Source organism: Calypte anna, chromosome 2 (genome assembly GCF_003957555.1).
Source record: "Calypte anna isolate BGI_N300 chromosome 2, bCalAnn1_v1.p, whole genome shotgun sequence".
Taxonomy (NCBI): domain Eukaryota; kingdom Metazoa; phylum Chordata; class Aves; order Apodiformes; family Trochilidae; genus Calypte; species Calypte anna.
In genome coordinates this window covers 147,591,315-147,661,703 of record NC_044245.1, presented here as the reverse complement: position 1 = coordinate 147,661,703, position 70,389 = coordinate 147,591,315, and the positions used below count along the sequence as shown (strand labels likewise).

The window sequence follows — 70,389 nt, the reverse complement described above, 5'->3', positions numbered from 1 at the left end:
AGCACTGTACCAGCAAGTAAAAAAAGATAGTCCCACTCCCAGAGAGTTTAAAGACTCCACACCTCCAAAGGTAGGAAGGGTAAACCCAGAAACAAGACCTTGCCTCTACAGGTGGGAAAAGCAAACACAGAGGAGTGAAAGGACTCAAGGTGCTACAGAATTGTGCTGTGGAAAGATCAGAAATAGAGGTGGAGTCTCCTAGCCATGTGGCTGCCTGGATTGAGAGCATTTTTTACTCCCAAGGGTCAGAGCAATGCAGTCACACTGCTGCAGCACCATGTCCAACCACTTAAAGCCAGTCAGACCTGTTCTGCTCAGACCTCAGACATCTCTGATCTTGGTTGTGTGCAAGGTCAGGTCATTCTGAGATGGTGTTTTCTGACCTTGGTTTTTCAGCACATATAACATGGGACATGAGTTCTGATCTGTTTGACCAATTGATCATAGAATCATAGAATTGGCTGGGTTGAAAGGGACCTCAGAGATCATCAAGTCCAACCCTTGATCCACTACTGCTGCAGTTACCAGACCATGGCACTGAGTGCCACATCCAGTCTCTTTTTAAATATCTCCAGGGATGGAGAATCCACTACTTCCCTGGGCAGCCCATTCCAATGGCTGATCACCCTCTTGGTAAAGAAATTATTTCTAATGTCCAAGCTAAACTTCCCCTGGCACAACTTGAGACCCTGCCCTCTTGTCTTGCTGAGAGTTGCCTGGGAAAAGAGACCAACCCTCCCCTGGCTCCAACCTCCTTTCAGGGAGTTGTAGAGAGTGATGAGGTCTCCCCTGAGCCTCCTCTTCTCCAGGCTGAACACCCCCAGCTCCCTCAGCCTCTCCTCATAGGGTCTGTGCTCGAGTCCCTTCACCAGCCTGGTTGCCCTCCTTTGGACCTGCTCCAGGACCTCGATATCCTTCCTAAACTGAGGGGCCCAGAACTGGACACAGGACTCGAGGTGTGGTCCTTTCCAGGAACCATGCAAAAATGCCTTGAGAACTGAATGGCTTTGACCCTTATTTCTGCTGCAGATGCTCTCCTCCAGCCCAAGATGTCCATGATCCTATGCTCAAATCTTACTGTGATGTTCCTTTAAGGAGTGGGAACTTGGAGAAACAAGTTAAGAAGCCTGAAAAGCTTTTGCCTGCTGCAGCAAGCTGACTTTGGGCATAGAAATGCAAGAGCTACTTGGGGAAGCAAAGTGTTCAATATCTTTAATGCAGATGAAGGAATGGGATCAAAATAGATAGACAGAACAAATACCTCAAGTTGGACCAGGGGAGGTTTAGTTTGGATATTAGGAAAAAAAATTTCACTCAAAGGGTTATCAGGCCTTGGAACAGGCTACCCAGGGAAGTGGTGGAGTCTCCATCCCTGGAGGTATTTAAAAGCCATGTAGAGGTGGTGCTGAGGGATATGTTTTAGGGGTGGAGTTGGCAGTGCTGGGTTAGCAATTGGACTTGATGATCTCCAAGGTGTTTTCCAGCCAAAGCCAAATCTGTGATAAAATCACAGTAGGGTCTACTTCTCAGATGTATCTATGTCCAGGCTGAATTTTGTTCTTCAGAAATAATAATAATAAAAACAGTGTCAACATAAGGAATGTCCTCCACTATTCCTCTGACATTGAGATAATCAAAAGCATGAGCTGGGCTTTGCCCTGAATGGGTTCATGTTGGGCAGACATAATGTGGCCCTTTGCTCCTGATAACTTCACCAGTCTGATATTTGTTCTCACACACATCCCCACCTTCCACCTCTAAAAAATGTAAATTAAAAAAAAAAAAAATCAAAGCACCATAGAATGGCTTCATTTGGGAGGGAACTTAGAGATCACCTACTCCAACCATGGGTAGGGAGAGCTCTCAACTAGACAAGGCTGCTCCAACCTGGCCTTGAAAAAAATAGAAATAGTTTCCCTAAATGCACATTTCATAGTAACATTTTTCTCATCACTTTGCACGGGATGAAGTGGGATGAATTTTGTTTCAGCACAGCTTTGGTAGAAGCTCCTACCTTGCCCTGTGGTGCCCATACCCCAAGAGAATCCTTCAGCAGTCTTCACCTCCTCTTGAATTTGCCTTTTTTGCAGTGTTTGTTTCTCTGCCCTCCTTAAATAAACCATTGGCTGTTACTATGGTAACAAGCCTCATTCTTTCTCTCTCCTCCCTAAAAGTCTATTTCTATTTAACAGGCTTTCCAAAAGACTCTATTTATACTTTCTTTTGTTATCCTGCCCCTGCTCCCTTGCAGTCAGACGAGGGCACCGCTAATCGTGGCCATTCATAAATCCGAGCTGGGGGGGGGGGAACCAAAGCTGTGACCTTCATTAGGAGATGCTCTGCTTCCTAGAAAACACACAGAGGAAACCTGAGACAGGGCAGGAAGAGCTGCTGCCAGGGCAGATCCATCCCTACCTTCCTTTTCTCCAGCAGTAAGCTATGGGAGGGGTTGCAGTACCCCAGTGAGAGTCTCTGTGTGACAAACATCCTTGGTGTCACCGCAGGCAGCTTCCACCTTCTCTCTTCTCTTCGTGTTCTACATTACTGGTAATTGGATAAAAAGTACAAGCTGCACTCATTTTTCCTTCCTATTCTGTAAAAAAGAAAAGCTCCCTTCCCCTCTGTGCTTTTTCACTTTAAACCTCAAGGCTCCCAGCAAGCAGAAAGCCTTGTTTCCTTGAGGCTCAACATGTCATTATGCAGTTTACAATTTCTCTTTACCCTTAGCTGAAGCAGTAGGTGTCTGAATTTTTATGATGGCAGCTTTTCTGCCATTGTTTTTCAGCCATTTCTAGCTAATAAAAAACAATGGGTCTGAAACAGTCCAAGTATAATGTGGTTCCTTTCTCCGTTGAGAGGTTTCACTTGCACCACCAGGCTTGTGCCAGAAACCACACGGTTTTTGGTCATCTTCAGGGTGTTCCAGGAAACATATTGTCAACAGATCTCAATTTTTCAGTAGGAAAAGCAAGAAGAAGACAGATTCCCCAGCTCTGCCCTTCTTCTCTCCAGATAAAGACAGCTTTAAGGACTTGGTTACTGATGATGAATGAGCCCAAGAGTTGCAAATCCCTTTTTCTTCAAGCTTGTGATCTCTGCAACCTGCCCACCACGAGAAGCTGTGATGCCCTCAGAGTGACACCAGAGAAAGGGTTAAGGCATCTCAAAACCACAGCCTCAATAAGCAGCTCACAAAAGTGTCCTGTCCCCAGGGTAGGATCAGTGTATGAGAACTTGCTCAGCTCCTGTAATGTTTGTAACTCCGTTTCCTGCCGGAAAGCTTTGGTGGGTGGAGTTTCTGCTGAACCAGACAGAACTAGAACTATTTCCTTCTCCAGATTGCTTGTGCATGTCCAGTCAAGCTCAACTGAATTAATAGGAACTGGCTTGTTTCCCCCACACACACACACCCCTTCCCATTCACCTCTTGCCATGGAATAATGGGAATTATGTGAGAATCTTGGGCAGGCGCCTGAGGAGTTGGGATGAACCTGCAACCTTGGGCAAGTCCTGTGCTTTTTCTGCACCTCTGTTATATCCCTTGGTGTATCTTGGAGAGAGGATGTCCTAATGACCAGCCTGCTGCCCCATCCATTTCCTACATGACCCTGGGAAAGTCACTTCACCTTTGTCTGCCTCCACTCTCCATGAAATGGAAATGAAACCAGCAGAATGCTTGCTCGTGCTGCTGCCACCACCAGTATTAAACCAGGGCCTATGAGGACTGAAAGTAGGAATATTACCAGTTTCAGCTTAAAGACCAGTTGCTCTTGACTCCTGGAAAAGTGCAAACCTGTGGTGAACTGCCAAAAACACTTTTCCAAGAGGAAAACAGCCCTTTTACCCCCACACCCCCAGCTGCAAACAGATTAATTCATCCCCTGCCTTTTCCATCTCCAGAACCATGACTTTCCTTCACTTCCATTAATGAACACACCAAAATTTCCCTGAAAAGGCCAGATCCTGTTTCAGGTGCTTGGGTTCTTTACCCAAGCTCTAGGTTTCACCAAAGTGATCTCAGATAAACCCCAGCAAGGTGCTTTGCCAAATGAGATCCTAAAGATCTCACAGGAAAACAAATCAGAGCTGGAGCCAGAGATTTACCCCATATAGTGCAGGACCCTGCTGGCATTCAGTGGTACCAGGTCAAGTTATTTGAGGTTCAGCTGGTAATTTCATTATCAAGGCTGAGACCTTAGAACACCTTCCAGTACCTAAAGGGGGTTCAGGAAAGCTGGGGAGGGACTTCTGACAAGGACATGGAGTGATAGGATGAGGGGGAAGGGTTTTAAGGTGAAAAGGGGTAGATTTAGATTAGACATTGGGAAAAAAGTCTTTCCTATGAGAGAGGTGAAACCCTGACGCTGGTGTCCTAGAGACATTGTGGATGCCCCATCCCTAGAAGTGTTCAAGACCAGGCTGGATGGGATTTGGATAAACCTGGTCTAGTGGAAGGAGTCCTTGCCCATGGCAGGGGTGTGGGAACTGTATGATCTTTAAGGTCATTTCCAACCCAAATCATCCTATGATTCTAAGAGGAAGCTGGGCAAGCTCCCTTTTCAACAGCCCTTTTCAAAAATCCTTCCCAGGGTGAAGAGCAAAATCACTCCAAACACAAGAAATGCAGCACTGTTGCTGTTTTTTCTCGTGAGACCAAGAAGGAAACTCCTCTGAGGCACAGAGACATTTCTGAGTTTTGTTTCTCAGCTTTTTCCCCTTGCTGTCTCCACAACAGTTGCTTTGCTCCTCTCCACTGGATGCCTGGGGCACCCCCTCTGCCCCAGCTCCACCGATAGCATCACGTCCTTAGGATGTGTCTGCGTCCCCAGGTTGAGCTGGTTTTGCAGAATAGTCCTTTCCTTAGGGCTGGCTACGTCTGGAGGCCTGGGTGTGAGATAGAAAGGAGGCACTGCTCCTTATCATACAAGGAAGATTATGCAAGTGCATCTTCTAATGAGCAAAACGAAGGCTCTTTGAATAGGTGTGTGGGGCTGGCAGCAAGTAGGGGTTTTGCAGCATGTACCAGCCCAGGTTTCCAGTGTCTGATGAAGTGGGACAACATGCCATCCCTCCCCAAGGCCTTTAAACCAAATGAACAATTCACTTTCTTCCATAAAAAAGGACAAAACTCAAGGCCATCAGTGAAAGAACTCTCACCATGACCTAAAACTCAAAACATCTTATGTCTTACTGTCATTTCACCTTCTTTGGGATTGCTGACATGGGGATGCAACACCTATGGTTTTGTTTTATATTAACTGCAATCATTTTGCAGACCACCTTGGGGCAAGTTGGGGACCACCAGTACTGCAGGGACCTCACGTGAAGAAGCCCTGCCCTGGGAGCGCCATCCTACCCACCCTTGCTGTGCTTAAAATGCCATTCCAAATTGTGATGCCTGCAAAGATTAAACCCCATTCCCATGCCAAAGGAAAACCCTGGACTCTGCCATGTGCCTGAGAAAGCAGGAGGGAGCTTCAGCTGTGTAGGAGGGAAGCTGCAAGAAGTAGTAATTCCCTTTAGAGCCTCCCCGAACTTTCTGACATGCAAATGCAACCTCTTAAGTGTCTGGGCCCAGCTCTTTCTGTTCTGAAGCCTTTGTTGGCTATTAATACCTGGGGAATCTGTGAAGTAGGCAAACAAGGTTTTGATGAGTGTGGGAAAAAGGAAGGCGTTACCCAGGTCTGAGGGAACTTGGGTTGCTGAATTAGTCAGTGCCTGCAAGTGAATTCCAAGTGCTGGTCCAGCTATTAAATGGCTTTTCTTGAAGAGGAAAGTGCTTCGTTTTGAGCCTCTCCTGGAGGAAAAGCTACCTTGAAAAAAAAATAAAAAAACCCACAAATCTGAATCAGAATTTTTGCATAGGTTTGGGGTTTTTTTAACTTTCTCAGAAGAAAGGGAAAGGCTCCACTTGGCACATTGCACGGCAGCTTCTGGGACCTCTGCAAGTTGGAGGAGAGCAGGATGCTTGTAGGACAGGTGAATTTGATGTCTGTGTCAGGACTGGTGACTGGAAACCTCATCCAGATATTCAAGTCCCAGACAAAGGTGATGTGATAACTGCTTCACTAAAGGAAGAGGTGGAGAGGGTCAAGGCAGAAGCTCCAGTGGCTGAGAAATTTAATGGCAGATTTGAAGGGTCAGTGGAAGGGAAGGAGGCATCAATGCTGAAACATGAACACTGAGATAGCAAGGGTCCATGTTTCACTTCCTGCCCTGCAGGAGTAGTAGAATTGTGGTCTGTAGGTGGCAAAAAAGAATGTAAAGTTTTCTATCAGTTCAGTGGTAATGGTGTCTCCAGCTTAAAAAAAAAAAAAAAAAGTTGCATTTGCATGAAGTGGAAATGACAGATGTGGTAAGACCATGGGAAAAAAAGACTAAAGAAATGCAGGCAAAGCAGGTGTAGGGATTGCATTTCCATCCTTTCAGCAAATATGGAGGCTGTGTGGGCTTGATCTGGGAAACTGGCACAGAATTACAGAATGGTTTGGGTTGGAAGGGACATTAAAGCTCACCCAGTTCCAACCCCCCTCCCATGGGCAGGGACACCTCCCACTTGACCAAGCTGCTCCAAACCACATCCAATCTGGCCTTGAACACTTCCAGGCAGGGAGCAGCCACAACTTCCTTGGGCAACCTCTGCCAGTGTCTCACCACCCTCAAATTAAAGAATTTCTTCCTAATGTTTAACATAAATCTCCCTCCTTCATGTTTTAAACCATTTCTTCTTGTCCTCTCACTACACTCCCATGTCTAAAGCCCTCCCCCAGATTTCTTGTAGCCCCTTCAGATATTGGAAGGTTGCTCTAAGGTCACCTCAGAGTCTCCTTTTTTCCAGGCAGAACAACCCCAACTTCTTCAGCCTGGCTCCAGCCCTCTGAGCATTTAGAGGCTCTCCTCTGGACACATTCATAGAATCATAGAACTGGATGGGTTGGAAGGGACCTCAGAGATCATCAAGTCCAACCCTTGATCCACTACTGCTGCAGTTCCCAGACCATGGCACTGAGTGCCACATCCAGTCTCTTTTGAAATATCTCCAGGGACGGAGAATCCACTACTTCCCTGGGCAGCCCATTCCAATGTCTGATCACCCTCTCGGTAAAGAAATTCTTTCTAATATCCAACCTAAACCTCCCCTGGCACAACTTGAGACCATGGCCTCTTGTCTTGCTGAGAGTTGCCTGGGAAAAGAGACCAACCCCCCCTGGCTCCAATCTCCTTTCAGGGAGTTGTAGAGAGTGATGAGGTCTCCCCTGAGCCTCCTCTTCTCCAAGCTGAACACCCCCAGCTCCCTCAGCCTCTCCTCATAGGATCTGTGCTCGAGTCCCTTCACCAGCCTGGTTGCCCTCCTTTGGACCTGCTCCAGCACCTCAATCTCCTTCCTGAACTGAGGGGCCCAGAACTGGACACAGGACTCAAGCTGTGGCCTCACCAGGGCTGAGTACAGGGGCAGAATCACTTCCTTGGACCTGCTGGCCACACTGTTCTTGAATTCCAGGATCTCTATGCCCTTCTTATGCTGGGGACTCCAGACCTGGACACAGAACTCCAGGTGGGGTCTCACAGGAGCAGAGGAGGAGAATCACCTCCCTCGACCTGCTGTCTGTGCTTTGTTTGATGCAGCCCAGGGCCTGATTGGATTTCTGAGCTACAAACACACCTTGATGGCTCACATTGAGCTTCTGGTCTACCACCCCCCCGTAGTCCTTCTCCTCAGGGCCATCATCTTTGTGGATCTCCTCTGGACCCACTCCAACAGCTCTGAGTCCTGTTACACCCTACCTATAGTACAAGCACTTGGACAAATGCATTAAAATGTGGCCAGATTTCCAACCTAACTCTGAGGCAAATACATCCCTCTGGTATTAGCATCTGCAAAGAGGTTACAACCCTTCCACACTGCTTTTCAGGGCATTACACTGTCAAACATTCCTCGGGATGCTGACACGCGCAGCAGATTGTTGATATTTGTGCTGAAAATCCATTCAAATTCAGGAAATTACGGCTAACATGAAGCCTATTTGATCCTCTTAAGGCAGTGACCTGATTGTGGAAACATTTCTCACTGCCTGTTCCTCTAAAATACAGAACAGTGGGGCAGAGTTGGGCTGAAGATGGACTCAGGCTTGGCCAGGAGACCCGAGGGAGTTCAATTTTTAATGCCTCCATTTTCCCCACAGCTTAAAAGGGACAAATATCCCCTTACCATTGAGCAGCAGCAAAACTGGTGTGAATTTCCACTCCTGGCTGAGCTCTCAGGCCCAACAAAGCCTTCAGCCTCACCCATGCAAGAAAAAAAAAAGGGATCCAGCTGGGTTTGACAGCACTTCTGAAGCGATGTGGTGGAGCCTCACACTTGTGGTGGAACCTCCCCCTGTGGTCCAGCCTCATGCTGCTGCCCCTTTTTCTTTTGCCCCTTTTTCTTTTGCCAGGGCTGGCAGGCTCAGAGGGTTCTGGAGTGCCATGGAATTCCCCATGTGACATTTCAAATGGCAAGCAAAGAACACTTTGCCACCGTGCTCAGGTTCTCAGCTAAATAAAACCAGATCCCTGGCGTTTGCTGCTGCTGAAAGGCAGGCAGGTCTGTCATGTTCACAAATAGTAAAGGCTACAGAAAGAAAGAAAAAAAAAAAAAAGTATTCCCTCGGAGCCAAATGAAGTTCCCTGTTGTGCCTGGGAATCCCCATGGAAGGAAAAGGGGTCATGCTGTTTTAACAAGAAAAGATTTGACCAAAAATACCCAACCGACTAGAGCAGCTGTAAGGCTGTTTTTCTTCAAGCTGGATTTTTTTTTTGTTTTTTTGTTCCAGTTTTCAAAATTTTTTTTCTTTCTTTCTTTTAAAGAAAGCATTTGCAGGCGGGTTTCTCAGTCAGCCCTACCAAAACCAGGAATAGAAAGAGGACTTTTGCCCTCCAGAGCTTTCACTAAGCTTTGCCAGACTGGTTCGAGCACCACCGAAAGTCACGCTCTGAGTAGCTTGTTAAAAAGTTTGATGTGAAAAACGGGTAATTTTCTCACTTAGAATAAGTAGCAGGGAGTCAAACAGAAAAAAAAGACCCAAAACCTAAATGTCACTAACAAGGGAAATAACAGCTTTCTTTCTTTTCTCAGCAGACATCTCTTGCAAGGTGTGAATTTGCTGATGTCTAACCAAGGCTGAGGCTACACCTCTCCCTTAAGATGGGGAGGGAAAACTTAGGCTGCTGGTTTTATCCTTTTATCCAGCAGCCTGTTTCCAGAAATTGAATGTCTTTAATCTCCTTTGAAACTGGTCAACAGGCTCCAAAGTTTCAGCAGAGGATCCATTTTATACATTTTTAGAGATATACACTGCAGCTGCATTAAGAAACCTTGGTAAAACCAAATTATTTCCTTAGCTATTTCTGTTCACATAGAATGGGTTTGGGCTGGGAAAGACCTTTAAGATCATCAAGTCCAACCATTAACCCACCACTGCCAACTCCACCACTAAACCATGTCCCTAAGCACCACATCTACATGGTTTTTAAATACTTCCAGGGATGGTGACTCCATTGCTGCCCTGGGCAGCCTGTTCCAGAGCCTGAAAACCTTTTGGGTGAAGAAATTATTCCTAATATCAAATCTAAACCTCCACGGGCAAAACTTGAGGCTTTTCTTCTTGTCCTATCTTGTCCTCTTGTCCTATCCTCTTGTCCTCCTTTTCCTCTTGTCCTATCACTTGTTACTTTGGAAAAAGCAAACCCTTGCTCCAGCCTCCTTTCAGGTAGCTGTAGAGGATGAGGCCTTCCTTCAACCTCTTTTTCTTGAAGCTAAACTTCACCACTTACCTCAGCTGCTCCTTGGAAGACTTGTTCTCCAAACCCTTCACCATCCCCATTGCCCTTCCCTGGACTCACTCCAGCCCCTCAATGTCCTTCTGGTAGTGAGGAGCCCAAAACTACACATGGGATTCAAGGTGCCACCTCACCAACTTGAGGCCATTTCCTCTCCAGGTGGCTGTAGAGACCCATACAGTGTCCCCTCAGTATGATGCATGAAGACATTTTGAACCTTTATTATTTTTTTTTTGACATTTTCTCAATCCTTCTTCCTGTTGGAAATGCCAAACCAGCCTTGCTGAAGTTCTGCTGAAGGACTTGTAGATCTTGACAGGCCAGCCCTGAACCAAAGAGGTGTCCTGGCCCTTTTAATGAAGCATCTTCTCAGAACCATAAAGCACTGTCAGGGTGTTTAAGGGACACCATTTGAGTGCCTTTCAGGGAAGAAGGAAAAAACACCCTTGAAAGGAAAGATCTGAGGATCTTTCAGTATTCAGCTGCTGTTCCTTCATCTCATGATGACCCCTGAGGAATCACCCCATTCTTCCATGCTTGATTGTCACTCAAAAAACCCCTTTCCTATTGTTCCTTTAGTGTCTGTCAAGGCTTTGGCTGCCTGCATGGTGACTTCTGCTAAAAGAGTCCTCAATAAATAAGAAATAAATTAAATTTGTGGGAGTTCTTACAGGGATTTACAGCCACAAGGGGCCACAAGGGCCTCTTCTCCCTGGGTCAGGGGAGATGTGGCTGCAGCACCATTACCCTGCCCTGCTCCCAGGCTCCTTCCTGGCTTTCATCTCTGGCTTGTTCAGCTTCCTCCTTGCCATCTTCCAGTCCTTCTCCTTCTTCTTCCTCCTCTTCTTTTCCTTGTTATTCCTTTTTTTCCTCTAATATTTATTCTTGTTGTTTTTCTTCTCCTTCTTCCTCTTCTTTCTTCTTCTCTTCTCCTTCTTCCTCTTCCTCTTCCTTCTTCTTCTGTCTCCTCGTTCTCCTTCTCCCTCCTCTTCCTTCTTCCTCCTCCTCTTCTCCTTCTCCTTCTCCTTCTCCTTCTCCTTCTCCTTCTCCTTCTCCTTCTCCTTCTCCTTCTCCTTCTCCTTCTCCTTCTCCTTCTCCTTCTCTTCCTCTTCCTTCTTCTTCTCCTCTGCCTCCTTCTTCTTTCTTCCTTCTCCTCCTCCTCTTCTCCTTCTCCTTCTCCTTCTCCTTCTCCTTCTCCTTCTCCTTCTCCTTCTCCTTCTCCTTCTCCTTCTCCTTCTCTTCCTCTTCCTTCTTCTTCTCCTCTGCCTCCTTCTTCTTTCTCCCTTCTCCTCCTCCCCTTTTCCTTCTCCTTCTCCTTCTCCTTCTCCTTCTCCTTCTCCTTCTCCTTCTCCTTCTCCTTCTCCTTCTCCTTCTCCTTCTCCTTCTCCTTCTCCTTCTCCTTCTCCTTCTCCTTCTCCTTCTCCTTCTCCTTCTCCTTCTCCTTCTCCTTCTCCTTCTCCTTCTCTTCCTCTTCCTTCTTCTTCTCCTCTGCCTCCTTCTTCTTTCTTCCTTCTCCTCCTCCTCTTCTCCTTCTCCTTCTCCTTCTCCTTCTCCTTCTCCTTCTCCTTCTCCTTCTCCTTCTCCTTCTCCTTCTCCTTCTCCTTCTCTTCCTCTTCCTTCTTCTTCTCCTCTGCCTCCTTCTTCTTTCTCCCTTCTCCTCCTCCCCTTTTCCTTCTCCTTCTCCTTCTCCTTCTCCTTCTCCTTCTCCTTCTCCTTCTCCTTCTCCTTCTCCTTCTCCTTCTCCTTCTCCTTCTCCTTCTCCTTCTCCTTCTCCTTCTCCTTCTCCTTCTCCTTCTCCTTCTCCTTCTCCTTCTCCTTCTCTTTCTCTTATTTTTTGTTTGTCTTGGGTTTGATCTTCTTCTTCCTCCTCGTCCTCCTTCTTTCTTCCTCCTCATCCTCCTCCTCTTCTCCTCCTTCTTCTTCTCCTTTTCTTCTTTCTCTTACTTTCGTTTTTCTTGGGTTTGTTCTTCTTGTTCTCCTCCTCTTCCTTCTTCTTCTCCACCTCCTTCTTCTTTCTTCTTCCTCCTCATCTTTTCCTACTCCTCCTTCTCCTTCTCTTCTTTCTCTTATTTTTGTTCTTGTTGGGTTTGTTCTTCTTCTTTATCTTCCTCTTCCTTCTTCTTTTCCTTCTCCTCCTCCTTCTTTCTTCTCCTTTCAGCGCTACAGGCTGGGCACAGAGTGGCTGAGAGCAGCCAGGCAGAAAGGGACCTGGGAGTCTGGATTGACAGGAAGCTGAACATGAGCCAGCAGTGTGCCCAGGTGGCCAAGAAGGCCAATGGCATCCTGGCCTGGATCAGGAACAGCGTGGCCAGCAGGTCCAGGGAAGGGATTCTGCCCCTGTACTCAGCCCTGGTGAGGCCACAGCTTGAGTCCTGTGTCCAGTTCTGGGCCCCTCAGCTCAGGAAGGAGATTGAGGTCCTGGAGCAGGTCCAAAGGAGGGCAACCAGGCTGGTGAAGGGACTCGAGCACAGACCCTATGAGGAGAGGCTGAGGGAGCTGGGGGTGTTCAGGCTGGAGAAGAGGAGGCTCAGGGGAGACCTCATCACTCTCTACAACTCCCTGAAAGGAGGTTGGAGCCAGGGGGGGTTGGTCTCTTTTCCCAGGCAACTCTCAGCAAGACAAGAGGGCATGGACTTAAGTTGTGCCAGGGGAGGTTTAGGTTGGATATTAGAAAGAATTTCTTTACCGAGAGGGTGATCAGACATTGGAATGGGCTGCCCAGGGAAGTAGTGGATTCTGCATCCCTGGAGATATTTCAAAAGAGACTGGATGTGGCACTCAGTGCCATGGGCTGGGAACTGCAGCAGTAGTGGATCAAGGGTTGGACTCGATGATCTCTGAGGTCCCTTCCAATCCAGCCAATTCTATGATTCTATGATTCTTCCTCCTCCTCGTTTCCTTCCTCCTCATCCCCTTTCCCTTTTTCCTCCACCTCCCATTCCCATTCCCATTCCCACCCCCATCCCTTTCCCCCCTCCCTTAGCCCCGCCCACCCACCCTTTAGCCCCGCCCCTCCCCGCATGTCCCCGCCCACTCTTCCACCACCAAGCCACGCCTTCTCCTATAGCCACGCCCCTTCCCCCCTCCCCACCGCGGACCTTCCTTCCCATTGGCTGCCGGCCCCCCACGTGACTCCGGGCGGGTCTGGGTGTGGGCGGGGCCGGGGCGGGCAGCAGCGCGCGGTGCATGTGCGGGTGGGGGCGGCCGGCGGGGCTGGAGCCGTGCGGGGCTGGAGCCGAACGGACCGGACCGGACCGGATCAGATTAGACCGGACCGGGGCGGTAGGATCGGAGCCGCCGAGCAGGTTAGTGCGGCAGGACCGGTTTATTAGGAGCGGGGGTCCGGGGAAGGGGGGGTGAGGCGGCGGCACGTGGAGCCGCCCCCGCAACAATGCGGCCCCGGGGAAGAAGCGGGGGCTGCATCGGGCGGGGAGGATGGGAGTGGGGGGCGATCCCACCCGCACCCCTTCTATCTGTTTAGGGCCGGGAAGGGGGTGGGGGGGGATGGCGGCGGGGGGAAGGTTGCGATGGCGGCGGAGGGGAGGGCGGGCGCGGGGCGATCGTGGCGTGCGGGGGAGGCCGCGCAGGGCGATGCCCCCGGAAACGCCCGGGGGATGCAGGGGGTGGGGAGAGCGGGCGGAGGGTTCGGGGTTTGATAACACCGGTGAGTCCACGGGGTGGGGGGCGTGCGGGGGGTAAGAACCCCCGCGGCTGCTGTGCGGGGGACGTTGCGGGGGCTGCGCGGTGCGGTCATCCCGGTGGTTGTAGGGCGGGGGGGGGCTGCTCGGTGCTGTAGCCCCCGTAGGTGAAGGGGGTGAGGGGGCTGCATGGGGGGCTGTGCACGGTGCATTCGCCCCGGTAGCTGCGGTCGGGGGGGCTGCAGGGTGCGGGAGTCCCGGTAGCTGCGGGGAGCATCCGGGGGGTGCAGGGATGCAATAACCCCAATAACTGCTGGGGGGGTTTTTGGGGGGCTGCAGGGTGCCGTGGTCCCGGTAGCTGCGAGGAACATCCGAGGGGGGATGCAATAACCCCAGTAATTGTCGGGGGGTTTTTTGGGGGGCGCTGCACGGTGCAGGAGCCCCGGTAGCTGCGGGGAGCATCCGGGGGGATGCAGGGATGCAATAGCCCCAATAACTGAGGAGGGATTTTGGGGGGGGCTGCAGGGTGCAGTGGTCCTGGTAGCTGCGGGGAACATCCGGGGGGAGGATTCAGGGATGCAATAACCCCAGTAACTGCTGGGTTTTTTTTTGGGAGGGGCTGCAGGGGGCAGTGGTCCCGGTAGCTGCGAAGAGCATCCGAGGGGGGTGGATGCAGGGATGCAATAACCCCAGTATCTGCCGGGGGGATTTTGGGGGGGCTGCACGGTGCAGGAGCCCCGGTAGCTGCGGGGAGCATGCGGGATGCAATAGCCCCAATAACTGAGGAGGGATTTTTGGGGGGGCTGCAGGGTGCAGTGGTCCTGGTAGCTGTGAGGGGCATCCGGGGAGGAGGGGGGGGATAGAGGGATGCAATAACCCCAGTAACTGCCGGGGGGATTTGGGGGGGGCTGCAGGGTGCAGGAGCCCCCGGTAGCTGCATGACGGGGGGTGAGGGGGTGTACGGTGCAATAACCCCGGGGAGGGGGCAGGGTTCTGGGGGGCTATATGGTGCTGTAGCCCTCCGAAGATGCATGGGGGGGATCGGGCATGGTGCAGTATCCCCGGTAGCTCTCGGGAGCGTCAGGCACAGCCCCGCATTAACCCCGGGAGCAGCAGTGAAGAACACGGCAGCCGTACCGGGGTGGGGAGGGGGTCACCCCTATGGGGAGGCCATATGGGAAGGTACCACAGCCACCCACCCCTCCGGGGGCTTTGCAGGGTCTCCAGCATCTGCTGTGCTGCACCCTGGGTGCCATGCAGGGTGCATGAGCATTTTCAGGCTCCAGAAAGGTTCTCAGCCCCCACCCCAGGGGACAGGGGACACACACACATCCTCTGTGCTGTCCCATCCTAAAATCCCAATGGATGTTTCCCACTTCTTTTGCAAGAAAGCAGTGTCCACAGCCTTTCTTGGCCCATATTTGAGCATTTTTCCTGTAAGCTGATGAGCCCTTTAGTGGCCTGGCTGCAGTTTGGGGCATTTGGGAGGCTGCTGGATATTGTTGCAGGTTTTGTTGCAGGAAGACATCCAGTGCAATGCCTTTCCCTGCCGAAGGTGAGGTGGATTTTGCCTGCAACTGGAATTACTAATCCGTGCAATTAGCTGGAATCTGGGAAGTTTGTGCTGCTGCCAACTTCCAGTTAATTCAGTCACAGCTTCGCCTTTCTGCTCGGAGGAGCCGAAATGTAAACGGAGCAACCCAGTGTCTGGGTTGGTTTTTATGGGCATCCTTCTTGCTAAAGGAAGAACAGCAAGAATACAGAGCTTTAATGAAGTTGTGATTTTGTTAAAAGCAGTGGGAAAAGTGAGTGGTGTGGATAAAGGGGGCTGTTGGGTTGGTTTTTATGTGTATCCTTCTTGCTAAAGGAGGATCAGGAAGAATACAGAGCTTTAATGAAGTTGTGATTTTGTTAAAAGCAGTAGGAAAAGAGTGGTGTGGATAAAAGGGGCTGTTGGGGTGTTTGTGTAATAAATATCATCATTCTCCCTGTCCTGTTGTCAGCTGGATTTAAATTCCCCTGTTAGGGTGACAGGTAATTTTCTGGTTATTATTATTATTATTGCTAAGAGTCTATGTTGAAAATGCTACAGGTGGATTTAAAGCTGGAGGCTTTTTACACCTAACCACCACTCTGCACCAATATTTATACACATCCAGCAACTTAATAGTGTGTGGCCATCAGGCTTCTGAGTAAACTCTCCAGTCTCAGCTGCTTTGGGGGGATGTCAGATCCGAGGAGCAGCCGCCAGATTTGACACGTGGGCAAAGTGGAGGAAGAGACTTTTAACCTTTGGTAAATGCTCCAACCTGCTACTCATTCCTTTGGGAAACTGATACGACTTCTGGTAATTTCAGGAGGCTGAAAATAAGCCCTGCCCGCTCTGCTTGTGGAGAGTGCTGCTTGCAGAAGCAAAAAGCTTTTATTACAGCTATTTTAGTTGGGTTTTTTTTTTTTTTTAATGTGTGTCTTGATAGCTCAAAAATCACCTCCCCAGCTTCCAGTCGAAGGTGGTCCCCAATAAAAAGCATTCTCTGGGATTGACCTCCTAAGTGCATTTCTTTGATTTGATGGCACAAGTGCCTGTAGATATGTTAAAAAAAAAAGAAAAAAACCCAACAAACTAAACCCAGCATTCCGGCACCTTTCCAGCATAATCATCCCCTGCAAGCGATGGAAATCAGTGGCTTCAAATCCAACAGCACTTGATATTTAAAATAGCAAACAGTAAACACTGGCTCCTATCAATAACTTTAATTATGGTTGGGATTTTGTCAGAAATAGGCGCGTGTTGCCACAGGGAAATAAAAGTTTAGCATCCAGACGGGCTCAGCGGGGTGGTTGCATCTTTGGCCGTGGCGTCATGAGCTTTTATAGCATGAATTAAAATAAGTAGAGTTTTAGCCACATAGCGTGGTGTTGTGTAAGAAAATGGCAACACTTTGGGCTGAGATCAGGTGGTTTCTGGGCACCACGTGCCGTGGCGTGGTGGGGGATATTTCCTCAGCTTTGGATGGGGAAAACAAGTTTTATCCTCCCCCCCCCCCTACACTTTTCAACCATAAAATGAAGTTTAGAGGAAACTTTGTGTGTGCCACTTATAGTAAAAACAAAAGTCAACACCCACAGAAGCTTTTTTTATGGTCATTTACAGAAAAAGAAAGTGCTGGTCCAGGGGTGGGTGTTCCAAACCTGGAAAATGTCCTGCACCTTTTGCCATCTTTTCTTATCCCCTCTGATCTTTATTTTTTTTATTCCAAAATTCAGGGAGGGAAGCAGCACCCCTCAGTCCATTCGATGTTAATTTTTGCCAAGTTATGCCACTTACTGAACATGAGAAGGGACTGGATTCCTGTGGCAAGCAGCCCTTAAAATTTCAACAGCTCTACCTATAAATACAGTTGCCCTGAAAGGCAATCTGGCTTTAAAAAAAAAAAAAAACACACAAGACACTCTTTTTTTAGTCTCACTGTATCTGCCTGACTTTAGTGCAATGCAGTGCACCTCTGGCTGGGCAGTGAAGGAGAGGCAGTGGGGAGCATTAAGTCTCTTAATTCCTCTTGATAATTTTTGTGAAGAATGGCTGCAAACAGAGGGAAAATAAAATAATTTTCCTGGTAGGAGGCAGGATGATGAGGCTGATGACATGCAGCCATATGAGTTTTGCAGAGGGACCTCTGCTGATGGCTTTGGCCCTGGTGAGTTCCCCAGGAGCTGTCGCATCGTGGGGCAATGAGGGAGGAAGGAGCCTGAAGCATCACTTGGGTGTGCAGCAACATCCCGAGTGATAATTAAAGGGGAAAAAAAATTATTAATTAAATAAATTTTAAAAAAAGCTGGCTGCCACCTCACCTGGGAGGTGTCTGGGCTCACCTGGCTGCTCTCTGATGCAACCTCGGGGTGCTCAGGGGCTGATTTTGGGCATGCCCAGGGTTGCCCAGGGACAGGCTGGCCCCAGAACAGCGTGTTCTTCTGGGTGCTCCTCCCCATCTATGGGACCCCCCAGCAGCCCCACATGATGCAAGGGGCTGATTGCCGTGGTGCACATCCCAGTGAAGAAGACACCACTGCCCTCAGGGCTGGGATTTAGCTGGAAAATCTAAAAGCAGGGAGGTTTTGCAGCTTGGCAATGCTTTTCAGCACGCTCTACACTTGCAGGGCAGAAATCCACCTCCGTAGCCAGAGCATCTTCAGCATCAAGCCCTGGGTCACCTTGCTGTGCCAAAACCTGTTTCAGGATGGGCTCAGGAGTGCTGGGAAGAGGGTGGGAGCAGGGCAGGAGGTCTGGAGGAGAGGAATTGCTGTGTGTGCATTTCAGTGAAGTGCTGAGCCCGGGCTGCAGACAGGCTCCGCACGTGACCGTCTGAATTTCAGACCACTGCTGGACCACTTTGCCAACAGCCTCACACGGCTCATCATCAGCTGCAATATCACTTCTTTTCTCTCTTTTTTTTTTTTTTTTCTTCCCCACCCCTTTTTTTTATTCTTTCCCTTTTTTCCTCCCTGCCTGATTTCCACGCAGAAGCACGGAGGGTGGCTGCAGCTGCACAGGGTCTGTATCCAAACGCTTTCCTGGAAGGTTTTGTTGTGGTGTTGTTTTGGTTTTTTTTTTGCATGTGTTTTTTTAATATCTTAAAAAATATTTTCACTGCAAGTCTCCCCTATCTGGGCTGTTTGGATGTCAGGTTTAGTTTCCCATGACATCAAGCTATCAGAGGAGGAGGTTGGGGGGGGGGAAAGGAGGGGCTGACTGCTCTTTTAGCTGCGGCTCTCTCTGCAGCGGTATCGTAGCCAATCGATGGGAAATGTGTTCCCTCTCAGCTTTGCCAGAGTTCTCGGCGATTTCCTCTTTTACGTCACTGCAGTTAATAAGATGTTTAACTTGGGAGCTGGGGGCAATGTGGTGTGGTTGCATGTTGCAAGGAAGAGGAGGAGGGGGGTAGATGATGGGCTCCCGCACAGGCTTGTGCTGGGGGAGATGGTATCGATGCAACCTTCAGGCTGGGGAGGACAGCTGGGTTTGGAGTCAAACCATTGCCTTTCACCCTCAGTGAACTTGACCTGGCTGCATCTTTTTTTTTTATTATTTTATTACAGCAGTTATTATTTTTCATAGACTCGTCGAATGGTTTGGGTTGGAAGGGAACTTAAAGAACATGGAGTTCCAAGCCCCCTGCATAGGCAGGGACACCTCCCACTAAACCAGGTTGCTCAAATCCTTTCAAATTTCCTTCTACTGCTGGAAAAGCAACTCGGTCCTCTGTATCTGCTGCATTGCTAGAGTTAAGGGTGCACCCCTTGATCTTTTTTTAACCAGACTGTACTTGCCCTGCTCGACTTTGACTTTTTTTTTTTTTCTTTCTTTCTTTATTTTTGGCTCTCAAAGTATTACCCAAGACCACTTGATGGTTTTTTTTAGGAGGTAACAACTCAGGTTTGGTGCCTGCAGAGCCAGGAGGGTTGTTGACTGCGTTGTTCCAAGTCACCAGTTGATTTTTAGAGTTAAATAAAGTGTTACCCCTTGTACACGCCTTGACCAGAAATAGCGTCCAGCCCTGCCAGGGTTTGCAAGGCCAGCTTGTCAAGAGCTGGCGAGTTGGTCAATAAATGCTCTGAGCAGCACCCTTGGGAGTTTTGCACTGAAATGGAAACGCCTGTGTCCTTCAGCCCTTCTGTCCTTGCCAAGTTGTTTTCTTCCCCTCTCCCCACTCCTCCAACCTGCTGCTCAAACCCTTCTCCTTTCTGCTGTGTTTTTCCACGGGTGTCTTCAGAGCGTGACAGCGGGGAGAAGAAAGCTGGAGTGGGGCCATGGGCACCAAAACCTGGGGGCCTGATGTCTGTCAGCCCAACCTTTGCCTCTGGCTTTGAGGTCCCCTTGGCTCCAGGTGACTTGGTGGCTCCTGGGAGTGCAGGTGCATTCACATCCATCAGCACAGGGCACAGGGATGCCTCTGCCCATCACCAGACCCATCCCATCTGCCTGTACCTCATCCAGGGCTACTATCTCATTTTTAGGATTTGAGTCACAGAGTCCAGCTAGGGTGACCAAGATGTCCCCATGTACACATTGAAGGGCTCCATAATCTTCTCAGAACAAGGGAATATGGGGCTTTTGCAAGAGGAACAACTGGTGGTGGCATCTGACGGTCTTCAAGCAGGATCTGCTGAGGCTTGGCTGCAAACTTCCTGTAGGTGATTTTGCTCAGCAACCCTTTATTTATTTATTTTCAGAAGAAAATGCTTCTGAAAAAAAACAACATGCCAGCAGCACGTTGGGATGTTGGCTTGTATTTTTTTCTGGAGGCTCACAGCTCTCCTTGTCCTCCAAGGAAGAAGCAACCCAATTGGGTGCCATTTCCAGCCCTCATGGGAACAGGGTCTTAAAAAAATAACCCTACCACATCCCACCTAAGCAATCTCACGCCTTCGTTGCTGGATGTGGGAGGTAATTTGTTTTTTTTCTTGCTTCTGCCCTGCTCAGCAGCCCTTTCTGTGCTGCCCCAGCAACCTGGGGCAAGGAGAAATTTGGGTGCAAGTCCAGGCAGTCCCTGCTCAGGCTGGGCAGCCACCCCGGGGCCCCCTTGATGTGAATGGGGTCAGCAGCTGGGAAATTGCAGAGCAAAAGTGCCTCCCTGGTAATTCCCAGCTGCTGTTAAAGCAGCTTTAAAATAAATTCCCTCAGAGAGCAATTCCAAGTATTTGAGGGTTTGAACTTTTCTGGAGAAGGGTTTGGGAGCTGCTGACTACCATGCTGCACCCTGGCACAGGGGGGAAAAGCACTGAGAGAATTGTCCTGATTTCCCAACCTCTAAAAAACCCATTTTGGTTCTATGCAGTCTGTTTATTTACTATCTGAGTGTGCAGCACCATGATCAGGAGCAGAGCATTGCAAAGCTTGCATTAAATTGGGAATACAGATTGCTGAGCAGTGGCCTGGACTTGGTGACCATCACCGTGGTGTCCTACCTGGCCACCAATGCTCACCAGGAGGGGTACAGCCTGGCCAGGCACCCCTCACCCCACGTTCCTCTGCTGTTTCTGCTTGGTAACGTGGGCACAACAGAAAATAAACTTTGCAGCATGCCTTGTTCTCCCAGAGCCCCTGAAGCTTGCTTTAGAAAAAAAAAATATTTGGAGCAATGTGGTATTTTTTTTTAATTTTTTTTTTTTCCTTTTTTTTTTTTTTTTTTCCTCATGCTCATGAAAATTCTCATACCAAACCAGTAACCTCCGGTTCACCCAGTTCATGATTTTTTAAGGTGGTGTGAAGGGGCATTTAAGGGCAGATTGGTCCAGGCCAACTTCCCAGCCTTTCTGTTCCCTCCTCTCCTGCACCCCATCAGTGCCAAATTCCAGCTTAGTGGCAGAAAAACAGAGATTCTGGTTAAAAAACAGGAAAATCTCTCTCATCCCCACTTCACCACCCTGAAAGGCTCTGGATGTCCCTGTGCTACTTCTCTCTGGGGTGATGCATCCCAAGGGGTGCCACCTGCTGGGCACAGGGATGTCCCCATGAGGCTGGGGACCCCAAGCTGGGGACAGCCAGGCTTTTCCTTGCAGGGACAGAGCTGGGCACCTGCCAAATTTCCCTCTCTGGGGCCCTGCCACCAGTGGAAGTGCAGCCAGGCTGAAGGGTGGTGATTAAACCCGTGATCCGGGTCACCTCCTGCCCCTCTCAGTGCCCCATATGATAGGGATGCTCCAAAAGAAGCATGGCCAGCAAGTTTGGGGGGGGAGAGTGGGGTGGTTCAGCCCCTCTGCTCCACTTTTGTGATCACAAGAAGGATATGAAATCCAAAGGAGATGATGAGAGGGCTGGAGCATCTTTCCTATGAGAATGGGCTGAGTTGGGGTTGTTCAGCATGGGGAAGGAAAAAGTTCTGGGGAGACCTGAGAGCACCTTCCAGTCCCTGAAGGGGCTACAGAAAAACTGGGGAATGACTTTTTATGAGGGCATGGAATGATAGGATGAGGGGAAGGGTTTCAAACTGAAAGAGGGGAGATTTAAATGAGAGATTGGGAAGAAATTCTTTCCTGTGAGGTTGGTGAGACACTGGCACAGAGAAGCTGTGGATGCACCATGCCTGGAAGTGTTCAAGGCCAGGTTGGATGGGGCTTGGAGCAACCTGGTCTTGGTGGAGATGTCACTGCCTATGCTAAGGGAGTTGGAAATAGATGATTTTTAGGGTTCCTTCCAACCCAACCCAATCTGTGAATCTACAATTCTGATAATAGGGTTGCATCCAGGCAGGGAGATGGCACCTCTGTGTGCATGATCAATGGGGCTGGGAATGAACTGAGCCCATCTGGGATAAAACCACCCTTGAAAGCTCTGGCACCAGGGGATTCTTTTCCCCACACCCTTCATTGCTGTGGCTCAGCCTCTCCCAGCTCAGACTGATTTTGTTTTGGGGCTGTCCTTTGCTTTGGCAGCTTCTTAATTAATTTTCTATCATGCATGTAATTTTAAAAATATTTTTTTCTGCATGAACATGGTGGAGCTCTTTCCTGAGGTGGGAGAAAGCCTTTCTTGGATCTTAAGCACCGGTAGAGAACCTGCAGGTTTGCTGTTGATGGGACAGCAATGAGTGCAGTCCCAGCCCAAAGTCACATCCCCCAGACCACACACTTAGTTCTCTTGGGGTTTTTTTTTCCTCCAACACGAATCCCTCCAGCCCCTTAGGCTATTTTGTTGTTGTTGTTGTTGCTCCTCTCTGAATTCCTTCTAATTTGCGGGCTTCCTGCCAGGATACAACAGGCTATAAAAAGGGGACTTGTTCTTCAAGCTTCCCTCTGGTACAGAGATCTGCTCAAATAGCAACATGCTTGATGAGTAGCTCTGATTCCTCTTGTGATTACTGAAATGTTCATAGGGTGCTTGAGCTTCAACAAGCCAGGTTGAAATTCAGAAAGGGCCCTGAGCCCAAAGCCCAGCTGGTGTGTAAGCTCCTGTCAGCTGGAAAAAAAGCTGAGCCTTTTTTTTTTTCTTTTTCTTTCAATCCCCATACTGCTTCCCTCTCTCCAAAACCAAGTGGATGTGGTTTGCATCCCTCCTTACCCCACTGGTCCAGCTGCTGAGCAGGAGAACCTCATCCTGCTGAAGCCCCAGATCCACCACTGATTTTTGGCTGGTCTGAAGGCTGGTCTCTTCTCTTTCCCTTGCTGTTCCAGGCAGACACGATGCAAAACTCCCTGCTGGGTTCCTTCTTAAAACTAATGAGCCGTTTGACCCTGGCAAGTCCTCCGGGAAAGCCTTGCTGCTCACATGGATACAAATTGCTCTTGTTTCCAGCTTAAATTTATTTGTGGATGACTCCTACCCATTTGGCCTTAGTTCTTCTTGTACTCACACTGGCTTTTCACTCCGATGGCTTTTTTCCCTGCTGTAGTATTTATCCTTTGCTGGGCTGTACTGAGTGCTCCTGGTTGGGAATGGGTTGGAGGGGATGTAAGGGCATCTTGGCTTCCCCATCCCTGGGGTAGAGGTGGCCCCAGCAGTTTGCATCTGCAGCTCCTCCTCCCACTGACAGGAAAATCCACCCTGCTGCCACTTGACATCCTCACCAGGGATGGTCCCAACATGCAAGAAGGACAGACTGACCATCTTCCCTGCTGACAAAGGCTCTTGGGTTTGAAGCTGTCACCTAATTTCATTACCACTCTGCTCTTCCACAATGCAGAAGCAAAATTAGTGGAGGGCTGGGGTGTGGGGTTTTTTCGTAATTATAGAATCACAGAATGGGTTGGGTTGGAAGGAACCCTAAGGATCATTCAGTTCCAACCCATCTGCATGGGCAGGGACACTTCTCACTAGATCTGGTTGTCCCAAGGCCCATCCAGTCTGGCCTTGAGCACTTCCATGGATGAGGCATCCTCAGCTTCCCTGGGCAGCCTGTCCAAGTGTCTTGCCACCCTCACACAAAATATTTTTTTCCTAATATCTAATCTAAGTCTCCACTTTTCCAGTTTAAAGCCATTACCCCTCATCCTATCACTCCATGCCCTTGTAAAAAATCCTCCCCACAGCTTTTCTGTAGTTCTTCAGGGACTGGAAGGTGCCCCAAGGTCTCCCTGGAGTTTTCTCTTCTCCAGGCTCAACAACCCCAATTCTCTCAACCTGTTCCCATGGAAGAGGTGCTCCAGCCCTCTGATCATCTTCTTCATGGACCTCCTCTGGACCTGCTCCAGCAGCTCCATCATCTCCTGTTGTGTCCTAGCTGTAGCCTTCAGTAACCCCCCTTCCCTCTGCTTTCTCTTGCCCATCTCAAGTGGCAGCACAACCCCTCACACTCAGAGCTCTGTTAAGCTCATGCTCATCTCAGCCCTGATCTTCTGCAGCAGAAATTTCCTGGGCATGGCTGTGCCAGGCACTTTCCTCAAAGGCTGAACTGGATTTACACCACTTTAATTCATCAGAGCAAAATATGCACATGAATCCTCATGAGTTGTCCCCTTTTGGGTGTGTTGGATCATCTGGGATGCAAAACATCTTAATTAAAACCTTATCCAAGGGGATGTGAGGCTTTGTGCAGGAGACCCTGCAAAACTCTGTGCTCACAGGGATGGCTGGGAACCTTCTCTGGGGGAGGAACACACCTTGGTGAGGTGTTTGCTTTCCTCCCAGGGGTGGTAATATCCCACCTTGGGGGTCTCATCTCCCCCATTCATTCTTTTCCCTGCCACATCCAACCTCTTTGCTCTGGGTGTTCTTCCCAGGCAGGTGCCTTTTTGCATGTTCCTTGGGAGCTCTCTGCTCATACCTGGTGGTGCTGAGATGCTGGTTTGCCCATCCTGACATGGAGCCCTGCTTTCTCCTTGGCAGGTGGAGCTCAGCTGGTACCTTTGTTGGAAAGAGATGCTCCAAGGGCCATCACTCAGCAGCCCCTTATTTCCTCCAAGTTTTCCTTTAGTTAGGAACCTGTGTTCATTTTTATTTTGTTCCCATCCTGCCTAATCTGAAGTATATCAGCGTGTCCTCTTTTGAGGCAGGATTTTGCCTTCTCCTTCAGTGTCCTTCCATCATGCTGCTCCTTCATTAAACCGTATGTAAATTGGCATCATCGAGGAGGAGCTGGGCTCTGAGGTTATTAGCAGGATTATTCTCATCTCTCAGGCTTTTCAGCAAAGCTGCCTGGATGCTGTAACACACTTCCCCTGAACACTCCTCTCTGCTGTCAGGAAGAGCAATGCTAAATCCAGTGCTGAGGATCAGCAGCAGATTCCTGGGAGGAAACCAGCAGAGCCCATCACATCTTTACACTTCTAAGTGATTTTTGGCCCCAAGCTCTTCTTCTCCAGGCCGTGGTTCTTTAGTCCATCATGTCAGGCATTACCTTGCCTCCCAAATCTTTTCCAGGCATCCCCTGGGCTCCTTTGCATCCCCTGCTTGTTGGTGGTGTCTCTGTGTTTGCTTTTCATCACGTTTTCTCGCTTCCCAAATCAGCATCCACAGCTTCCAGCACTCCTGGTGGGTGCAGCCAGGCATTTCTCCCCACAGCCCATCTCCCACGTTCCTCTTTCTCCCAGTTTATTTGATTTCTCACTGTATTTAAAGCCAGAGGTGGTCAGTGCCTGTTTTGCAAGCGTCTGCTCCTGTTATTAATTTCTTAGAAACGAAGGGGAAGGAACCACAAGCTATAAAGAGCTCGAGGTTTGAGGACGGGCTGTTTATTTGTTGAAGCTAGAAATACAGTGGCTGAAGAGAGGAAATCCTCCCTGCAAGTGTACCTCAATTAAATTCAGGCTTGCATAAGTCAAACCTCTGGGGGCAGGGGGGGCATGGCTGTAGCAGCAGGCTGGGGTGAGTTCCTCCTGCTGGTGTTTGAAGTGGAGGTGTTATCACTCCCATTTATTGGAAATATACATCTTAGTTTTGCATTTTGCAGCCAGTTTTTTGCGTGCCCCACAAGCTGATGTTCCTGCACCATGAGCAGGGGTGTCCATCTCCCATCTCATCTTGGCACCTTTTGCAGTGGGATTACTGGTGGCTGGTGACAAGCGGGTGGATGGAAACCAGTCCCAGGGGTGCAAACACTGGGTAGGAGTCTGAGGCCACCCATTAGCTGCTGGGGAGAGGGCATGCAGAGCAGGAGGGTGGCTCAGACACCAAAGCCAAAGATGCTCTGAAGCTCCAGTAAGACAAAAATCAGGTGTCCAGATCCCTGAAGGGAGTTGAGGACCAGTGAAGATGATTTTCCTCGGAAGCAGCAATTACCAGATGAAAGGGAATGCCTTTGACCAGGCGTTTTGGAGCATCTGTTTTGAATTTTGCTCCTGGGTTTAGGGAAGGCTTCTCACTGGGTTGGTGGCTGGGCAAGGCAGAGGGTGTCCTTCAGGGGATGGGCATGGTTGCTTACAAAATATGTTTTGACACCAGGAGCCACTTCCACATCTCTCCTCCTTTTTGCACCTGGGTTGTCAATAACTTCCCAAAGCCTTTATGCTGGGCACAAGCTGGGCTTCTGCTCGTGGCCATCTCCACATGAAGCTGGGAGTGAGGGGGATGTGCTGATGGGTTTTTTTTTTATCCATCTTGCCCCTCCTCACTGCAGAGGAGGCATTGGCATGTAATTACCATCGGCTTTAATCCAGCCAGACCAACTGTCTTTTTGGCAAACACAATTACAAGGGGAGCCAAAGGTTGTTGCACACCCTAAATAAAATCATTACAGCTCTGGGGCCTCACCCAAACACAGCCCACAAAGCATCCAGGACTGTCTCATTTCAGTTTTCCTGAGCCCAAAAGACTTGGTTTGATAGCAGTGACCCATAACTTGATTTTTTTTTTTTCCTTACTTTCCCCCTGCAGAGCCACCTGCACGCTTGTGGCCACCACAGCACCTGCCAGGAGTGGCACATCTGGGTGACATTAGTAGGTGTCCTGCTTTGGGCCAGGATAAAGGTGATTTTCTGTCTTGTACTTTTACTTGCCATGGCTTGCCCATGGGATGCTCTTGATTCAGGGTTTTCTTGCTCAAGTTATTAGTGGCTTCAGTTGAAATTAGAGGCAGGCAAAGGCACATAAGGAGGATGCCCACCTCTGGAAGGCACATACCAGAAGTATGGCACTTCTGGTGACAGCCACACACCAGGCTTCCTTGTGGAGCACTGGGAGATGCAACTTGAAGTCCTTGGATGGAGTTACCAGGTACTAGGCAAGGTTCCCTTTGGCCTGGGAGCCAGCATATCCCACCAGGGCTTTTCTTCTTACTCTGAACTGGGATTTGCTCCGAAACCCAGAGGATTTAACTTTCTATCCCTGAGCAAACACAGCCCCAAGTGATGCAAATGCATGACCTCACTCAGATCTCAAGATGAAGTAAATATTGCATCATCTTTAGCCTGCTTTGCCCCAGCCTGAGGAGCTCTGCCTGAAGTCCACCCACCTGCAGAGACAAGCCAGGCCAGGGAGGAGACATATGGTGGGAAAGGCTTTCTCCTTGACACCCACTTTAATTATCAGTGTCTTGGTATTTGCAGTGCAGTGGACATTGGTGCTGTCCCCATGCAAGGCAGCTCTGATGCCTGGCATTCCCACAGAGCTGCCAACGGGGAGGAATTGGGTTTCACAACCCCTCTTTCCAGGCTCCCACAAGATTACTGGAGGGAGAGGAATGTGCTGGAGAAAATCTCCCAACTGCTGTTAAAAAGCAAAGCTTTCTCTGCTTCATTCCCCCACCACACCAGACACCCTCCCATGGCTGGCAGCACCCACTGGAGCCAGGCCCGTGTCACCTTGTCGTGTCACCCTGAGGTGCCTTTGCCCTCCCTGCCTCCCCTTGATGTGCAAATAATTGCAATTGTGATAAGCAGTTCTCTTTTATGAAGAAACTCTTTGCTTTTCCCTCGGAGTGCTTCTGGGACAGGGCTCAGTCACTTTTCTATCAGGACAATAAATCTCCAGGACACACCCTCCACGCGAGGCAGAAATGTCTCTTAAAAAATAATGGGCCTGCCAGATGCTTGTTCTGTCTGAGTTAAGAGCACGCCAGGCAGTTGCAACATCTGTAAATCATTTGCCAGGAGAGCTCGGACAGTGCACAAATCTCAGTTGATTCCCTTTTGGGCCAACCCTTTTAAATCCTGGTGAAGGTTTCTGGGCTACCCAGAGCAGAAGCATCTTTTTAGCTGCTGGAGTCTATGGTCTCAGTGGAAGATGCATCCTACACAATTCAAGAGGAAAGGGGGAGCAATCTCCCTCCATGGTCCTTTTGCTTCTGAAAGGCATGAAACCCTTGCCAGGCAAAGGCTAAGAGAGTTGATTTTCTTGACCCCACTCTTTGTGGCCACTCTTACTGGAAACATCAGATGATGCTGTGTGGTCCTGGGTTGTGGAGGGCTGTGGAGAAGCTTGAACTGGTTTGGTATTGGGTCATCTCCTCCTGGGTGGGGGGGAGATGGAAAAGGCTAAAAATGGGGATGGATTTCTCTAGTTTGACTTCTCTGTTGTGTCTTCTTTGGGGACTTCACGACCCCAGTCCATGCCATTTATCCTACACCAAGAAAAACTCCTACGAGTTCTCCACAGAAGATCTTGTTGCATCTGGGGTAGGTGGTTGGGTTATTTCACTCTCTGGTTTCTCTCCCAGGGTAGTTACAAGCCTCTTGAACTCTCTCAGGTTCTGTTCCTTTCTAGCATTAGCACAGGGGAGCTCTAGCCACAACCATAAACTCTTTTCCCAGCTACTGGAAAGCAGTTGCTCTCCTTGGGTGTCTTTTCACTGCCAGAAGATGGTAAGTAGATGGGTCCTGCACAAATAAACTTCTCAAGGGCAGGGAGTCAAAATATCCCTGGGCTTGTTTGCTGGAAAAAAGTTAACCAGCATGAAGTCTAGGAATTACTGCTGACCTGACTTTGTTAACAAAATATGATGTTACTGATTGCAGCTGCAGGCAGGCAGACTGCCTGGGGATATTTAGAAGGAGCTTGTCCATCACATCTCCTTGGGAGAAAATCTAGCCAGGATCTTCAGATGTGCACCTAATGTCTTGGGGTTGGGGTTTTGCTGCTGAGTGTTAGATGTGCAGGGGTCTCAATCTCCCCCAGTGGCCACTGGGGTGTGGAGATTCAGCAGAAGTGGAGCTGGAGCAGTCAGAGAAGGATGTGAGGAGCCTCCTGAGAAGCCAGGCACTGCTTTGGGGTGAGCTGATATGGGCTTTGGTGATGGTAATGGGAGCTACTTTCATCAGACACATCCTGAAGCACTGTGCCAAGTTCTGGGTCCCTCAACATAAGGAGGACATGGGGCTGTTGGAGTGAGTCCTGAGGAGGTCCATGGAGATGAGCAGAGGGCTGGAGCAGCTCTGCTGTGGAGCGTTGAGGTTCAGCCTGGAGAAGTAAAAGTTCTGGGAGATCTTAGAGCATCTTCCAGTATCTGAAGGAGCTACAGGAAAGTTGAGGAGGGACTTTTTACACACTGGAGTGATAGGCTGAGAGTAGGTTAGACATTAGGGAGAAATTCTTTGCTGTCAGGGTGGTGAGACACTGGCACAAATTGCCCAGAGAATCTGAGGATGCCCCATCCCTGGAAGTGTTGAAGGCCAGGTTGGATGGGGCTTTGGCAACTTGGTCTAGTGGGAGGTGTCCCTGCCCTTGCAGGGGAGTTGGAAATAGATGATCTTTAAGGTCCCTTCCAACCCAAACCATTCTGTGATCACTGAATCTCTAAATCCAGGTTTCTGCTCTCAACCTGAATCCTACCATCCCATCATTGCCTGGGCAGGAGTAGCAATTTTTTGGTGAGGGTGAAGTCCAGGAGCCCCCAGCACAGTTCTAAGTCTTGGCAGCTGCTGAGTGCTGCCTTGGTTTTGGGCAACAGCATTTGATACCAGCCCTCAAGCAGGGCTGGGACGCTCTGGCCCAACAAGATCACAGCAAAACCCATCTCCTTGCACGAAGAGCTTGCTTTGAGCCACAAGGTTTCCTGTACCTTTGTGACTAAATGTGCTGGAAAGCACCTTTAGTGTGTGTCAGGATGGTAGAAATGGGGCTGCCAGCAACCAAAATGGGCCAGTGCCCATCTCACCCTCCTTTGAGGGACATGGGTTGCACCTGATGGAGGTGGGTAGCATCTAGAGGAGGTGAGTAGCATCTAGTGGAGGTGGGTAGCATCTAGAGGAGGTGGGCAGCATCTAGAGGAGGTGGGCAAAGAGGCTGTGCCTTCACAGTTTTCCCTAAAAGGCTGACAGACAACTCCAAGATAAGGTCAGCCACACTTATGGTAGAACAAGGGGTGATGGCTGTAAACTGGAAGAGGTTAGATTTAGATGAGACAGGAAGAAATTAGGAAGAGATTCTTCACTGTGAGAGTGATGAGACACTGGCAGAGTTGCTGTATCTGCCCCATCCTTGGAAGTGTTCAGGGTCAGGTTGGATGGAGCTTGGAGCAGCCTGGTCTAGGGGGAGGTGTCCCCACCCGTGGCAAGGGGTTTGGGACTGGATGGTCTTCAAGGTCCCTTCCAACCCAACCATTCTGTGATTCTGTGATTTAAGTGGAGCCTTGGACATGTGAAAAGTGCTCAAGGTCTGCCAGGTTCTTGTAACCTCACAAAGGTCCCTATAGCCCCAACAGCTGAAGGCCACCATCTCAGGACAGATGCTCAGCTTTGCAAAATTCAAGTTGTGCCATGTGAACGTGACTTGGGAGAGCCAAGAAGAGCAAGATCCATACTTCTGTTCCTCTTGGCACATTTTGCTCAGGGTGAAGTGGCCACAGGGGTGGAGCAGTGCATGAGGCAGGAGCTCGGAGCAGCTTGACCGTTCTCTGCAGAGCAACCATGGCAAGTGGCCCACATTTCACAAGTGGGGTTTTCCCATCAGGCTCTCCAGCTGCTATAAATAACAGGAAATGTTTTGTCATTTTCTGCTCTGGAGAAGGTCAGGAGCTGGATTCTGGAGTCTTTGGAGGCTTAATGAAATTGGGGATTTATTGTGGCATACCTAGAAGTCCCCCAGGACACCCTCCCTGGGGCAGTTTGGTTCCTTGGATGGAGAAATCTTGAATGCCAGCCTTTGACACACCCTAGCCACACTTTATGAGATGTCAGGCTGAATCCTTCACTTGCTCTTCATCTTCAAAGCCAGATGTCAGCTCTTGGATTGCTGCAGAACCTGCTCACAGGAGGACTGAACCATCATCTTCATGTTACAAAAAAAAAAGCTTCTGCTGTGTATCCCAGAACAAACACAGGGACAGCAGCCACTGCTCTCATGCCCTTGCTGGGAGCTTCTCTTGCAGCTTCTCTGACTCATCAGCACTTGGTGTTCAGTTCACAGTGTGTAATTTCCTAAAATTTTTCTTTTGCCTTCTTCATCAAGGAGGGCTGATCCTTCCTCACCTCCCCTGGGGGAGTGATGGAGTGATGGACCAGCTGTCTGACTCCTGGGTGGTTGGTCTCTGATGGCCAGAGCATCACATTTGCCAGGACAAAGAGTCCCTAAAAAATAGCAGAAGTCTTTAAGCAGCCCTCAGCACAAACTGATTTTCTAGCTTTTATTCAAATTAGAGTATTCACCTTGCAGTATCCCCCCAAACCCCAATACCCAGTCAAGCTTGAGGTGAAGCAGGTATGCAGTGCTCTGCCATCTCTGTTATTTGGGTCTGCTCTCTGTGCATGTCTCCTTCAGCTGGTAGGGTCCCTACCAAAGCTGAATCTTTAGGGTTTCTGTTGTCCATTCTCATAGCCAGGACTTTGGTTAACATCATGGTGCCAAGGGATGGTTGGAAATGTCCTAAGGCAAAAGAACATTCTTAGCTGAAACAGATCAAAATAACCCATTTCTGCTGCAATCAATTAGGAAAAATTTATTCACCAAAAGAGTGGTGAAGCACTGGAACAGGTTGCCCAGGGAGGAGTCACCATCCCTTGGGGTGTTGGGAAAACCAGTAGGTATGGCCCTACAGGAGATGATTTAGTGGTTATAGTGGAGTAGGACTGAGAGTTGGACTTGTTCTTGAAGAGCCTTTCCAGCCATGATGATTCTGTGATTCTGTGATATATGCTCACCAAGTCTAGGAGTTATCCTACCATCCCTCTTAAGTATGGAAGGAGAATTCCATATGGGCACTGGGGAAATGCCTCCAGAAGTTGGATTGCTCCACAGCCCTGGAAACTCCCCTTTCTGCCTCTATTAATTAGAGAGGGAACAGAGTCCAAAACCTGAAGGGTGCTGGCAGTGGTGGTTCTCCATGTTTTTTATATTATATATACAATTGGGCATCCCCAGCTCCTCTCCTCATGGTTTACCTGGCTTCTGCTTGCAGCAGGCTGGAAAACCAACAAACCAAGTGGGAAAATCCAGTCCCAGGAGTTTGCTCAGACATCTCAAAAGCTTTTCTGGGTCACAGAGAACCACGAGCATCAGGACTGTCTGGGAAGGAGGCAGAGCTGCTGTCTGCCACCTCTCCCATTTCCCCAGCAGAATCAGGAATGCTTTGATGTCTTCTCCCCCAGCACCAGGATTAACCAGGAGTCAGACTCCTCCACTGCCTCCAAATAAATCTCCTAAACTCAGGCAAGCCCCTCTCAGGCAGGTCCCAGCATTCCCTTCTGGCAGGATAAGGGTTAAAAATAGTTTCTTCCCTTGCACCTGCCCTTCCAAAGCCAAGTCTGTGTTTTATTTTTGCAGTCCAGATTTCCTCTCCTGGAGCACAGAGAATAAGGACAACAAAAAAAAATCACCCATCTCAATGGCAGGGAGTGTGGAAAGTGCTCATGGGTTGGAGGACACCTTAACCTCTCCTTCCTGCATGCTTCAAAACCAAGGCAGAAATGCAGGTCCAGGGATGGTCTTTAGGAAAAATACTGGATTTTGCTCCTTTCCCCTTTTTATTTTTAAGACATTAAAGGGGTGGGAGGGCTGCAAAACTTAAAAATGGATTTATGTGTTTGTGAGAATGTTTTATCTGTCTCTTAAGGGTTTTTTCTTTTTTGGGGGGGTCTAAGTAAGGATCCCTTGCTCAGATCTGTGGAGCAGTGAGGGAAGCCTGGCTCAGCCCTGCTTAAATGGTTTCAGTGAGGCTGAATTATTTTTTATAAAAGCCTCTGTGTTTACATTTCATAAGCTTATTTTAAAACTCATGTGTATACAAAAGCAGGCTTATTTATAATGCAGAATGGCCTGCTGTGTCCTTACCTGACTTAAATGTCAAGGAAGCAGGGTTGGGTTTTTTTGTTGTTGTTGTTGTTTTGTTTTAACTTTTTACAAGTGCAGTTTAAAATAAAATACTGGTTTGCTGCATGCTGGTGAATCTACCCCAAGAGGGGTCAGGCCAAGGTCTTGTTTTCCAGCTGCAAGAAGCTATTTAGCTTGTTTATGGAGCTTTCTCTTGCCAGCCATCATTTTAGGTTAATCTGTTAATGATGGCTATAGGTAACAAAAAACCTCATTTCTGTCCCCCAGAGTCCTGGCAAGCCTGTATTGCTAAAATCCCAAACCAACCAGGCTGCCCAGTGAATGGTGTTTGGGAACTTTCCATAGGGAAAGCAGGATTTGCTGGGTGACCCTCTCAACTCAGGTCTTGGCAAGGTTTCTGGCTTCAAATCCCCCAGGGAATTACATGGGAAAGCTTTTTTGGGGGGAGGATCTTAGCGTTTTCTGCATTCCCCTAGGGGAAAGGATTTTGTTCTTGGTTTTAACTGAATGAACTGGCAACACACCAGGAAGGTGAGGAGCACTTTCTGGTGGTGCTGAAAGGCTACAGGTTGGTGTTGAAGTATAATGGGATGTCAGATGTGGACCTTAATGGCAGGATGGGGAAGGTGAGGAGAGGCTCAAGGAAATCCTAATTTACACAAAGGCAAAGTGGAGCTTTGACTGTAGGATGTAGAATTCATCCTGCACCAGACACAAAAAGCCCTCATGTGTTTTTTGTGCATATGCTTGGAGATGCTTTTCTGCTTCTAAAGAGCTTCCATGGAGCCCTGATAGTTGTGAAAGTGAAGCTCTAAGAGGTTGAGATGTGAGCAGGTTCCATTGACACCCAGGAAGGGGCTGCAGCAGATGTGGTGTGAGGGATGGTTTTCCATCCAGCTGAGCTGTCAACTAAAACTCTGACTACTGGTGGCTATTTAAAGACTCCCACGGTGTTTCCTGTGATGGGAAGGTGCTTGGCCTACGTTCAGGCTGGATGACTGCTCTCTGCAAAGCCAAATAAACAGCAGCCACTTGAACTTTCCACCTCGTGGGCTCGGCCAGATGCCTCATCGTGGGGCCATGAGCATGAACCATACCTTGGACAGGCTTTGTGGGGAAGCTTTCTTCAAGGATTCAGGGAGACAACCATGTTTTGGGGGTTTCCCATCATAAGAAGGATCAGAAAGAAAGGCTATGGTGCTGCTTGGAGCTGGGAGGGGGCATCTGAGAAGGGAGATCTGTGTAGGGTTGGGATGCTCTACTTGTAGGTCTGTGTCCTTCAGTGACCTAGGGTGGGGCAAAGAGGAAATTATATCCATTAACCAGACATGTAATTTAGATGCTAAATTTCCTGAGAGGAGCACAATCCAAAGATCAGGAATCTTGTCAGTCCATCAAGGCATGGCAGGGATGCATGATTGGAGTGACCATATCACCTGCAGGGTGCCACAAAGGTGCCGGGGCATCGATGGTGAGATGCCCAGGGTGATGCTTCATTGGTTGTGAAGATTGGTTGTGGAGATGGTAATTTCTTCTGTGACAAAGTGAAATTTCAGGTGCTAGCCTGTAGGTCTTTTGGTGCTTTTACTGAGCTGTCTTTAAAGTGGTTCATGTCTCTCCCTGCTTCTTCCCTGGTGAGCTGAGGTGTTGCTGCACCTCAGATGAACCCTGCGACGGATGCTCCCTCCTCACATCCAGCAGCAGCCCCTCAGCCTGGGAACTTTTGCAGGACTTGGCAGCGGGGCTGTTGAAGGAGTATTTCACACAGGACCCAAAAATATTGCTGTCGGTGCTGCGTTGGTTGGCCTGAAGGCAGGGTCAGGTCCCTAAGAAATCAGACTGTTGACGAACAAGCTTGAGCGTATTCAAATGTTTCGTCTGATTTTCTTGGACTGCAAAGTTTCCAAGGGAGCCAAGAAGCTGGCTGCTCTTCTTGTTGACTTTGCAGAGCAGAAATACAGACGGCTTTGGTGAACTAAGGAAGCTTGAATTCTTCTGTTGGGAGAGGGGAAAAGCTCAAATGGCCACTTTAGAGATGAAAAGAGATGTCCAAGGTGATGCTCACCAGCTCTGCTGACTGCTCTCTGCCTATGTTCAGCATTGAGGATGATTCCTTGGGCATGAGTCAGCCCACAATGTCTATCATAGAATAATTTGGTTTGGAAGAAACCTCTAAAGTCCATCTAGTCCAACCCCCTGCAGTAAGCAGAGACATCCTCAACTAGATCAGGTTGCTCAGAGCATCATCAAGCCTCACCTTGCCTCAGCCACCTCCCTGGGCAGCCCGTTGCATTTTTCCGCCACCATCATAGTAAAGAATTTTTTCCTGACATCCAATCTAAATCTGCTCTTCTCTAATTTAAAGTCATTGCTTGAAATCCCTCTGAATTTCTAGTAGAGGCTCAAATCCAGAGGCATTTCTCTCAACCAAGGGCACCAAGGTAGGATCACACAGGCACTGAGGATCATAGAATCATAGAATCATAGAATCCTAGGGGTTGGAAGGGACCTCGAAGGATCATCTAGTCCAACCCCCCCTGCCAGAGCAGGGCCACCTAGAGTACCTCGCATAGGAACGTGTCTAGGCGGGTTTTGAATGTCTCCAGTGAAGGAGACTCCACGACCCCCCTGGGCAGCCTGTTCCAGGGCTCTGTCACCCTTACAGTTAAAAAATTTTTCCGGATATTCAACTTGAACCTCCTATGCTCCAATTTACACCCATTACCCCTTGTCCTATCACTGGTCACCACTGAGAAGAGCCTAACTCCATCTCCCTGACACTCACCCCTTACATATTTGAAAACATTGATGAGGTCACCCCTCAGTCTCCTTTTCTCCAGACTAAAGAGACCCAGCTCCCTCAGCCTTTCCTCATAAGGGAGATGTTCCACTCCCTTAATCATCTTAGTAGCTCTGCACTGGACTCTTTCAAGCACTTCCCTGTCCTTCTTGAACTGAGGGGCCCAGAACTGGACACAATACTCCAGGTGCGGCCTCACCAATGCAGCCACTCCAGCTGAGGATCACAGCCACTCCAGCTGAGCCAGGACAAGAGTGCAGGAGATGTCAGGCAGGAGCAGAGCATCACTTTAAACTGTGAGTGAACTCTGAAAAGACAGCAAACTCCCAAGTTTCAGGCCCAGCCTGGCCGTGAATCAGCTCTGGAAAATGAAAGACAAAACTTTCTGACTTCAGTTCAAGTTATGAACTTATAAACTCCCAATTATCTGGTTTAATGGACACAAGCCAAAAACATTTTTTGAGGCGAGTTTTTAGGATGGCTTCCTGAAAATGAACTTGTTGGAGAAGGGGTGATGTGAAGACTAAAATTTTAACTCAAAATCTGCTATTTTAAAAGTTGGGTTAGTTTGATGTGAAGGTAAGTGCTGCTTCTGAGCATGCTTCATCCCATTGCTCTTTCCTAAAACTGTAGAGTCACAATAAATCTCTTCCAAAAATGAAATTTGGAAAAAAAAATCAAAACATATTCTCAGCCCATCTGAATAATGACAAAGAATTGCAGAGGGAACACAAAGCTTACTCCTCCCCTCCAAGATCAGAAGCCCAAGCTGGTGGTAAACTCTGTGAGTACAAATGGGAACCAATAGGGCCACCCATGGCCCATCTTTGCTATTTCATGGCACTGCTTTAGGGTAGGGGTTTGGGAATGGGTCTGTTCCACGTGTCAGTGCAGTGTGGATGCTCTTCCAGAATAAGGCATCTTTTCCTTTGTTACCCTTTAAAATACTGGTTTCTTTTCTGTATTAGTTTAAAAATGGCTGTGTATTCCCCATAACTGTCTTCAGGCATTAAGAAAATGAGAATATGTGAAGCTCTGCTAGGGGTAGCAATGAAGAAGAGGACTTGTGCACACAACTGGGCAGCAGTTCCTCCTGCGAGCTGCTAAAATTGGAATCTTCTAAAGTTAGAGGAGATTTCATTGAGCTCTTGTTTGTTTTATTGAAGTGGACAGGTCAAGGACCAAGGCTTTATCAGTGCCCTGGCATCAAAGGGATGCACCCCTGGTCCCTGCTGCTGGGAACTGTTGGTGGCTGCAAGCTGAATGGGTGACCAGGATGTGCTGCTGGTGAGGAGGAGGTGGTGACACTGTCACCAGCTTTGGAGGCACCAATGCCTGTCACATTGCTTCTGCCCAGCTCCTGCCTACAAAGTGGGGGAGCTCAGAGTTTGGTGTTAACCAAAATCTCTTTCTACCCCTCTGCAATACTGGTTCACTGACCCAGTCCTCTTGGGGCAGATTTCATTGAATTTCATAGAATTTTCAGGCTTGGAAGGGACCTTTAAGATCATCCAGTTCCAACCCCCCTGCCATGGGCAGGGACACCTCCCACCAGATCAGGTTGCTCAGAGCCCCATCCAGCCTGGCCTTAAAAACTTCCAGGGATGGGGCTTCTACCACCTGTCTGGGCAACCTCTGCCAGGGTCTCACCACCCTCATGGTGAAGAACTTCTTCCTAACATCTAATCCAAATCTCCACTCCTCTAGTTTGTATCCATCCCCCCTAGTCCCATCACTCCCTGACATCCTAAAAAGTCCCTCACCAGCATTCTTGCAGGCCCCCTTCAGATACTGGAAGGCTCCAGTAATCACAGAATCTTTAGGCTGGAAGAGACCTCCAAGATCATCCTTTGACTAACACCACAACCAACTACTAAACCCTGTCCTTAAGGACCAGGTCCAAATGCCTTTTAAATGCCTCCAGGGATGGTGACTCCACCACTGCCATTCCAATGCCTGAAGGTATCCTTGGAGCCTTCTCCTCCCCAGACTTAGGATTTAGATGCCATTTGGGTTAGATGCCCCTCTGCAACTGATTTAGGTGAAGGCTTCCTGCATCCCAATGCAGCTCACCACTGTCCTGCAGGCTCATGGAGGCTCCAGCTTCAGGTCCAGCTTCACAGGAGAGGTCAGTTGGTGATTCCAGCCCCTATAGGGAAAATTCCCAAAGTCCTTTAGGTGCCACCATGGGGCTGGAGAAAATGCAGCCCACAGGAGAAGTCCTTCTGCTGTGTTTCTACTAAATGCCTGCCCAGGGCATGCTGATGAGGGTGGGGAGGATGTGCACCATCTGTTTGGTGAGCAACACTTACAGTAAATCTGGAAATGGGGTGGAGGTTTCTCCACCAACTGATCAAAGGCCAACTGATCAGGCCAACTGATCAAAGAAAATGCCAGGGAAATTCCTGCCTGTTCCTTGTTCACACCATGCCCCCAGTGTTTAATTACAGCACTCATTTAGCAGCTCTTGGCTACCCATCCCTCTCCTCGTGCTGCCCAGGGAGCTGTGCCAGCACAGCTGTCTGTTGACAAGGGAGATGGGGTGGTGGGAACAGATCCAGCTGAAAATCAACTTTTTAAAATTTTATTTATATGTAGTTCTGCCCAAGGTGGGATCAGTTCCTGGTTGTCTTCACCAGTGACACCTCAGTGTCCTCGTGCGGGCAGGGCTGAGCCAGGCTGGGGATGGATGATTTGTGCACTGCAGTGGATGAGCCCTTTGCCCTCTTGCTGGAGGGGACATCTTTGGTGATCCTTGTCCCATGCACCAGCCTGTCTCTGGGCTGGTTTTCATAGAGTCACAGAATGGTTTGGGTTGGAAGGGATCTTAAGTTCCATCCAGTTCTAAGCCCCCTGTCATGGGCAGGGACACCTCCCACTAGACCAGGTTACTCCAAGCCCCATCCAACCTGGCTTTGAACACTTTCAGGCACAGCTGAAATCCCATCCACAGCATCCACAGCTTCCCTGAGCAACTTGTGCCAGTGTCTCACTACAGGAATTTCTTCCCAATATCTAATTTATATCTCCCCTCTTTCAGTTTGAAACCCTTCCCCTCATCCTATCACTCCATGCCCTCGGCAAAAGTCCCCCTCTAACTTTCCTGTAGCCCCTTCAAGTTACTGGAAGGTGTTCTAAGGTCTTCCTGGAGCCTTCTCTTCTCCAGGCTGAACAACCCCAACTCTGAACAACCCCAACTCTCTCATCCTGTCTCCTGAGAGGTGCTCCAGCCCTCTGATCATCTCCATGGCCTCCTCTGGACTCCCTCCAACATCTCCACATCCTTCTGGTGTTGGGGGCTCCACGTGGAGTGTCACAAGAGTGGAGCAGAGGTTGATTGCTGTTGGTTGTCACGTGCAATGTGCTATTTACATTATTTGTAGAAGATCAAAGTGTCCTTTGTGCTGGCTGCTGTGAGGGCTCTGCCACAGCTCCTGTAGGGTGCTGTAGTGTGCTTTTTTTCTGCTGAGACAGTACAGATTTCAGCACGGAGCCAGGTATATTAATAGGAATGCCCTCATTTAGCTGTGTCTCCATACCACAGGAGCTTGTAATGGGGGAATTGATCCAGCACTGGGTGTTTCTCCACTTCTGCAAGGTCTCCGTAGATTTTCCTCGATGCTGCGTTTTCTGTTTGCTGCAGCCTGGCTCTTCAGGAACCAGCATGAAGAAGAGATGGAGAAAAACTCTCCCTGGGGTGCAGCTGTGACAGGCAGGACTGGGAAACCAGGCTGAAACCATCCTGTGTGCCTCTGGGACCAGAGAGGCAGGGAACAGTCTGGCTGGATCTCAAAGCAAGTATTGAGCCTGGTTGGTTGAGCCACTCCTGATCACCTCCATTTCTGGAAGACCAAAACCACCCAGGGTAGGTCCTGGATCTCCTCTGTGGATCTTGAGCCTCCCCTATGGAGTCTATGGGCCATTTTAGGCATTTTTCTCCTGGCACATGAAGCTGGGGATGGTGCAGGGTATATTGGTCCCACCAGCTTTTCAGAGTCGACCACAGCAACTCAGTCTCCAGGAGTATCCAGCAGGATGGTTGGAGCATCTCTGGGATAAGACTCCTGGGTTTGCATCTCTCTTGGCTCTAGTACAAAGAGCCCTTTCCCTGCACAACAGCTTTGGCTGTTTTTTGCTTGGTTTGGGGATTTCCTTTGCCTTTCCCCTCACCAAAAGGCAGGGCACGTGCATGTGCACCCCCCAGAAAAATTTATTATTCTCAGAAGCTGGCTGCTGCCTTCATCCTAAATGATGAATTGGCATTGACATTATGGGTTAATTTATCTAAAAAGACTCATTTGCTTTCAGCCTGGTTAGAGCCTGTTCTGGTGCAGCAAGGATGTCTGGGAAATGCCACCCACGCCAGGGTGTCCAAACACCTCTGAAACCATTTAGGAGCCAAGCAGAGCTGGAGGAGCTTGCATTCTTCAGGTCATTAAAGCTTACCCCTGGGGCCAGGGAGGATGTGCAGAGCAGGGATGAAACACCACATCCTGCCTGTCCCATCCCTGCTGGATCCAGCCTTAGGAGCTGAGGAAGTTTTCCTGCTGAGCAGGGTGGGGAGGCTCCACATCTCAGCTTTTATTTTATTTTCAGGTGGTAAAATGTTGCTTCCCCTGCACGTCTGAGCAGACAGCACCTCCAGATTCTTCCCTTTCTGCAGGAAATTTGCATTTCCCTGAAGGCAACGCAGGTTTCATGCAAATACCCCGATGAAAGAAAGTCAAAAAGAAAGTCAAAGCGTAAGCTTTGATCATGAATAAACATTTCTGGGCATTTCTTGAGCAGTCAGGTGTTTTCTTGCAAATTTAGTGGTGCTCTCTTGCAAATCTGTTGGTGTTGCAGGGAGCAGCAATGTGGAGTTGCTGACTGCAGGCTCCCCCCACCTGGAAGACTCCGTGCAGTGACCACTTCACCTCCACATTGTCCCAAGAGCAGGATAAATCTGGAAAGGTGCTTTAGGGTTGCAACATCCTGCTGCTGGATTTGCTTTATCCAGGTGCACTTTTCCTTGGGATGTGGCTTCCCCACTTGTTGCAGTGTTCCCTTGATCTTCCACAGCAGTAGCTGGGATGGGTTTTCTTCTCTTCCTTTTATTTAGCTGAGGATGTTGTCCTCCTCCTCCAGAACCACTTGGACATGGTCCATCCTATCCAGCTGGGCTGTGGTGTGTGACCTTCCTGCTTTCCCTGCTGGGATGGGAAGGGGAATGAGGAGCAGCATCCCATGGCATCTCCTGCTGGAGCAGGATTTTTTCCTTGAGCAAATCTTTGCCATTTCTCTTTTGGAGATTGGATGTTTGCTGGTTTTTTAATAAAGCTGCTGCTGGAAATCCTTTCTGTGAATGACAGGAATAGGATTAGATGACTGTTCACCTTATGTATCAAAAGACAGCTCATGTAAGTGACAAGAAGCACCAGGATCTCTGTAGTTTCCCATCAGTTCTTTTTTCAGCTGTTTTGCCACAAACAGCAGCCAGGAGGAGCCTTGGCAGACCAGAGCACAACTGCTTTGTGATTGAGAATGTGATTTAAACTCATCAGTTCTGGGCCCCTCAGTTTAGGAAGGATATCGAGGTCCTGGAGCAGGTCCAAAGGAGGGCAACCAGGCTGGTGAAGGGACTCGAGCACAGATCCTATGAGGAGAGGCTGAGGGAGGTGGGGGTGTTCAGCCTGGAGAAGAGGAGGCTCAGGGGAGACCTCATCACTCTCTACAACTCCCTGAAAGGAGGATGGAGCCAGGGGGGGGTTGGTCTCTTTTTCCAGGCAACTCTCAGCAAGACAAGAGGGCACGGTCTCAAGTTGTGCCAGGGGAGGTTTAGGTTGGATATTAGAAAGAATTTTTTTAGGGAGAGGGTGATCAGACATTGGAATGGGCTGCCCAGGGAAGTAGTGGATTCTCTGTGTCTGGAGATATTTCAAAAGAGACTGGATGTGGCACTCAGTGCCATGGGCTGGGAACTGCAGCAGTAGTGGATCAAGGGTTGGACTTGATGATCTCTGAGGTCCCTTCCAACCCAGCCAATTCTATGATTCTGTGATTCTATGATCAGCATCTGCTTTCTGCTTCTGGTTCACAGCCTGGAGGCAGACCAGCTTGGTTGTAATGAGGGAGCCCACAATCATGTCCTGAGCATTGTAGGACTCTGGTCTCCTTGCCAAAAGGGTTTTCCTAAAGCTCAGTCCTGTGCCAGCCAGGACTTTCAGTCCCTTGCCAGATCTTAAATTCACTTTGGAACCCACTGGATGAAGAGCTTCAGGGAAGGGCCATGTTGTCACCTGGCCAGCCTGACCATGGAGCAATCACAGAATCAGAGAATGGTTTGGGATGGAAGAGACCATGGGCAGGAAAGTCTCCCACGAGGTCTGGTTCTTCCAAGCCCCATCCAATCTGGCTTTGAACATTTCCAAGGAAGGGGAAGCCAGAACTTCTCTGGGCAACCAGTGCCAGTGTCTCACCACCTTTATCATATAGAATTTCTTCCTTATATCCAATCTAAATTTCCCTTCTTAGTCTCAAGCCACTGTCCCTTGTCCTGTCACTATAGACTGGGATAAAAAATCTACGCACTGGCTCAGTGTTCTTCTCCAAAGTGCTGCTCAGTTCTTCTCCTCCTTCCAGCTCGTTTCCCCCATCTCCCATGTTAAGGGGGTGTAAATTTGGCTGAGGACAAAGTACAAAGCTTGACATACCTGGGCTCAGCAATGCTGGGACTGTGCACAGCAAGCGGGGACACCGGGATCCCAGCAGCGAGAGCAGCTGCAACTTTTGACATTTCATTCCCTTTGATCTTTTATTTGAAAGAAAACCACCTTTGTTTGCTCTGCAAACTGTCACAGCCTGGGGACACCTCCTGGCACCCACCTGCACAGCCTCTCGTGGCACTGGGTGTTTTCAGAGCAGCAGCAGCTCAGACCAAAGGGTTTGGTCCCTGTCACTGATGGTGGTGGATTGCAGGGGAGCAGGGAAGGGTCCAGGATCCAACCATCCATGGCAGGTTGGAGCTTCCCAGTTTTATCCTCAGAGCTTTGCCAATGTGTTGCCTTTGCAGATGAGGGGATGGACCCCCGCCTCAGTAAGTTTGCAGGCAAGAGCAAGCTGAGGAGGAGTGTTGATCTGCTTGAGGGAAGGAAGGCTCTGCAGAGGGACTTGGAGAGGTTGAATCAGTGGGGCTGAGGGCACTCATATGAAGTTCAACAAGTGCTGAGTCCTCCACTTGGGTCACAACATCCCCAGGCAACATTGGAGGCTTGGGGAAGACTTAGAGGAAAGTGCCTGGCAGAAAAGGACCTGATTTTTGACACCTGGATGAATATGAGCCAGCAATGTGCTCAGGTGGCCAAGAAGGCCACCAGCATCCTGGCTTGTATCAGCAATAGTGGGTTGCTTTTCCTAAGTAACAAGTGATGGGATGAGAAAATGGCCTCAAATTGTGCCAGGGGAGATTTGGCTTGGATATTAGGAAAAATTCCTTCACTGGTGGGGTTTGAAACAGGCTGCCCAGGGCAATGGTGGAGTCACCATCCCTGGAGATATTTAAGAGATGTGGAGGTGTGGTGCTTAGGGACATGGTTTAGGGGTGGACTTGACAGTGTGCTGGGTTAAGGGTTGGACTTGATGATCTTAAAGCTCTCTTTTCCAACCCAAACTTTTCTGTGGTTCTGTTCCTGGGCACCATCAGACCTTGCAGCATCCCTCACAGCAGTAGGAGATATTTCCACCTCCCTTCTCTTGCTCTATGGGTTTTAATTATCCTGATTTACACCCATCATGTTTTCCATGGCATCTCTGCATATATTTAGGAATCCTGAGGCATCACCTGCATGCAGCATCTCTGTCCCATCCTGCTGGGAACGGGACAGCCCTGGAAGGGTTGTTTTAAGGGGTGGTTTCTGCTAGGAGTGGGTGACAGCAGTCAGGGATGGTGAGGACAAGGAGCCACCCCAGGATTTTCCATGTAGAACTCTTCACTTGGGTTGGTGGCTGCCATCAGAAGTGTTTTGGTGCCTACCACAAGGGACAGGGCTGGCCCCCAGCATCCTGTCACAAGATGACCCTGTCTCCATGGGGTGAAATGTGGAAACCCCATACTGGGGAGCAAAAGTGAGATGGTTTGGGAGGACAGGGGGTCTGAGTGGTAGAGGAAGTTCAGGGACTCACCAAACCCATCTTAACTTGGAAAAACTGCCTTTCTCCAGAGCTTGGCTATAGCTGGATGCCACCAGAGGAGACTTTTTTCATGGAGCTCCTCACAGGCAGAATAGGTTTTGTTCTCTCCAGTGCTGGGCCAGAGTGTACTGTCAACAGTCTGTGCAGATCAAAATCCATCTTTCGGGTAGATCGAGTCCCCTGGAGCCTCCTTCTTTGTCAACAAATGTCTCTCAAAGCCACTGGGACTGGTTGGAGTTGGGGGTTGTGCAAGGGCCACCACTGCCCTTTGATCAGGGCTGAATGTTGGCTTGATGGGGAGATAGGACCAGGCAGCATGGGGACATCCTCACATCTGGATGCCACCACCAAGTGGGGACTTGGGAAATAGCAAAATTGGAAAATTTCTGGTGGAAGACCAGGGACCAAAACACTGGTGGTGGGGTAGGTGGTGGAAAAACTAAACTCAGGTTGCACCTCTCCCAAAAAGAGGGTGTCCCCCAGGGACCAGCTCCAGCTGTACTTCAAAGGGGAGGTCTCAGCAACCCCTCCATAACCTTCCTGAGGAGCTGCACATTTTCCTGGGGCTTCCCCCGTAAGAGGCATCACTCCTTCCCCTGTATTTTGACCTTCAGACACCTGCCACAAGTATTAAATTTGCTCAAAATGCTGCAGGAAACCACAAGAAAAGATGAGCAGATGTTCATCTGTGCCAGAGATGGGAGGGTGGGAGAAGCATGAGGGGGACTGCTGGGGTCAGTTTGCCCACCCTCCCCCCCTGTGTGTTTTGGGTTCTTTTTTCTTTCCCAGGATGTTTTTTTGGGCAAGGCAAGAAGCCTGGAAATGCTCCTTCAGATGCAGAGTTCCTTATTTACTTTTTTCCTGCTTCCTCTGGCCAAAAGAAATCCCTGAAGGACAGGGGAGAGCTGGCCCCAGTATTCGGGGTGCCTGATTTCCCTGTGCATCAGGCACCAAAGTGTGGGGACTGCCTGTCCCCAAATGACCAAGCTTTTCACCCCCTAAAGGAGAAAAAAAAACCCCTCTGGGGCACACCCTCTGCAGATCTGGGAGGCAGCCAGCCCAAAGCCTGTTATTTTCCCCCATGGGGTTGGTCTCTCTTCCTCCCCCCTTCCATATATATGTAGATATTTATAATTTTTTTTTTTCAATTTCCCTTTCTTTCCTTTCAAATCCAAGCCAGGAAAAGCCTCTGACGTGGGTGCCACGGCTGTGAGCTCCTTGCAGCTGCTGGGGGATTGTGGCTGAGGGGATATCCCGGATCATAAAACCAGGATCTCACTGCCATCTGAGTCCATCCGCTGACAGGGACGGGAGGAACTGGGGGGGGGGAGACACTTGGTTTTGGTTTTTTTCCTCCCCCACTGATGAACAATTGGTGCCTTTTTGTGGTTTTTTGATGAGCTGCTTCTGGTGGTTGAATTTCTGGTGGTGCAAGGAGTTAGGTTAGGAAAACCACACCATCCATGCACACCTAACATCCAAGCTGCTTGGGGGGAAAACTTGAAATTGCAGCTAAAAGGCTGCTCAAAGGGTGTACCTGGAGCATCTTGCCTTCCTTCCAGGGCATTACCCTATGAGCAGGGGGCAGGAGGGACAGCCCTGGCCATCCTTGGGTCAGCACAGAGTCCGTGTCCCATCAGGGTTAGGGACCAGCACCAAGAGGGAAAAGCAACTCCCAAAGCACTTTAGGCACTTTCTGTGCCTCAGCCTCTCTTCAAAGGAAAAAAGTGCAAATAAAAGATAAAAAGGGGTCGGTTGTGTTACCAGGGCCTCTCAACTTGCACAGCACTGGGAAACCTCTGTTCTTCTTTTTATCAGCTTGCCTGGCTCACCCTCTCATCTTCCCTGTTCCTCCCTTTTTCCCTGTTTCCCAGTGCCTCCTGCTTGCATATCTCCATTCCAAAATCATCTTTCCCCACTGCCTGAAACCAAACTCCTAAAATCTCTTTCCAGGGCCACAAAACCAAGAGCTGTGCAGCTCTTTTCTGCCAGTTGTCCTGTGAGCTGGCATTAACCTTAAAAAGGATGTGGAGGCAGATGCATAAACAAGTTTCTCTTGCAGGTGGGTTTCAGTGGGCTGCCAAGAGCTCCTTTTTGGTCCCCCTCTGCACCCAGGCAATATTAATCCTCCTTCTTGCTGTATTGTTTAAAATATATCCTTTCTGGCAACAGATCAAACAAAAAAAATAACCCCTTGGAGGAAAAACCCAGCGAGGTTCTCCTAGCAGACAGTGTCACCTCCCCATCGTGTCTGGCGTGGCTTTTTCCAGGACATCCCTGTCTGCTTTTTCCAGCCCTGCACCTGGAACAGGACGTGCTGGTGGCTGCTTATTCCTCTGCCCCCAGGAGATTCCTGCAGGCTGTTTTGTTTCCATCACTCTCCTCCCAGATCTCTCCTGTTTCCTTCCCTGCGGATGTGGCCGAAGGAAATCTCAGCTCATTGGCTTTCCTCTGGCCAGGCCCCTACTGTGGTTGGGGACTTGGGGACAGCACCATGGCTCTCCACTTTCTGGGACCTCTACTCCTTGTGGTGGCACTGGTGGCAGTGGTGGCATTGTTGGCATTGGTGATGCTGCTGGCAGTGGTGGCACTGGTGGCAGTGGTGGCATTGGTAGTGTTGGTGGCAGTGGTGGCATTGGTGGTGCTGGTGGCAGTGGTGGTGTTGGCAGTGATGATGGCATTGGTGATGCTGGTGGCATTGTTGGTTTTGGTGGCAGTGGTGGTGTTGGCAGTGATGATGCCATTGGTGTTGCTGTTGGAAGTGTGTTGGTAGCAGTGGTGGCAGTGAGGGTATTCTGGGTGGTGGTGGCATTGGTGACAGTGGTGTTGGTGGTATCACTGGGTACTGGTGACAGTGGTGGTGCTCTGGGTGGCAGCAGTGGGAAGGGTTGGTGGTGCTGCTGGTGCAACCTTGTGCACGCACCTTGCACACACCTTGTGTGTGCAACCAAACCTTGTAGACCTGCTCACTGTGGTCCCATGGAGCAGTGATAGACATCTGCAGAATTCCTACTTGGGAATAACTGGGATTATTCAGAAACTTGCAATGAGTTCTCAGGATAATGGAAATTCTCATTGGGAAGGTGGGATTGAGAGCAGGGAGAGAAGGACCTGATCAGCCCTAAGAGGAAAGGCCCAGATGGTGTCTTGCTACATGGGCTGAAACTAGGATAAAGATTGAGCAAATCATAGAATGGTTTGGGTTGGAAGGGACCTTGGAGATTATCTGGTTCCAACCCCCCTGCATGGGCAGGGACACCTCCCACTAGACAAGGTTGCTCCAACTTGGCCTTCAACACTTCCAAGGAGTGGGCACCCAGAATATGTAGCACAGATGGGTGTTAGATTTTTCTGAGAGTGAACCTTGAACGTGAGATATCCTCACTTGGGAGACAGCTGTATTAATGTACAAGTGAGATACACACTGCTTGGGTGAGTAAGAGCCTTTTTTCCAAGTCCCATGTGGAGCAACAGTTTGGCTCTGCAGAGCTTTCTTACTCCTTTTTTGGGGGAGTTGCTTAGGAGAACCTGAGCTGGCCAGCTGCGTTCCAGTAGCCTGAGTGCCAGCAGTGTGGCCATTAGGTCTGGCACTGGTTTACTGGTCCAGCCCTGGCCTTCATTTTGCCTTGAGGTGCTGGGAGGAAGAGCAGCTTCATTCTTGCTGCTGCAGCAGGGTCCATCCATGGACTGTTGGGAGGCCAAAGTATGTGGAGACATCACATTGCATGGGAATAATTAAAATATTCCCATTATCACTGCTGCTTTGGGGTGCAGGCAGGGAGGTGGTGGCTCAGTGGAATGCTGGAGCAGGATTCTCCATCACTCAGTCAACATGAACTGCATCCAACATAAATCCTTGCCAGGCTCGTGGCTGCAAAACTTCTTATGAAAGAACTAGAAACTTTAGACATTAGGACAAAATTCTTCACTGTGAGAGTGGTGAGACACTGGGACAGGTTCCCCAGGGAAGCTGGTGTTGGGGTTGTTCAGCCTGGAGAAGAGAAGGCTCCATGGAGACCTTAGAGCACCTTCCAGTGCCTGAAGGGGCTACAGGAAAGTTGGGGAGGGACTTTTTACAAGGGCATGGAGTGATAGGACAAGGGGGAAGGATTTTAAACTGAGGGAGGGGAGATTTAGGTTAACCATTAGGAAGAAATTTTTTCCTGTGAGGGTGGTGAGACAGGCACAGGTTGCCCAGGGAAGCTGTGGATGCCCCATCCCTGGAAGTGTTCAAAGCCAGGTTGGATGGGGCTTGGAACAACCTGGTCTGGTGGAAGGTGAACCTACCCATGCAGGGGGGTTGGAACTGGATGGTCTCCAAGGTCCCTTCCAACCCAAACCATTCTATGATTTGCTCAATCTTTATCCTAGTTTCAGCCCATGTAGCAAGACACCATCTGGGCCTTTCCTCTTAGGGCTGATCAAATCCTACTCTCCCTACTCCCAATCCCACCTTCCCAACAAAGGGATCTTTGAGGTCCCTTCCAACCCAAACCGCTCGATGGTAACGCTGGAGTCAGAAGGGTATTGATTCACTTGGCAGGTTATCAATATTACTGAAACACCCTTTTCCACGTTGTTCTGCCATGCTTAGTAGGGTGATCAGCATCCCAGACAGTAGTGCTGGGGTTGGTTTGTGACTGAAAATCCGTTAGGAATTTAGGAGCTTTGGGGCTGAATTGCCAAGATGTGCAAATTGCCAGAATACTTGAAACGCTTCCACTGGAGAGGAGATGTTGTGGGAAAGGAGCACTGGATGTTCTAATACACAGGCAGTGAACCTCTGTTACTGGCAGAGAGTGCATCCAAGCCAATAAAAAAATTAGCTGGTATCCAGAGTGCCAGTGGAGCATGAGCCACGAGTTGGATGAGGGTGGGAAGCTCTGGAGTTGGTGCTTGCTATGGGTGGATTTAATCCAGGACATGGTTAAACTTGGTCACAGTTGGTATTAACATGACCCTGCAGCTGGTGAGAACAGGGTATGAGGTTGTTAGGAGGAGTTTTGGGTTGGTTTTTTTTTTTTGCTGATTCTCTGCAAAAACCTCTCATGATAGTGCATTGAGACAAAGGGGCCAGGAGACAAGATGTGGTTAATGGTAGCTGGAGCTGAACGAGCCAAGAGCTGAAAACATTAAAAGAAAAAGCAGAAGACCCTCAGGTCCTTCTCTCCAGAGAAACTTGGTTTGCAAGGGGATGATTTGGGGCAGCAGCAGCTTTCCAGCAGCTCTTCCCTTTGAGCAGGTATCTGTGTCTGCCCATCCCTCCCACCTCCCATCCCATTGGAGGGCTTTAACCTCTTCTTTTCATAAAGTGAATAAAGAAGGAAGGAAGAAGCTTCCTTAAGCTGGGTTGCCAGCATATTTTTCTTGGGAAACATTCATTCATAGGGTTTCTGGCTCTTCTGTTGCCCGTGCTGGCCCAGAGATTAGTGGTTGGACCTGTAGGAGCCACATAGCCCAAAACATCCCAGAATTACCCTCCAGAATCACTACTTCTTACCCAGCCATGGTGAGCTCATTTTGGGGGTGAACAGATCCCATGAGTGAAGTGATGGATAGGAATATCACTGGAAAAGCACTTTAACCCTGGGGAGAGTGCAGATTTCCCATCTCATCTCGTTTGGAGCATTGCAAAGTTTGAGCAAAGATCCAGCTGCCGTGGTCCAGTTTGGGAGGGTTAACTGCCCCCAGGGGAGATCAGAATTAACTTGAAACTGATCTGCTCTGAATCTTACCCAAAATGCTGCTGGGAGGTAGCTCTGACTCACACCTCTCACTCTCAGCTGAGCTTCCAGCATCCATCAGCTGCTAAGAACTGATTTTCTCAGTGAAGGATGGAAAATTCCCCCTGGGATGTCCCACTCATCCCTCCAGCCCGGGTTGGGTTTGAACTTGGCAGAGCCTCCTTTCAGGGTGGGTTATTAGTTTTGGCAGTCATTGAATGGTTTGGGTTGGAAAGGACCTTAAAGATAGATCATCTAGTTCCAAACCCCCTGCCATGGGCAGGGACACCTCCCACTAGACCAGGTTGCTCCAAGCCCCATCCAACCTGGCTTTCAACACTTCCAGGGATGGGGTATCCACAATTTCCCAATGCAACCTGTGCCAGTGTCTCATCATCCTCAAATTAAAGAATTTCTTCCTAATGTCTAACCTAAATCTCCCCTCTCTCAGTTTAAAATCCTTCCCCCTTCTCCTATCACTCCATGCCCTTGTACAAAGTCCCTCCCCAACTTTCCTGTAGCCCCTTCAGGCACTGGAAGGTGCTCTAAGGTCTCCATGGAGCTTTCTCTTCTCCAGGCTGAGCAACCCCAACTCTCTCAGCCTGTCTCCATAGCAGATGTTCTCCAGTCCTCTGATCATCTTTGTGACCCTCCTCTAGACTTGCTCCAACACCTTCATGTCCTTTTTCATCATCCTGAAGAAAAGAATAAACCCAACACACTGTAACTGAAGGAGCCCATTGGTTGACACAACTCAGCCATTTGTCACCATCACAGATTGGAGCTGGCTCCATCCCATCTCTTCCTGCCTCTGGTGTAGCCTTACCCACATTTTTTCCAGGAAAAACAATGAGTCAGGAGTGCTGTGATGTGGTTGACAAAGGGTCTTGGGACAACTTTGGGAGAAAGGAAGGGAACATATCAGAGTCTGTGGAGGAGCTAGGGAGGGTTCAGGGCCAAAATCCCCTTGATTTCTGTCCCTTGCCCAGCTCTTAGCCCCCTCTAAGCTTCTTTCCAAAATCCTGACTCTAAACTCATGGATGCAAGGATGTGCTGTGCATCAGGGCAGTGCCAGGGCTTGCACATGCTGCTTGAAATTAATAATTAGCGCCCTGCCAGCAGGAAACCCCACAGTTTCAGCAGCCATGCTGGGCATGTTTCAAAATGCAGCCCCGCGTCCCCTTCCCACCTCACCTGTCTCTTTTTCCCCTTTTGCTGTATTATTTATTTGCTGTTTGGGCTTTGGGGGTTTTTTGCTATTTGATTTTTTCATTCTGGAGCCAGTGAGTGGGTTTTACACGATGCTCAGGCACGGAGCGACAGCAACTGGGCACGGTGCAATGAGCTGTTTGGTGCTCAGCTCACCTCCCTGCTCCCACTTCATCTCCTTGCATCGGGATTAAACAACCCAGAAGGGAAAGTTTCTGGGCTCTGGGGCATCAGGAGGGGAGGCAAGGGGTTGCATGCCAGACAGACGTGGGTTACTTATGTGCTTATGGTCTATTTTGAGTCTCCGGCGCTAAGCAGCCGCTGACCCGGGGAAGGGACCAGCTTCAAAACAAGAGTCTGGTGGTAAAGACCCAGGGAAGCACTGGGTTTCCCTCCTCTCCCAGCAGGGCTGGGAGCACCCTCTGAGCCCATCTTGGATTTTCTGGCTTTTTCATGATTGTGTTTTTTTGATCCTGCCCATTGCCATGCTGGAAGGTAAAGATGCCCCAGGGTTGCTCTGGCAGTGATGGGGATTCTGGCAGGGACATTCATCCATCACCAGGGTTGGTAAAACTGCCTGCCCACAGCCCGTTCCTCTCTTCACCCCCCTCCACAAGAAAGCTCATTTGTGGGCAGCTTAATTGGCCTAAGAGTATTAGAGGTGCATTTGGTGGACATGAGCTGCTCGAGCAGCACTGGGAGCTTGTGGCTGAGGAAGGGGCAGCAAGGGCTGGGTTTGGGCAGAGAGCTGCTTTTGGGGTGGAAATATCTGCAGTGGTGCTTCAGGGACACAAAGGTGAGGTCTGGGGGGACTGGGACACAAAGGTGAGGTCTGAGGGGACTGGATGGGTGCCAGGGGGGTCAGCTCGTGTGGTTTACAATCTGGGTAATGGTGTGGGGTGGTGTGAGAACAAGCCCCTTTCCCTGCCATGTGCTTTTCCCTTTTGTGTGTGAGTTCCCTGCCCCCCTCGGCTTTTCAGTGCTATTTCACATGATATTTGAGGTTTGTTTGGGTTTTTTTAAACCCCATTTCACTCTCTAAATCTGTGAAAATGGGCATGGTCAGGCATGCCGCGGGTGCTGGTGCAGGTGGGTGCACCATGTGTCATATGGAATCATGGAATGGTTTAGGTGGAAGGGACCTTAGAGGTTATTTGGTTCCAACCCCCTGCTACCAACAGGGACACCTTCCACTAGACCAGGAAAACTTGAAAACTTCCAGGAAGGGGGCAGTGACCTCCCACCCTAGCCAGAGGCTTCCTCGGAGAGACGGTCTGGGGGGATGAGGCCACCATCACCAACTGCTTTTCCCTTTTCTTCTCCTTCAGCCTCGCTCTTTCCCAGGACTTATGGAGGTGCTGAGGAGCAGCTCTGAACCCCGTGGCCCCCAACAGCCCACCCCGTGAGGCACCCACCCTCTTCCTCACCTCATCCCGACCCTCCCGACTCAACCATTCAAGGCTCCCGTGCATGGATCGCCCCAGCGAGGCACCGCTCCCGGACGCCGCCGACGCCGCCCCGTAGGCTCCCGGCCCCCCGTGACACCCCCAAGTACTCCACATACCCCGATGGGGTAACGTGAGGGGGGTCCCCTCCCACCACCACCAACCCCCCCCCATATGCCGAGGCCTTTCTAGAGCGCCAGGGACCCGCACGGCACCGGAGGCAGCAGCGTCGCACACGCCCCCAGGACACCAACACTACAGCAAAGGGATTTTTTTTTATTATTTCTTTTTCTTTTTTTTTAATTATTATTATCATCATTAATATTATTTTTTTCCTCCTCCCACCCCGGGGAGGCTTGCGGTGTGTCAAGGAAGCCGGCGCGCTCCCAGGAGCTGGGATTATTTGCACAACGTCTGTATATTGAGTTCTCCATCCTTGTTTTATTTTTTCATCACAGAGGGGTCGTTGCTTGGGTGTTTTGTTTTTTTTTTTAACCCATCCCCTCCACGCCACACTTTTCTTGGGGTTTTTTTTTTTTTTCCCTCCCATCATCAGCACCACCTCAACGCTCCATCCCACCATGGCCCGGATGAACCGCCCTGCGCCCGTGGAGGTCTGCTACAAAAACATGAGGTTCCTCATCACCCACAACCCCACCAATGCCACGCTCAGCACCTTCTTGGAGGTAAGGAGAGGAGGCTAGAAGGGGTGGGCCAGGACTCAACTGCATGTTTTGGGACCAAGAGCTGATGTCAAGATTGATGAGGGGGATGGGGCAGTGGCACAATCGCCTGCGGTACCACAGCCCTTGGTGGTACCACAGCCCTTGGTGGCATCCCAGAGCAATGAGTGGAATCATCACTGGGTTTTTGGGGTGGGATGTGTTGGAGGACCCCAAGCCTGATGTTTGGGCACAGCAGAGTTTCCCTGTTCCTGTCACATCCCCTGCCAGCTCCACCAGCACATCATGGCAAGGGGCTTTGCAGTGATACACAGAGAATCATGGAGTTGTTCTGCTTGGATAAGACTCTGTAAGATCATCAAGTCCAACCATTAACCCAGCACTGCCAAATCCACCACTAAGCCACGTCCCTCAACACCACATCTACATGGCTTTTAAATATATCCAGGGCTGGTGACTCCACCATTGCCTTGGGCCTGTTCCAGTGCCTGATGATCCTTTCAGTGAAGAAGTTTCCTCTAATATCCAATCTAAATCTCCCCTGGCACAACTTGAGGCCATTTCTTCTCTCCTATCACTTAGTACTTGGGAGAAGAGACAGCCTCATCTCACTTCATCCTCCTTTCAGGTAGCTGTAGAGAGTGAGAAGGTCTCCCCCTCAGCCTCCCTTTCTCCAGGCTAAACATCACCAGTTCTCTGAGCTGCTTCCCATAGGTAGGACTTGTTCTCCAGATCCTTCCCCAGCTTGGTTGCCCTTCTCTGGACACAACCCAGCACCTCAGTGTTCTTCTTTTAGTGAGGGGCCCAAAACTGAACCCAGGATAAACAGAGGATGATCCCTGCCCTAGTCCTGTTGGTCACACTATTGCTGATACAAGCCAGGATGCTGTTGGCCTTCTTGGCCACTTGGGCACACTGCTGGCTCATAATTTAGCTCCTAGTGACCAAGACTTAGAGGTCTCTTTCCCTTGGGCACTACTTTCCAGCCTATAGTGTTGACTGGGTCTGTTGTGACCTAAGTGAAGGACCTGGCACTTGTCCTTGTTGAACCTCATACAGTTGACCATGGACACATAACAACCTCCCCTGCACCTCCCAGCACCTGAGTGAGGACTTTTTATCCCAAGTATCCCTCTGTCTTTCCAGTGCCTGGAATGTATTGGATGCTTCACAAGGACCTGGAGGGCTTTATAATGCCCTGCCTGGGAACCTTGCCAGGAGCTAGGGGGGGAGCTTATGGCTCTGTGTCTGTGGTCTGAGGGTGAAGGACTTCATCTTTTTATCAGTGCCTGGGGAAGAGGCAGCATCCTGCAGGTTTGGTTAAGCCAGCCCAAGCAGCTTCTGCCTTCAAGGAGGTGTTTTGGGGGTTTGCTCCATTCATAGGGGGACCTGAGGTTGTGTGTGAGCCTGGCAAAAAAGGTTTTTTGGCTTAGACCTCAAGCTACTGTGAGGTCTGGTGGGCTGGGCTCAAGGAAACACTCCCAGTGCACACACAAAAAAAAACACAACAAGGTGGGAGTGCCACTGGTGGCTCAGAGAGCTTCAGGAAGGTGGTTGGCATTTGGGAATGGCCACCCCATACCCTGCATTGAGGCACACGAGGTGGTGAGGAGAACACAGTGGGGAGGGGGAAATTCTCCTTTGCTCCAGCTTCTGAGATTTTTGGCTGAGCTGCCACTTGTGCAGGAGTTTGCTGTGATGTGGCACACAGGTACACACAGGGAAGAAAGGAGATGCTGAGGCTTTAACACAAGAAGGACATGGAGCTGTTGGAGCAAGTCCAGAGGAGACCACAATGATGATCAGAGGACTGGAGAAGCTCTCCTGTGGAGCCAGGCTGAGAGAATTGGGCTTCTTTATCTTGGAGAACAGAAAGCTCTGGGAAGACCTTATAGCAACCTTCCAAGACCTGAAGGGGCTACAGGACTTTTTACAAGGGCACAAAGTCGCAGGACAAAAGTTATGGCTTTAAACTGAAAGAGGGGAGATTTAGGTTAGACATTAGGAAGAAATTCTTTCCTTTGGCACAGGTTGCCCAGAGAAGCTGTGGCTTCCCCCTCCCTAGAAATATTGAAGGTCAGGTTGGATGGGGCTTGGAGCAACCTAAACTAGTGGGAAGTGTCCCTGCCCATGGCAGGGGTGTTGGATCAGGATGATCTTTAAGGTCTCTTCCAGCCTAAACCATTCTATGTTTCTAGGGTCACTGAAAGGGACACTGTCACACGATGCCCAGTGGGGTCAGTTCACCAGCATGTAATCTGGGGCAACCCCCACAACAGGTGATAAACCACACTGGAAGCTGCCCAAGTCCCACACCCAGGCCTGCAGTATGTTGGGAGTGGTGACAAGACACCCTGAGTAACCTGCAGGATGCTGTGCACAGTCGGTGGGGTACCCTCCAACTGCCCCAGCCACCTCCAGGAATTTCTGCAACAGGAGTTGCAACCTCACTGGGCACAAATATTTTCTCCTTTGTGGAATTTGCACCCCTTTCAGGATGTTTCTTTAGTCTGGGTTAAAAGTCCCTGTGGTAGGGACAATTAGAGCATAAAAATTAAAGTCACCCATTGGCACTTGTGACTCCAAGGTGGTGTGAAGGTCCTGGGTAAAAATCCTACAATAGCCATGTAGCTTTGGTCCCCTTTTGGACCACAAAGGAGTGTGCTGAAGGATCCAGAAATGGGGCACAGTGCTGTTTCAGGGTCTGCAGGGGTCTGTGTGGTTGTAGCAGGGCTTGGATGTGGTTGGGTTAGCTGAGATATGACTGCCAAGAGTTCATTCAGACCCCTCCTTCTTCTTCCTTCCCCAGGACCTGAAGAAATACGGTGCCACCACGGTGGTACGGGTGTGCGAGGTCACCTATGACAAAACCCCCCTGGAGAAGGATGGCATCACTGTAATGGTAGGTGGGCAGCACTGGGGTTGGGTGGGGTTCTGCCAAACACCCCATTTCTGACAGACCAAAGGCACCGTGCTTGCAATGGTGAGGCCACAGCTTGAGTCCTGGGTCCAGTTCTGGGCCCCTCAGTTTAGAAAGGAGATTGAGGTGCTGGAGCAGGTCCAGAGAAGAGCAAGGAGGCTGTGAAGGGATCCAGCACAAGTCCTGTGAGGAGGGGCTGAGGGAGCTGGGGGTGTTCAGGCTGGAGAATAGGAGACTCAGGGGAGACCTCATCACTCTCTACAACTCCCTGAAAGGAGGTTGGAGCCAGGGGGGGGGTCAGGCTCTTTTCCCAGGCAGATCTTAGTAAGACAAGAGGGCATGGACTTAAGATCTGCCAGGGGAGATTTAGGTTGGATATTAGGAAAAAATTCTTTATGGAGAGGGTGATGAGGCACTGGAATGGGCTGCCCAGGGAGGGGGTGGATTCTCCACCCCTGGAGGTTTTTAAGAAAAGATTGCATATGTGGCACTCAGTGCCATGGTAGCGGATCAAGATTTGGACTTGATGATCTCAGAGGTTCCTTTCCAACCTGGCTGATTCTGTGAGAAGGGTTTGAAGCCCAACTTCATCCTTGGGGCGAGGCAGGTGAGCTCCCTGCTCCCCGGGCTGAGATGGGGTTGGTGCTTTTAAAAAAGAAAATGCTGCCCACACAGCCGAAACTGTGACTCAGGAGGGCTGAGTCAGCAGCTGCCCTCCCTGCCTGGCACTCAGGCTTTGAAGCATCCCAGGGATGAGAGCACTCTGTCCCACATGGAAGATGAGTGTGGTTCCTGTTACCCTCAGTGTTACCTTATCCAGGGGGGGGGTGGTGAAGGCTTTTTGCCCTTCCTGGAGGTGGCTGGTGCAGCTCTGGGAGATGGAAGGGAGCGGAAGCAGGCAGCTGCCTGGGCTGCATCTTGGTTGATAAGTGATTGGAGCTGATGATGTCAGGTGCTATAGCCCTGCCAGGGAGTTGAGCTCCAGCTGGAATGGAGGCTCTGCTTGTTATTTAGGGAAGGGTTTGGAAATGCCTCATGTGGTCCTGGGTGGTCCTCTGTGTGTAGGTTCTCTCTATGTAGCTCCCCCTGTGTAACGTGTATCCTCTAGAGAGAAAACCAGCAATATTCATCTAGGTTATAGCAGATCCTCTCTCTCAAGGTGCAGATCTGTCTACCTACAGATGCAATGCCTGTATAAGATCACAGAATGATAGAAAATAATTTGAGTTGGAAGGTACCACTAAAGGTCATGAAGTCCAACCCCCCTGCAGTAAGCAAGGACATCCCCAATTAAGTCAGGTTGCTGAGAGCCTTGTCAAGCCTCACCTTGAATATCTCCAGGTATTATATATCTTACAGAGAAACACAGCTGTACCCTACACAAAGGATCATGTTCTGATGAGGATTATAGGATCATGTTCTGATGAGGTTTACAGGATCATAGGATGATGTTGTAGGTCATCTCTGCTCTGATTTTGCTTTTTACCCTGTTTCTGGCTGGAGTCCTTCAGCCTGAGTTTCTGTACCTAAGATACACATATCTTATCTAGAGAGTTATCTGTCTGTGGGGTGTGTTTCATATAGAGATATTGATATCTAAGATGAAGAAACTATGCCAGATACTATATATAAACTATGTAGTTTATAAACTATGAACTTTATATATATCATACAGTTTTCTATATATGGAAACTGTACAAGATACAGAGAGCAGTATTTCCATCCTGTGTATCTATGGATAGATACAGCTGTGCAGATACAGACATAGGTATTTATGTGTATATATAAATATATATATATTTATGTATGTATATATACATGTATATGCCTTTATCAAATACATAAAACAGAATCACAGAATGGTTTGGGTTGGAAGGGACTTTTGAAGTCCTGCAGTGAGCAGGGACATCTTCAACTGTACGAGGTTGTTTTGAGTCCTGTTCTACCTAACCTTGAATATCTCTACATTCAGGGGATGGGGCATCTACTTGGGGGGTTTTGGACACCTCCTCTGCTTTTGGCTCCTGCATATTCCGCAGGGGATCCTGAGTAATCTCTAGAACTGGTGAAGAATACTGAGTCTTGCTGGATCCACGTGTCCCATGCTGTGGACATCTGCTTGGGGACCACACTCAGTGATGGCTTTGCTGTTGTCAGTCCTCCAGGCTACACCACCACTTGGTATTGAAGCAGCTTTCCCAGTAGGTCAGAAATGGAGGAGAAATCCTCCTGGGAATCCAGTGCTGTGTGTGCTTGGCTGCAGGAAGGTTTTATGGTACAGGATGGACATGGACCACTCAGTTGTTTAAGCTGCTGTAAATTAGGGAGGTGCCAGTGGGCAGACCCCGTAGCTGGTATGGCTGGGTGAATGAACTCATCAGGTCATTTTCAACCCAAGAACACAGTCAGCAGTGCCTGGCTTGTGCATCATCTCTTCCAGGCTACATCCTCTCATGTTTTTGTCCTCTGACCATGTGCCAGTCCCCCAGCAAGCCCCAGCCTGAAGGTGCTGCATGTAAAACAAACCTCACTTCACAAAAAGGACTTTTTCATCCTTCAGAAATGATCTGAAAAAAAGATGTGAATTGCTGCCAGGTGAATTCACACCAAGCTTTTTCAAGTGAGTTGAACTCCTCCAAAACTGAAAAATGTGTTAAAATTAGCAGAAACCTCCATACAAGCCCATCTATTTAAGTTCCTCATTTTTGTACAGGGAGTTGGTAGATGAATATATATTTTTAACTGAACTACATTTATTCATGTGAGAGCTTAGCATATTTCAGAGCCTAGTGATTTTACAGTAATATAGAGAGTAAGAGGTGCTCCTTCTAAAATGCTCTGCAAACTCTATGTCCAGCAATACTAAAGCATACTCATTCCCAGGCAGAAGAGCACAGAAAACTACACAAAATTTCACTTTGAATGGAGTGATCTGTCACTGTCCCACTGAGCTCTTCATATTGACCCACCTTCATTTTTTTTCCTTTTTGCTTTCAGTTTGCAGAAAATATTGAAGGTTTTTCTTTTTCATCATTGGTGCTGGGTTACCAATCATGATCAGCCCCATGGAGAAGAACTTGGAGGGGGGTACTGGTGCATGAGAAACTGGACATGAGCCACAGTGTGCACTTGCAGTCAGGACTAAGTCAATAATTTCCTGAGCTGCAGCCAAAGAAGTGTGGTCTTTAAGTTGAGGGATGGGATTCTGCCCCTCTACTCTGCTCTGTTGAGACCCAACCTGCAGTGGGATGTTCATCTCTGGGGATCCCAGCAAAGGAAAGACATGAACCTGTTAGAGTGGGCAATGAAAAAAGAGGTTATTTACCTCTGCTCTAAATAAAGGTGGAGAGAGTTGGGGTTCTTCAGCCTGGAAAAGGCTCCAGGGAGAGCCTGCTGGTCTTTTAGTATATGTAAAAGGGGTTTATAAAAAGATGGATGCTTTTTGGCCAGGCTTGTAATGTCAGGAAAAGGAGCAACAATTTCAAACTGAATGAGTGGAGGTTTAGATGGGACATAAGGAATAATTTTTTTTTTTTTACAATAAAGATGATGAGACTTTGGAACAGATTGTCCAAGAGCTGTGAATTCCCCATCCCTGGAAGTGTTCAAGGCCAGGCTGGATGGGGCTTGGAGCAACCTGGTCTATTGTGGGAGGTGTCCCTGCCCATGGCGGGGGAGTTGCAGCTTTGAAGGTCCTTTCCAACCCAAACCATTCTATAATTTGGTGATTCTGTGACATAGTTTGTATGTCATCCCTGGTGTGGGATGGCTGAAGCAGTGCTTTCCAGACACCACAGGGAGGAGATGATCTTGCAGGATGATCATGGGCTTGTGCTGGGTGGGTGGGCTGGAGCATTAGGGCACCTCAAAGCCCAGCACTTTCCTTCCATAGCAAAGCCATACTGAAATCCCTTTAGGGGTTCCAAGATTGAAGTGAAGCTCAGCAGCTTCTTTTGCCATCTGTCACCAAGGGTGACTCAGCACAGCAGCTTAGTGACTCACTCTTCAAACATGAGGATCCCAGCCCCGTGATTCCTGAGATCACTGAGCCACATCACCTCCAAGTGATGCTTCTCTGCCTGCTCACACTTCTCCTGCCAAATCCATTTTGGGGGAGAATTTGGGAGAGGCATAGAACTTTGACTGGCTACTGGTGCTGGTGAGATGAGACTGTTCCTTCCCCAGAGTGCTGCAGGGATCACAGGCAAAGGGGGTGACACTTTTCCCCCATAGGAAAGGAGCTAAGGGCTGGGGAGTGCTTAGTGCAGCACCCACTTTGCCCAATTCATTACTAAGCTCCAAAGCTAAATCCACACAGCTTGAGGATGATGCTCAGAAGAAGACAGACACACTTTTTTTGTCCCTTAAGAGCTTTCCCTGAAGATGCTATTTAAGTGGCCCCATTTGGAGAGGTTTCCCTCCCTTTAGCTCTCTCTGGGACGGTGTTGGGTAATCTCAGAGCATCCTTTTGGGGTGGTGTCTTCACTTTCACTCCCACATATTGCAGCAAGCTGAATTTTGACACCACGTCAGACCTTGAGATTTCATCCATAGAATCATAGAATGGTTTGGCTTGGAAGTGACTTTCAAAATCATCCAGTTCCATCACCCCTGCCGTGGCAGGGACTCCTCCCACTAGACCAAGTTGCTCCAAGCCCCATCCAACCTGTCCTTCAACATTTCTAGGAAGGGGGCAGCCACAGCTTCTCTGGGCAACCTGTGCCAGTGTCTCACCACTCTCACAGAAAAGAATTTCTCCCTAATGTCTCCCCTCTCACAGTTTGAAACCATTCCCTCTCCTCTCACTCCATGCCTTTGCAAAAAGTCCCTTCCCCCCAGCTTTCCTGTGGCCCCTTCAGGCACTGGAAGATGCTCTAAGGTCTTCTCTTAGAGCCTTCTCTTCTCCAGGCTGAACAACCCCAACTCTCAGCCTGGCTTCTTAGGAGAGGTTGGAATTGGTGGGGGGAAGGTTGGGAGTTTCAGTTCCTCAGACCTCAACATGGTCACCCAAACAGAGAGGAGACAGGCAATAGCCACTCTAGTCCAGAGGCAGGAGGACATGGGGACCATGCTTCAGGTCCTGTAGGTGCTCTTGAAGGCTGAACCCGTTCCTAGGAGATGGGAGGACCTAGACCTTCAGCTGCTACATCCCCATGGAGCTGCACTTTTTGCTAGCACACACATCCATCTCCGTGCTGCCAAGGCTGATAACTCCGTGACCCTGAGTGAAAAACAAGCTGACAATAGACAACACTGACAGTGTTTCTCTCTTCCCTCCTTGCAGGACTGGCCGTTTGATGATGGAGCCCCTCCTCCCAGCAAGATAGTAGAAGATTGGCTCAACTTGCTGAAGACCAAGTTCTGTGAAGACCCAGGCTGCTGTGTGGCCGTGCACTGCGTGGCCGGCCTGGGGAGGTAAGTCAGAGCCCATCACCCCTGCTCCAAACACACCCATGAAGGGAAAAGAGGGAAAACCCTTCCTGCTCTCCTCCTTCCACCTTGGAGAAGGCTTTTGGAAGCAGTAGAGACCTTAATAGGAATAGGTATTGATGGCTGCTAGTTGCTCTCCTGCCGGTGCCCCACTGGGATATTCCCTCTTCTAAGAGCTTGTTGTGGAAATACTGCAAAACACAACCAGGAGCCACAGTGTTCCAAGAGCCTCATGTTTTGCTGTTCCCCTCCCCAACACACACAGGTCAGGCTTTGCATCCACTCTTCCCATAGATTTGCCTCCAAAATTCTCATGCTCCTTAGAAGAGCAGCAAACAGCTGTAAAATCCTGGGGATTTTACTTCTAAAATCAGCCATTCCTTGAGGCAAAGGGCAAGAAAATGCAGCCTAAAAGCCAGCAGTGGTGGTGGCCCACAGTGCCACAGTTACAACCTGTGGTGTGTGTCCCCCTGTCCCCTTGGATGGGGCATCAGCCTCTGGGCTGCATGGCTGGGGGGTGACCAGCACTGCCATTGCCTTTCAGAGCTCCCGTCCTCGTCGCGCTGGCCTTGATCGAGAGTGGGATGAAGTATGAGGATGCCATCCAGTTCATCCGACAGTGAGTCAGGGAATGGCTTGGGTTGGGAGGGACCTTAAAGATCATCTAGTTTCAACCCCCCCCTGCATGAGCAGGGACACCTTTCACTAAATCAGGTTGCTCCAAGCCCCATCCAGCCTGACCTTCAACATTTCCAGGAAGCAGGCAGCCACAACTTCTCTGGGCAACCTGTGCCATTGTCTCACCACCCTCATAATGAAGAATTTCTTCCTAATATTTAATCTAAATCTCCCCTCATTCAGTTTAGTGCCATTCCCCCTTATCCTGTCACTTCATGCCCTTTTATAAAGTCCTTCCCCAGCCTTCCTGTAGCCCCTTCAGGTACTGGAAGGTGCTCTGAGGTCTCCCTGGAGCTTTCTCTTCTTCAGGCTGAGTTGAGCAATATTTTAATGTCAGGGGAGAAAGCAACCTCAGGTGCCTCAGTGCTTTCTTGGAGATCTGGCATTGCTTTTCTCCCCTGTTTGCATGGAGGAAAAGGGGAATCAGCACCAAAGCCACCTGTGCCCTTGTATCAGGGCTTCATCAGTGAGGCAGCCAGACGCATCCTTGGGACTAGGTTGGCATCCACCCTGTTTCATCTCCCAGCTCTTCATGTCCTAAGACTCACAGGCTGGATGAGCAAAAAAAAAAGCTGCCAGGGTCAGTTCTTGCCTCCATCCCTGGAGGAAGCTGCGGACTCCAAAATCTCTTCCTGCTCCAGGCTGGGGCAGCTGGGGGGGGGGGGGGGGAGTTTTCAGCACCCTGATAGGGGTTGGTATGAGGTGGGAGGTCTTCTGCTGTCACATTCCAACTACAGGGGTCCTTGTGTTTCCCTGCAGGAAGCGACGAGGAGCCATCAACAGCAAGCAGCTGACCTACTTGGAAAAATACCGACCAAAGCAGAGACTCCGATTTAAGGACCCTCATAACCACAAGAACAAATGCTGCATCATGTAACCTCAACGACCTCTTGCCAAAATCCATGCACACAGACACCCGGGCACTCCCACCCATCCCTCCCACTCACCCCCCACAACCCCTGCCCCAGCCCCACAGCCCCTACCCCCCCACTGCCAGGGCTGGGGTAGGTTTCAGGGGGGGGGGACATGGGTCACCAACACCACCACCATCCTGTTCCAGCACCCACAGCTCGGTTGTCTTTCTGGAGCCCTGAAAAAAGGCTCTGCAGTCGTGGCCCCAAGGAGGGAAGGCAGAACTGCCCTTGGGGTTAGCGGGCAGTGAGCTCACCTGAATGTTCTTCATCGCCTTCCTCCTCCTCCTCCCTTCCCCTTGCACTGAGAGGGATGGGTGGAGGGGTCCTTGCTTTGGGGGTCATGCAGGCAGAGCTGGGCCAGCTGAGAAGGGATGGGGAGCAGGAGGGTTGGAGCACCCCTGGAAAAATCCTTTCCTGCCTCTTCCCTATAAATAAGGGCTGCAGCACCAGGGATGGAGATGGGGATGGAGCAGTGGCCTTGGAGAGGGAAGGTGGTGATGGCAAGCAGAGGTGAAGGGCAGCTTGTTGCTGGCCTTGTGGCAGTGGGAAGGGCTGAGCTAATTCCCCCCAGCACCATTCCCTTTCTCCTGGCTCTTATCCGTCTTCCCTGTCTCCTTGTTGCCTTGATGCATCAAGGTGGGGCTTACTGCAGCCAAGGCAGAGGTGCTGGGAAGCTCGGGGACCATGGCAGGGCTTCAAGGCACCCAGCTTTGCCAGGCTGCAGGGTCAGCATTGGGTCCCCCCCAGATTGTGGGGTGCTCTTATTTATAGCTTCCAAATTCAATGCACGGGGTGTTGGGTTCTCTGCTGTCGTGTCCCCATCACCCCACTTCTGGCTGAGATGGCCCTCGGGGACACAATGTGCATCTCAGGGCACGTTCATGCTGGCAACCTTTGCCAGCTGAGGGGCATGGGCTGCAGTTTTCCAGGGGGAGGATTTTGGGTTCTCCTGGTAAGAGCACATCACCAAACTTTGCACCTGCCTTTCCCACGTCTCTACCCCAAAACCCATCTGAGGTGCTCTCAGATCCTACCTGCCCCCTGAGCTGGGACATGAACCATCTCTCAACTTTGCCTTTTGAACGCTTGCAGCAGCTGGAGCAGTGGGCACCTAGGGGGTGTGGGGTGGTTTTTTTTCTTTTGAAAGAAGAAATTTGCTAATTAAAGGAAAAAAAAAAACTTAAAAAAAACCAAAACAAAACAAATCACAACAAAAAAAATCCAACCTGTTTGTCTTCCACACGTCCTCTGGCCTTTCTTTCTCCCATTGCTGCCCAGGGGAGGCCAGGAGGTGACCCATGTCACCCCAGACCAATCCCTGGCACCAGGTCACGGCTGCCTGCTCTCCAGTGTCACCAAGGGCATCCGTATGGCCCAAGGGATGCTCCAGGGTCCTTTGGCTCCCTACTGCTCACCTCCTGAGCCACAGAAGATCACAGTTGTTGGGGCAAGGAGGGTTGGTTCAAGCAAGGTCTTGTGGGGTTAGGCTGCCCAGCCTGAGATGCCCTCAGTGCTGCCCTGTGTTGGTTATCCCCAAAGGTTTGTGTGCCTTCCAAAAAGGATCTGCAGAAGGGCAGGGGACAGCTTCCTGCCACGACCCAGGCAGAGGAGGAGCTTGGAGCCATTTCCACCACCACTCTTTCTCTCCAGATGGAAGCAGGAGGCACAGCAGGGATGGCCATCCCATGGGACAGACCAAGTGCATGCTCCCAGGGCTGTAAACACCTCAAGCTTGTTCAAACCCCCCCATAGTGAGACAGCCACTGTCCCCTTGAGTTTCTTCTTGCCCATTTCAGGCTGTGGATTCTAGTGGGAGGTGTCCCTGCCCATGTCAGGGAGGTTGGAATTAGATGATCTTTAAGGTCCCTTCCAACCCAAACCATTCTGTGATTCCTGTGTCTCATGGGGAAGGCAGCAATGGTCAAAGGGTCTGTACTGGTTGGGATGGGTGAGAAATAGGGCTGATGAAAAGGTGTGGTCCTGTATCAGAGCAGTCCCACTGGGTGGGCCACCATCCCCTTCCTGCCCCATTGTGTCCTGGTGCTGCTACAATAGGAGCTGCTTCATCCCTAGGGGCAGCAGGAGGTGGCTCAGCACTGCAACTGGGACAGCCCCAAATGCTTCTGAGCCAGGAGACCTCACAGCCCCTTGTGCTCCCAGTGCTCATGGCTGTGCCACAGCTCGTGAAGAGTTTAGGATAAAGAGGTGGGAACTATTGCTTTGCAGGCTTGGAGATGCCCTGGCAAGAGGTAGAGAAGAGTTTTCCTTGCCCGTGCTGACAGGAGCATCACCCAGCAGGTTGCCCAGGACAAGCATCAGCCAGATGCTTGTGGGTTTGGGTCAGGATGGGATCAGATGAGTTTGAGTTCAGCCTCCTTAGGCCATAGGAATTCTTCACCTTTTCCATGCAGGGTTTGGTGGTGGAGCTGCTGAGAGCACACTGAAATCTCAGCTTGGTGTCTTGTTTTGGGCTTTGCAGTGCTCCTTCACTTCTTGTAGCATCAACCCAGCCACCATAAACACAGGGATCTTCTAGTGTAAGAGCAGCCCTTGACCTGGTACAATCCTTGTGGCCAAATCCCAAGCACCTCTGGTTGCCAGAGTGGCATCTTGATACTCTTCAGTTTTGTGAGTCACTAAAAAAAAAAAAAAAAACCAAAACCAAACATCCAAACCATGCTGCTTTAATTGTTGTATTTTTTTCATTTTTTACTACTTTTAATGTGTCTGTCCCCCCTGTTCTGGAACATGGTCACCTCCCATGTGGTGCTCCATGGAAAGGACACCTCCCTGCATGGAGGACTTGAACAAGTTCCAAGGTTTCTCTTAAGTTGGGCTGCCAGATATTTGGGATTTTTTTTTTTTTATATGGACTTGGTCTCCTGCCTCTGAGGTACCAGCTCCTCAATATTTCAGTTTAGAGTTACAGAAACCTAACAGGCTGGGGAAATGGAGGGGTCTTCCATATAGATTTTGGGTAAGAAACCACAAAGAAGAGCCCAGTTGCCTCACAAAGACCTTGGGACAGTTGGGGAAGAGGGAAAGTTGAAGCTCAGTAGCACCAGAAAGAGGCCTAAGCATCCAAGGACTCATGGTTTGGGCTGGTTTTGGTGTCTGTCCTTGGACACTAATCCTTGATGCCAAAATATTGTTGAGAGAGCCTTAAAAATCTGACATATTTGCCAGTTTTGTTATTTCTCCAGTTGTCCCCATTGGGTCGTAGGAAACAGAGACTCCCAATGGCTTTGGCTACAAACCCAACACCTTATCCTGCCCTTTCCTGCAGAATCAAAGGCATCAATTGACCTTGTCACCCCTCTCCACCTCCCTCATCCCCTCTGGAAACCCATAATTTGCAGGGCCAGGGCTCCAAACTGCTGGTAAGAACTTTGGAGAGCCAAGGGATGGCAAAGCAGAGATGCCCTAAGTGTGAACCAAGAGCTGGTGGGCTTCTCCCAGGAATCAACCATGGCTGAACCTTACATGGGGGAATAAATCCAATCAGGAATTCATAGTTGTGTCCTTGTCACGTGAGTCCTTGTCTGCATCAAGGGTTGGACTTGATGATCTCTGAGGTCCCTTCCAACCCAGCCAATTCTATGATTCTATGATCTTGGATAAGAGACCCCCCTTCTGTTTCCCAGTCAGATGGAACACGTGGTGGGGGCATCAGTGGAATGGAAGGAAGGCAGCATGGCCACCTCTTTATTGAAGAAAAGTCTGGGGACATTTAGTTCAAGGCTTTGCTTTCTGTAAATTCATATTCTTGAGTCTTGCAGTGGGGCTGATCCTGGTGCTTGGGGTGAGGGCTTCATGGGAGGAGGCGACAGATTTCCTGAGGAACCAAAGAGCCTTGCTCTGTCTACAAAAGAACGAGTTGCTTTCTTTTTTTCCCCTTTTCTTCCTTTTTTTTCCCCCCCCGTTTTAATTTTTTATCTTTTGCTTTTTCCTTTGCCTTTTTTTTCTTTTTTTTTTTTTTTTTTTCCTCCATTGGGTCTCTTCAGTTTTCATTACTCCCAACAGGAAAGCACACAGGGAGATTTCCTGACTTCCAGGCAGTTTTCAGGACCTTCCATCCCATTCCCTTCCAGGCAGGATGGGCATTTGCAGCTGGGAGGGGTGGATTTGGATGGGATACTGATGGGGAAAAAAATGTGTCTGGTTTCTTTGCTCAGTGGAGGATCACGGGCAGGCTGCAGTCATTCCCTTGGAGGGGGGGGGGTAAAGGGGGCATTTTTCTTCTCTTTAGACTACAACCTCCCAATGAACTCTCAACCTCCCTGCTGTTTCTTTCTGTGCAACAAAGCTGCATATTTTCCTTTTTAATTCTGTGGGCAATGGTCGTAGTATGTAGATTAAGCCCCGATGACTTCTTTTTTTTTAATTTTTATTTTATTTTATTTTATTTTGGTCTGAGCCATAGCTAAATTATTATACCCAGTGCTTTTTGTATCAGGCGGCATCACTTTGAATATGCAGATGAGGTATAGGATCTTGACACTTTATAACCTTTTTAAAAAGAAGAAACTTGTCTGTTTACTTACGTCTTGTGTAAAAAAAAGAAAAAAAAAAAAGAAAACAAAAATGTATGCCTTTTAATAATCACTTTTTTTTTTTTTTTTTTTGAGTTTTATGAAATTAGGGTGGTTTCACTCCAGCAGCGAAATAAAAAAAAGCGTTCACTGTTTTGTACCCATCTGTGTGCTCTGTGCTGGCAATGGGGGGGTTGTCAAGGTGGGGGAAGTAAAGGCAAATTCTGGCCAAGGGTCTGTGGAGGAAGGAATGCACAGTGAGGTTCTCTTCCCTGGAGACATCAGCCCACTCCTGTCCCATCCCAAATGTGGCCCAGCTACATTCCCCACCCATCGCCTGGGTTATTTTCCTCCTCTCATCTCATTCCCCTTTTCTGGAAGCTCCCTGGACAGCCAACAGAAGTGGCTGGGAAATGGGGAGAGCCACAGGGCCACAGATGATCAGAGGCCTGGAGCAGCTCTGCTTTGGGGCCAGGCTGAGAGATTTGGGGTTGTTTCAGTCTAGGGAAGGGAAGGGTCTGGGGAGATTTTAGAGCACCTTCCAGTGCCTGAAGGGGCTACAGGAAAGGTGGGAAGGGATTTTTTACAAGAGCATGGAGTAATGGGACAAGGCGGAGGAATGGATTTGAACTAGAAGACGGGAGATTTAAGGTAGAAATTAGGAAGAAATTTTTTCCTGTAAGAGTGGTGAGACCCTGGCACAGGTTGCCCAGAGAAGCTGTGGATGCCCCATCCCTGAAAGTGTTGAAGTCCAGGTTGGATGGGGCTTGGAGCAGCCTGGTCTAGTGGGAGGTATCCCTGCCCATGCAGGGGGGTTTAAACTTGATTATCTTTAAGGTACCTCCTGACCCAAACCATTCCACCATTCTATACTGCAGTTAGGTGATGGACTGCTGCCAAAGTAGCTAAGAGCCTGTAAGAGGTGTGCAGGGCAGAGGGAACTGATCTGCACAGCATCAAGGCAGGTCCAGGAGGCCTTCGGATGCACCCAGGGGTTCACATAAAGCCTTGTATCCCCTGGGTTGCTCTCTGTCCCACCCAGCACAGCCAGTGCATGGACCATCCCCAGTACTTCCTTAGCAAAGCATCATTCAGGTCCTCAGCAGTGCTTGCCAGGCCAGGCAGTGCCCCACATCCAGCATCCCCCAGCATAACCACCATGATCAGAGGAGGGGCAGAGTAGATCCAACCATCCCCACAGCATTTACTCCCAGTACAAGTGAGGTCTTCTGCACAGGAGGGTCTGGCAGTGAGGGGATCCCAGGGCATTGCTCCCTTCCCTGAGTGTGTCATAGGTTTGAAGTACCCACCCACCTCATCATCTTGCAACCAGTGGCACGGGCAGAGCCCACACACACCCTGTGTCCAAGCTGATGGAGTTGGAAAAAAGTGCTGTCAGGCTCAGAATCATAGAATTGGCTGGGCTGGAAGGGACCTCAGAGATCATCCAGTCCAACCTATGATCCACTACTGCTGCAGTTCCCAGCCCATGGCACTGAGTGCCACATCCAGTCTCTTTTGAAATATCTCCAGACACGGAGAATCCACTACTTCCCTGGGAAGCCCACTCCAATGCTTGATCACTCTCTCCATAAAGAAATTCTTTCTAATATCCAACCTAAACCTCCCCTGGCACAACTTGAGACCGTGCCCTCTTGTCTTGCTGAGAGTTGCCTGGGAAAAGAGCCCAACCCCCCCTGGCTCCAACCTCCTTTCAGGGAGTTGTAGAGAGCGATGAGGTCTCCCCTGAGCCTCCTCTTCTCCAGGCTGAACAGCCCCAGCTCCCTCAGCCCTTCCTCACAGGACTTGTGCTGGATCCCTTCACAGCCTCCTTGCTCTTCTCTGGACCTGCTCCAGCACCTCAATCTCCTTCCTGAACTGAGGGGCCCAGAACTGGACACAGGACTCAAGCTGTGGCCTCCCCAGGGCTGAGTACAGGGGCAGAATCACTTCCTTGGACCTGCTGGCCACACTGTTCCTGATCCAGGCCAGGATACCATTGGCCTTCTTGGCCACCTGGGCACATTGCTGGCTCATGTTCAGCTTCCTGTCAATCCAGACTCCCAGGTCCCTTTCTGCCTGGCTGCTCTCAGCCACTCTGTGCCCAGATGATGGCAGAGATGCCTTTTATCCCTTGTGGAAAGGTCTGAGCAAGGCTGTAGGGTGCTGTTGGACAAACTGCTCTGCTGGGGCCCTGAAGAAGCCATGGTTAATAAATCATGGCATGTGAGAGGCTGAGGACTCAAGGCCACCTACGCAGTGTGCAGCCCTTGTACCAAAAAGACACCAAATACCTGAATCAGCTGTCACCAACATTTCTGGGCTCTGGCACAGAGCAGCAGGAGGAGGGACCAGCTCCTAAATATGCATCATCCACTGGCAGGAACCCACCTGGCAGGGACACCTGGATCAGAAAAATCTGGAGCTCACTCCACCCCTGGATGGAGAGGGCTCTGTAGGTCTGGGGCAGGAGGGAGGGGAGGGCAGGAGGTGCTGCCCTGCTTGTACCATGGTGTCTGGAAAAAATCCTGTGCTTGTAAGGTATGAAACTGTAGGGCAGGGTTTGGGTTGGGAGGAAAATCAAAATGTTCACCAAAAAAAGAGACAGCTGAAAAGTCAAAGTGGGGCAGCAAGCCAAGCTTGGCACAGGTACAGGAACATGGATCACCCAGGGGTGGGTTTTGCCCTGGGAGCTTTCCCTGCAAACAGCAAGGAGAGGAAGGAAAAACTCTTTGACTTACACAACCCACAGAAAGGGTTCAGAAAGGGGATTCTGCAAGTGAGCCCACCTGGAGCACTGTGTCCTGTTCTGGAGACCCCAACACAAGAAGGACCTGGAGTTGCTGGACTGAGTCCAGAGGAGACCACAGAGATGATCAGAGGGATGGAGAAGCCCTGGTATGGAACCAGGCTGAGAGTTGGGGTTGTTCAGTCTGGAGAAGAGAAAGCTCCATGGAGATCTTAGAGCATCTTCCAGTATTTGAAGGGGCTACAGGAAAGATGAGGAGAGACTTTTGACAAGGGCATGGAGTGATAGGAGAAGGGGGGGGATGGTTTTAAAATGAAAGAGGGGAGATTTAGGTTAGACATTAAGGAAGAAATTCTTTTCTGTGAGGATGATGAGACACTGTCACAGGTTGCATAGGTAAATTGTGGATACCCCATCCCTGGAAGTATTGAAAGCCAGGCTGGATGGGGCTTGGAGCAACCTGGTCTGGTGGGAGGTGTCCCTGTCCATTCTGGGGGGGCTGGAACTGGATGAGCTTTAAGGTCCCTTCCAGCCCAAACCAGTCT

General features: G+C 49.7%; 1 protein-coding gene across 1 annotated transcript; it reads left to right on the top strand.

The window, feature by feature from the left end:
* The first annotated feature begins 12,977 nt into the window (after window positions 1-12,977).
* On the top strand, window positions 12,978-67,258 carry PTP4A3 (protein tyrosine phosphatase 4A3). Its single transcript, XM_030444346.1, has 6 exons — window positions 12,978-13,124; window positions 51,822-52,624; window positions 55,431-55,523; window positions 60,826-60,956; window positions 61,516-61,590; window positions 62,409-67,258. Exons 2-6 carry the CDS (start codon window positions 52,520-52,522, stop codon window positions 62,524-62,526), a joined length of 522 nt encoding a protein of 173 aa, XP_030300206.1. The 5' UTR covers window positions 12,978-13,124; window positions 51,822-52,519; the 3' UTR covers window positions 62,527-67,258.
* The last annotated feature ends 3,131 nt before the right edge of the window (window positions 67,259-70,389 follow it).

Bases quoted from the DNA above. Each gene is read 5' to 3' on its own strand.
- PTP4A3 (XM_030444346.1), top strand. From the start codon at position 52,520: ATGGCCCGGATGAACCGCCCTGCGCCCGTGGAGGTCTGCTACAAAAAC. The intron at 52,625-55,430 runs GTAAGGAGAGGA...TTCCTTCCCCAG, and splicing joins CGCTCAGCACCTTCTTGGAG to GACCTGAAGAAATACGGTGC. The intron at 60,957-61,515 runs GTAAGTCAGAGC...ATTGCCTTTCAG, and splicing joins TGCGTGGCCGGCCTGGGGAG to AGCTCCCGTCCTCGTCGCGC.